Source organism: Notolepis coatsorum (genome assembly GCF_963971535.1).
Source record: "Notolepis coatsorum genome assembly, chromosome: 13".
Lineage (NCBI taxonomy): Eukaryota > Metazoa > Chordata > Actinopteri > Aulopiformes > Paralepididae > Notolepis > Notolepis coatsorum.
The window spans coordinates 29,050,855-29,122,943 of NC_140177.1; the positions used below are offsets into that span (position 1 = coordinate 29,050,855).

A 72,089-nucleotide genomic window follows, 5' to 3' on the forward strand; every position below is an offset into this window, starting at 1 on the left:
CCCTCGCTTCCATTGGCTGATTTTGGTGACGTAATTTGGGTCCCACCCAATGGCTGAGGTCTCCTGCGCGTAGATACCCCTCGCTTCCATTGGCTGATTTGGGTGGGTCACGTGATTTGTGCAACCAAAACATTAACTAAGTGAAGAAGAACACTAACAGATATAATAAAGTTTATAAACAAAATGGGCGCATCTTTCAACACCCCTGCGGCGGCGTGTCCTTTGTGTAAGTCTTCATATCGCGACCCGATCACATTGAAGTGCGACCATCGGTTCTGCAAGCACTGTATTGGAGACTTGTCGAGTGACTCCACGACCGGACCGTATTATCGCGGGCAAGACCAGCCGCATTTCATTGTATACCTGTATGCCGTGACAATTAAAACTCTTGTCTTGTCTTGTCTTGTCTTGTCTTTGAGACAATAGTAACACGGCCGTCCGCATCTGGATCCCTCGCCCTCGCCCCTTGCTGCACCGCAGGTATGTCAGAGCTTCAATTGGTCATTCAAAACTAAATTAAAAGATAAACATGTTTACCACATGCCCCCCCACTCTGTCAGGATCTAGGGGTAACAGTACTGTATATTTGAATACCGTTATGTCACAAATGTATCAGTACTAAATACCTATATGTCCCTATGCCATAAATGTCATGTATGTTGTGTATGTCATAAATGTCTATATGAATTGAAAATGGGGGACCCTGATGGAAACAAGACAAACGTCTTTCTCAGGTCTGCATCTGAAAATGGGGGACCCTGATGGAAACAAGACAAACGTCTTTCTCAGGTCTGCATCCCCTTAACAATTGTATGTATTGAGCCGTACTGTATTGTACCCATTCTGCAATCTGTTAAATAAAGTTTTCATTCATTCATCCTCAAATGTACAGTTTCCCCATCCCACCTACCCAACCTCCTCCAATGTACAGTGTCTTCCCCCTCAAATGTATACTCTCTTTTTTAGACCCTTTTTGTATCACAAACAGTACTGTATTTGTAGATCTGGTATGTCATAAATGTATAGATGTAGCAGTTCTGTCTATCTGTATGTCATGTATGTCATATGATGAATTGAAAATGGGGGACCCTGATGTGAATGAATGAATGAATGAAAACTTTATTTAACAGATTTCAGAATGGGTACAATACAGTACGGCTCAATACATACAATTGTTAAGGGGATGCAGACCTGAGAAAGACGTTTGTCCTGTTTCCATCAGGGTCCCCCCCATTTTCAATTCATATAGACATTTATGACATACACAACATACATGACATTTATGGCATAGGGACATATAGGTATTTAGTACTGATACATTTGTGACATAAGCGGTATTCAAATATACAGTACTGTTACCCCTAGATCCTGACAGAGTATATACATATGATGGGGAGGGGACTGTACATTAGGAGGGGGTGGGAGGGAAATATACATACGGCGGGGAGGGAATATATACATGCGGTGGGGAGGAGACTGTCTATTAGGAGGTGGTGGGGGTTTTGGGCATTTACGGTGGCCAGTTTTGAATTGCAGCCTCCCGTAGGTGCTCTTTAAGAGCGGTTTTGAATGTGGGCAGGGATTCACTTTCCTTTACAGCTTTGGGTAGGGCGTTCCACATTGTTGTGGCATAATTGCGAAACGTGTTTAGTCCCTTGTTTGAGCCGAATCTGGGTTTAACATGATTTGTTGAGCTTCCTCTGGTGTAGTGGTTGTGGTATTCACTGACCTTTGGGAAGTATTTTGACATGTACATGGGCACCCCGGTCGTATAGTGTATCTTGTAGACCAGGCCCATTGCAAGTTGCTGTACTCTGTCGTCTACTCTAAGCCATCCTAGGTTGTCAAAGTGGGCAGGGGTGAGGTGGGTTCTGGGGTTCAGGTCAAGAAGTAGTCTGACCAGTTTGTTTTGTGATGTTTGTAATTTTGCCGTACTGTATTGTACCCATTCTGCAATCTGTTAAATAAAGTTGTCATTAATTCATTCAGGCTTTCCCACGCCAGAAGAATGGTGGAGTGCTCCTTTGGCATCATGGCGGCTCAGTGGAGGCTGTATAGGAGGGTGCTGGGTGTGTCTCCAGAGGTTGCGGAGAAAGTTGTGAAAGCAACATGTATGCTCCACAACTTCATGAGGTAGGCTATATATAAATATCTGTATGTCATAAATGTCCTGATAAATTGAAAATGGGGGACCCTGATGTAAACAAGATGAAAGTATTTCATCCCCTTAACAGTTGTTTGTATTGAGCTATCCCCTTAACAGTTGTTTGTATTGAGCTGTACTGTATTGTACCCATTCTGCAATTAATAATGTTTTCAATCAATCAATCAATCAATCAGGTGGGACGATGGATCTGTGCCAGTGCCTGTGGTGCCAGCAGAGCCACTCCTTGGTGCCCAGGCCCTCAGAAGGATGGGAAGCAACAACGCCACCAGAGAGGCCATTACTGTCAGGGAAACCTTCACTGGGTACTTCTCAGCTGCTCAGCTGCAGGATAGGTGCCATGGCAGAATGGGATCATCTGAGGACCTCCTACTCCTACCTCCCGTATTCACCCAAAGGCTCTTTTCAGAGCCACCCAAAGGCTCTTTTCAGAGCCACCTACTTTGTGTTGAGAGAGTTGTTCCCATGCTCAACCAAGATTGTCCTTGTACAATAACTATTTATTACCAACAATTTTGTATAAATGTTATTCATAACTAGCATAATGTTTTGGCTATTACGATGCAAATCAAGATTAAACTTTGACCAATGCATATATACATATTACAATTATGGGCACAGATACATTTAGACATTGAATTGATTATTAGAACAGTGCATATTTATTTTATTTACAGATCATCAAAGGCACAGGTAAATTAAACTGATTACAATTAAATTAAATCATTAAAAACAAGTAAACCTAAAAACAATTGAACTGATTACAATAAAACAAAGAACCTACAACTCAACTGGAAACTGAGCCTCATGCAAAACCTGCTGGATTTTCATTCTGACAAGTGAATTCTTTTCAAAAAAGGAGGTAGGGACCGCACTCAGAATATCGTTGTTTTTATTTTCAAGTTGTTATAGCACACTGATGAAGGCCGGATGGCTGAAAACGTTTTGTGCGCTATAACAACTTGAAAATAAAAACAACGATATTCTGAGTGCGGTCCCTACCTCCTTTTTTGCAACTTAATTAATGTTGGACTACGCACCTGTCTGAGCGCAGTGGTTACCCCCTTTTTCTACTAAAAGTGAATTATTTTCACCATCAAGTGTGTCCAAAGCTGGCAGCAGGCTCAATAAAAAATGTTCATTGCTGTTTCCTGCTGGTAGGTAGTCAGGCGGGTGGTGGTGGTGGAGGAGGAGCCCTGCCCTGCGGTTATGTCCCCGTGTGCAGCAGGTGGTGGAGCAGCTATCTCCGCTGGTGGTGCAGAGCTGTTATGTCCCCGACGGACGATGGAGGTGCCAGGGACCTCCCTCTGTGGAGCAGGTGGTGGAGCAGCTATCTCCGCTGGTGGTGCAGAGCTGTTATGTCCCCGACGGACGATGGAGGTGCCAGGGACCTCCCTCTGTGCAGCAGGTGGTGGAGCAGCTATCTCCGCTGGTGGTGCAGAGCGGGGCAGTGTTGTGGATGGACCAGGGCCCTCCTCCTCACTGCTCAAACCTTGGGTCGTCTGGGTGACAGACGACAGAATATTTCAGTTTTGGAGATAAAACTAGAATAATTAAATTAAGTTTCCACTTTTTCCAGTTTTCCACAAAATGCCAAAGCTATATATATATAGTTTGCCATTTATGTAAACAAACCTGATTACATCAGTGGTATCTCACACACATTCTGTGAATGTTTAACAATAAAAACCTTGTGACTGGAAATGTTATCTATGTCCATCTGTGTTAAATCTCTGTACAGCTTTTGACTAGTTAATATATGATCAACTAGTATACTAGGCAAAGACACTAGGTTACAGTCTGACGGCCTTCTTATAAACAACAGCCAAGGTTGAGGAAGGAGATATGACATTCTGGTCTCTGATGATGAACTGAGCACTTTTCTGTGTGCATGGAAACAGAAATAAACTGTTCTATATTTTTATACAAATTGACTCGATCTGAATTCCTACAGCTTCACTGTTTGGCTCATTGGAATATTCCACAACAACCATCATCTCCTACTCCCTGCTTGCACTGAAGTGATCAGGCCCTAAAGTAAATTATTACCTCTGACATATATGATGGAGGCAAGCAAGGAGTCCACAGTCTGCTGGCTCTCCATCTCCCTGAAATAGCTGCTGGTCTCCCTGTCTTGCAAGTGTGGCTCTAAAAAACTGAGAATGCTCAAATATTTCCATCTTTTTCTTTCTCCAGCTTCTGCTGCACTCTTCTTCTCTTTGTCAGCCTTTCTATCTTTTCTATATTAGGTCTGGAGTTGCCCTCATTAAAAACTGATTTGGAGTCTTTGGGTAAAGGAGTAACCTTAGCCTCCTTCCATCTCTTTGGACATAGTCCCACTTGTATACATCTATTAATAATATGACACTGGACTTGCTATGATCGTAGCAGTAATTCTCAATAATTTACTATCCAAGTTGTCTGTGCCAGCTAACTTGCTGTCAGGTAGAGCCTGGAGTAACCTTTCAATATCACTAACCTCAACCTGTTGAAAATCAAATGTACACCCTTTATCTTTCATTATGATATTCTTAATTATGTCATTTGATTTTGTATTGTTTGAGATGTGCATTCCCTGCCTGAGCTGAGATATCTTACTTGCATAAAAATCATTAAAATGGTTGGCAATATCACATGGTTTGGTTAGGACAATTCCATATGACTCAACAAAAGGTGTACAGACATTGGATTTTCTACCCATAATTTGATTTAAAACATTCCATAGATTTTTACCATCATTTCTCACATCATATAACCATGGTTTAAAATATTCCCTTTTTCTCACCTTATTTAACTTTGTGACTTGATTACGTAAGGAACGGTACTTTTGTCTGTCATCTGCAGAACTGGAACACACTGATGCTTTTTTGGCTACAGTATGTCTCTCTCATTCATTAAAATTCATTAAAAGCTACTATCTATCCATGGGGCTGATTTGTTTCTGACATAAATAAGTCCAGTGCAACCTCTGGGTCATCCTCACAACATACCTCCTCCCAGTTTATACCCAACATTTCATTAATAAAACCTTCTACATTAAAACTCTTATATGACCGTGAGTGAAATTTCAGGGGAGCTCCCACAGACCGTAGTACAATATATACATACATGAAACACATATAACACTGTACATAACAGAATATTTTAAATAAAGTGCATGATGAGTGGTAACAGTGATTATCAAGTCCAGGTAAGTGCATGGTGCACGTGAGGGGACAGTCAATGAGCGTTTAACAGTCTGACTGCTTGGGGGAAAAAGCTGTTCTTAAATCTTTAACTCTTGGCATGTATGGACCGGTATCTCCTCCCTGAGGGAAGGAGCTGAAAGAGGTGATGTGCTGGGTGAGACTGGTCCTTGATGATACACTTGGAGCGGTGGAGGCAGCGGGAGGTGAAGACGGAGGTGATGTTTGATAGAGGAGTCCCGACAATCCTGCCTGCCGCCTTCACCACCCTCTGTAGAGCCTCTTGCTCTGCCTTTGTGCAGCTGGATAACCACACAGACTTCACACAGACTGTCTGTACAATACTGCTGTAGGCCTATAATACTTATGTAAATAAGTAAGGCAATTGAAATATATCTGCAGTACAGCTCAATACACACAATTGTTAAGGGGATGCAGACCAGAGAAAGACTTCCGTCTTGTTTACATCAGGGTCCCCCATTTTCAATTCATCATAAATGTACAGTTCCCTCCCCCTTGTATATATTTACTGTATGTCACAAATGTAACAGTACTGCATGGTCTGCATCCCCTTAACAATTGTGTGTATTGAGCTGTACTGCATTCTGCAATCTGTTAATAAAGTTTTCAATCAATCAATCAATAAATCAATAAATCAATAAATCAATCAATCAATCAATCAATCGGTCACTGTACCCATTCTGCAATCTGTTAATAAAGTTTTCAATCAATCAATCAATCAATCAATCAATCAATCGGTCAGGTCACGTGTACCCATTCTACAATCTGTTAATAAAGTTTTCAATCAATCAATCAGGGCCTGTGGTCACGTGTACCCATTCGGCAATCTGTTAATAAAGTTTTCAATCAATCAATCAATCTGTTAATAAAGTTTTCAATCAATCAATCAATCAATCAATGAATCAATGAATCAATGAATCAATCAATCAATCAATCCCGCAGTGCAACGTGACCCAAATCATACGGCAATCTGTTAATAAAGTTTTCAATCAATCAATCAATCAATCCCGCAGTGCAACGTGCAACGTGACCCAAAATCACGTCACCAAAATCAGCCAATGGAAGCGAGGGGTTGCTATGTGCGGGGCTTGTATGTGCGGGGCTTGTAAGCGCTGGGCTGTCGTGCTGCAGCTGGATACTATTGCCTCGCTAGGGCACAGACTAAAGCAGTGTTGCGTTGTTATTATGGACTGAGCCGCCACGCAGGATAATGACGCCGCGCGCACACGCACGCGCGGCCCCGCGCGCATGCGCATATGTTCCCTCGCGCACAATAATACACTTTGTTTGTATAGCCTTTCATACAGAAACTGCAGCTCAAAGTGCTTCACAACAGAATTAAGACAGGCATAAAATGAGCACATAAAGTGCAGACATATAAAATCAGTTTTTCACATTAGGATCTAACATCCCAACAGGCAACCTTGTTTATGGTTTGATTCAGTTTTAATATAAATAATAAAAATAAAGAGAAGATTAATTAATTATCTACTCAGTCCCAAAGTTTGTGATGTAGATATGGAATGTCCCGGGTTGCTGCTGTTTGCAGAGTGTGTTGTTGTCCGGGGGTGAGTGGTGGTGGGTGGGGGGTTGAATCAAAACAGTTGTCAATTCGGAATTGACGGCTGTTTTGATTTGGCCCTTCGTTCGCCGTCGTTCACCTTTGGACGGCGGTGCACTCTGTGGGCAGCGGCAACTTGGGACGTTCCATATTTACATCACAAAGAGTCCAGACGTGTTGAAGACACCAGCCTATAGCGGCTATTGTTATGATAATGTGAGGTAGCGCCGGGGCCCGGGAGGCAGGTAAACACAACCAGCCGAGTCGAGCAGCGCGTTCTCGCGAGCGCGTGCATGTGCGTGCACGCGCTTCTGCTCAAATCTTTAATACTCAGTGAGGTACCACACCGTGCTACCCCGTACCATGAACAACGCATGCCTGCTAAAGACGGTGCCTAATTGCCTCTACGAATGGAATGTAACACGTCTTCACAACAAGTTAGGTGTGAATGTGTCTTGAGAACGTATTTAACACACCTGACGACCGGCGCTATTGATATGCAAATAGCGAGTACTTATCATGGGGTGGCACACCGTGCTACCCCGTCCCATGAACAACGCACTTGCACCTCTCAGGTCCAAACGCAGCAAAACACTCCAAACACCATGGCTAAATGACTCCACGCGTGCTCTCAGACGCACATGTAGGCGTGCGGATAGAAAGTGGAATAAGGATAAGCTCCACGTCTCCCTCAAAATCCTACGTGACTGCCTATCTGCATATCAAAATGCTGTCAAAACTGCTAAATGCGAATACATCTCCAAATTGCCACAAGCCCCAGATTCTTTTCAAAATTCTTAACTCCCTCATTAACCCCCGTGATGTCTCCCCAGTTGTGCCATCATCTGCTCTCTGTGAACGTTTTTTAAACTTTTTTATTGATAAAATCTCTGCTCTCAGACCAGTTCTCATTACAGCCTTCCCAGCCCCCCCCCCCTTCTCCCCTACACTCCCTGCCTGCTGTTTTTGAGCAGTTCGAGCCCGTCTCTCCCTCCTCTCTCTCTGACATAATTAAACACTTACGGCCCACAAACTGCCCCTCAGATAGCCTTCCCTCTCGCCTTCTAAAAGAAGTGCTCGATTCAGTCTTGCCCACTATTCTGTTGCTGGTAAATTCCTCTCTCAGCTCTGGCTGTGTCCCAACCGCCTTTAAACACGCTGTGGTTCAACCCCTGATAAAAAAGAAAAACCTTGATCCCTCTATTTTATCTAACTTCAGGCCTATTTCCCAATTACCCTTCCTGTCAAGTCTTGGAGCGAGCAGTTTACCTCCAGTTAAAACTGTTTTTAGATGTTTATCAAATCCACGAAAAGTTTCAGTCTGGCTTTAAACCGCGCCATAGCACTGAAACAGCCCTCCTGAGAGTTCAAAATGATCTAATTTTAGCTGCAGATTCTGGAAATCCCGCCATTCTCGTGCTTTTAGAGCTTACAGCCGCCTTCGACACTATAGACCACACTGTCCTACTGTCGCGCCTGGAAAAACATGTTGGCATCACAGGCGTCGCCCTAAGCTGGTTCAAGTCCTACCTGACTGACCGGAGCTTCTCAGTCCAGCTTGGAGAATTCTTCTCTTCAGCGGCCCCACTTACCTGTGGGGTGCCCCAGGGGTCGATACTGGGCCCCATCCTCTTTTTATTATATATGTTGCCCTTAGGCTCAATCATTGCAAAGCACAACATGTCCTTCCATTGCTTTGCCGACGATGTGCAGATTATCTACCCCTACAAGCAAAAGGCAAGGTCACATTACAACCACTGCTAGATTGCCTGGCTGATATTAAATTATGGATGAGTGCAAACTTTCTCAACTTAAATGAGCGCAAAACAGAGATGATTTTATTTAGTAATGATTCACCTGACCCTACAGCCATTGCCCTAGGCCCCCTGGGCTCAAATATCCGCTCCTCTGTCAGAAACCTCGGAGTAATCTTCGACAGAAATTTTAAATTTGATAAGCAGGTTAGTTCGGTGGTCAAAACTAGCTTTTTCACCTCAGACTCCTAGCCAAGACCAAACCATACCTCTCCCAGAAGGATCTGGAGAGGGTGATCCATGCCTTTATCTCGACCCGGCTGGATTACTGCAATGCGTTGTATGTCGGCATTGACCAGTTGCTGCTTCGTCGCCTGCAACTGGTACAAAATGCGGCTGCCCGCCTGCTTTCCGGTACCAGGAAACGTGACCACATTACACCAGTTCTGGCGTCTCTCCACTGGCTCCCCGTCCGTTTCCGTATTGATTTTAAACTTTTACTGACTGTTTTTAAAGCACTACACGGGCTGGCTCCACTGTACCTAGCTGAGCTCCTACATCACCCCACCCCATCCAGAGCCTTAAGATCTGCTGACCAGCTGCTGCTGGAGGTGCCTAGGACCAGGCTAAAAAACAGGGGAGATAGAGCTTTTGCTGCTGCTGCCCCCAGACTCTGGAACAGCCTCCCCCACATAAGATCTGCCCAGAGCCTGGAGGTTTTTAAATCCTTGCTCAAAACACACCTCTTCTCCCTGGCCTTTGACCAGAGCTAGCCCAGCATCTATACATGACGTCAGCTGTCACTCTGCACTTTTTATCAAATTTTCTTGTCTCTTTTATTGCACTTTGCCCTTGCTTTCCTATATGTACTGTACTCTACCTCTTTTTCTAGTGTATTTGTATTGCATTGTATGTGTTTTTATCATGTTGTGAAGCACTTTGGTTTGGCTGTTAGTCATTTGTAAACGTGCTATATAAATAAAACTGACTTGACTTGACTTGACTACATACAATTGTTAAGGGGATGCAGACCAGAGAGACGTTGGTCTTGTTTACATCAGGGTCCCCCATTTTTTCAATTCATCATAGTCACAGTGATCCACTTGGATAAACAAAACATTGCTGTTTCACTCTGCATTGCTGGTGGAATACGTTAGCCCTAGCCCCTAATCGAGACGTATCGTTAATCGGATTTGATTCAAATTCATCGTACAGCAGATCAACCAGATTGAAAGGTAACAGTAAAGTGCACAACACTAGCCACTATGAATTGAAAATGGGGGCCCCTGATGTAAACAAGACAAATGTCTTTCTCTGGTCTGCATCCCCTTAACAATTGTGTGTATTGAGCTGTACTGTATTGTATTGTACCCATTCTGCAATCTGTTAAATAAAGTTTTCGGCAGGTGGCGCACGGAGATTACGTTCGTCACCAACACCGGGAGACACTAGGATTCGCCTGTTCGAATCCAGCTCCCGGCGTTGCTATCAGCTTGGCTGTCCTCTCACGCTGATACAATTGGCTGTATCAGGGGGTGGGAAGCTGAAGGGTGGGTCCTGGGCGTTGTGGACAGCGACCCCTACAGTTCGGTCGGGGCGCCTGCTCAGCGAGGGTTGGATCTGAGGAGAGATAGTGTGGCCTCCCACACGCTACACTCTCCCCGGTGAGAACCTGCGCGGCCAGGTTGGCCTGCCCCAGGCTGCACATGCGTTGGAGGAAAGCATGTGACAGTCTCCGGTCTCCCGGACCAACAGTAGGGGAAAGTACGCAACAACCAGGAAGGGTGGGATGGGAGAAAAATCGGGAAAAAGGAGGGGAAGAAAGATAAAAAAGTTTTCATTCATTCAACAATATCCAATGTAAGACGTGATTATATGGAATATATAACGAGCTACTGAGTAAATATGCTAATCATGTGTGTGTGTGTACAGTGATACAAGTATAAATACACTCGTATAGATTATACTAGCCAGTGGTATAAACTATGTATGGGATACATATAGATATAAAGTGTATGTATATGCAGGTGTGTGTACAGTATATCTATATATATTATAAGATAAGATATTCCTTTATTGATCCCCTTGGGGAAATTCAGGCATCATAGCAGCAAGGGGGGGGGGGGGGGGGTGGGGGTGGTACAGGTAGTAAAAACAACACAAGCAGTGTAAACAAATAGGTCAATATAATTTACTATCTAACTAACTGAAAAAAAAGAGAGAAAAATATTCATACAGATATAGATGCATGTATATACAGTGTTATTGTACATGGCGATCTTGTGTTATATGGATAGACTATAGGTTGAGGTAGGTAGTTAGGAGTACAGTGTAAGGCAGTATATAAGTATTAAGTATTGATTGAGTATAGGTAACAAAGTTCAGAGTTCATACAGTATGGGCAACAGAGCCTAGAGTATAAGACACAAAGTACCTTTGAAATTTCTTTGCAACACCTGTACCGTACGACAAGCGTTTTGATAAGAGAAAAGCGAGACAGACTTAATTGTAGGATTTTTCAATGGTCGTATATAAGGGACGGACTCGTCCAACCATGTTGGCGTGCATCACAGTCCCGAAAGGGGCTAGGAAAATATGAAATAAAAACAAGATTTCTACATGACAGCTGATGTGTATACTGTATACTCTTATCAATAATAATAAAACAACACTCATTATGTACTACAACAACCTGCTTTGACCCTCCTGTAGAGGGCTTACTGTCCAGTTTATTGTCAAGTGTCTCCCAGGAACTTGTCCGTGTCCTCTGCCTCCTCCCCTCGGATAGTGATGGGAGTTGGGGCCTCTTCTGGCTCTGTTTTTAGGGTGTGCTCCACAAGACAAAAGATAGCTGCATATAGAGATGTGTGAGGGTCCATCCAAATGGTCAATAGTAGCACAGTTGTCTCGATTAGGTCTATTACACACACACACAAAAAAAAAGAATCGATTAACTAATAGGCTACTTTCAGAAAAATATTTTTTAAATCCTTGATCGCCAAGAGGATGTCATTGTTTACCCACTATAATTTCACCACTACATCACTTCACAAGTTAACGTTTTTCTGCACTTCATTCTCCCGGACCGTTTCTCTAGACCCTTTAATGCACAAGAACTCAAGGCAAACTCCCATGGGGTCATAGACTGTGATCCGAACCGAAAGGAGGTTGTTGTGAAAACCGGAGAAGCTGCACGAAAGACTTACACATTTGACATGGTAAGTGGCCAAGTACAGAAGCGTTGATTCATTGAAGCATCGTGGGTGAGTGGGGGGCCCTGGGAGTACTGTAGTGGGAAAATAGGGACTTAAAACGAAGATGATGATGATGATGGGAGTGTCTCCTGGTCACTGGCAAACCCAGGTTTGTATTTGGTCTTGTCAGGAACACATTTCCATCAAGTCCAATTTTAAGGCCACTATCGATCGTTGGATAGAACACCGAGCGGACATTTTCATGTGCAAACCATTGTATGCTTCCTTGCGTCGTAACGTTTCCTTTTGTTCTGCCTGTTCAGGTGTTTGGCCCGAACGCCAAGCAGATTGACGTCTACAGGAGCGTAGTCTGCCCTATTCTGGATGAAGTCATCATGGGATACAACTGTACTGTGTTTGCGTAAGTAGTTGCTTGTGAAATTGACTAATCTCAAACCCCACAATCTTTTCTCGATCCTCCAATCTCAACTGTCTTACCTCTGGCAAACCTTGTTTGGGTTCTATGGAGGATCAAGAAAAGGGTGCAAGGTTTGAGATGGTCAACTGGTGGTGATGTTGCACGTTCAGCATGAGGATCATTGACCATAACAAGTTTAGGCTCTTACCTGCTACATTTCTAAATTCCTTATGTGAGATTTTATTTACTTAACCTTAACACATTCGGGGCCAAACCCGCGATATCCCGGTTTAACTCGCCGAACGCTGGGCGCCAAACCCGAGAAGTCGGGTTTCGTTGTTATTTCTTTTATTCGATATTTCCATTCATAATTCATCCATCCAGCCTGATGTTATCATTGGGAATGGGTCTGAGCTCGCAAAAGGCCAATACCGCCGCCTAACGCCTTGCGGCCGCTATTGCACTCCATTTGAAACGATGTGGCTTAGTGTCTGGGCCGAGCTGTGGCGTGCCGGCGGGGTCTAAACACTCCGGCAAGACCAGCGCTTATAACTAGGGGTGTAACGATGCATCGATTAATCGAAATGCATCGATTCTAATGTGACGAATCAACTGCATCGATTTGAAAATGTTAGAAGTGATTATAATCTAAATGTATCTAAATAAAAAATAGAATTTTTTTTGAGAAATCAATTTAATGTTTTTTTGTGTGTATTGTTTTTATTGACCTATAGTCCATTCATGCTGAGTGAATCAGTTCCCCCAGCCACATTTGTGTATTCAAATTTTTTTGGGGAATTAACTGATGGGAAATGACCGTAATCGAATTGAATCGTGGTCAAATGAAGAGATTTCATGATGCATTGAATCGTTGCCTGAATAATCGTAATCGAAATTAATCATTGTGAGGTCGCATTGTTACACCCCTACTTATAACGGATGCATCGACGAGGGTCCCCGACCCCCCATTCATGTTCAATGCTGGATTACGTTGGAAACACGCTCGCGATCAGTACTTGGAATGGAGATCAGATAATTGGATTATTCTTTTTGCAGTACATCATAGACAAGGTAAGGGCTATATGTTATCAATCTTGCGTTGATCCGATAATTCTTTCCCCGCGATCGGAGCGTGTGTGTGTGTGTAGCATATTCCGTTGGTTGCGATCAAAGCACGGAGGGGCGGCTCCCCCCCCCTTTCATGCATCCATGATGAAACATAATACCGATAATCTAGCATTGATTTCAGATTGATTATTGATCCAGGCGAAAAATGGCACGATTTATAGTTGAATGCAGTAAAACGCTGTTTGGCGGAGTTTCCTGGGATTACACAGAATTACTCTGAAACTATACTCACCACGGTATAAAACGGGAATGTATTGATGAGAAAATTATCAGTTTTTTGCATCTTGACCAGAAGTAACTCAATGACAATCGACTATCATTAGATCCATAGCTATAATATTTAATATAGTTTTAGCACTGCAAACACCGGCATTTACCCCATTGCATTACAGCGCTGGCACACAGGGCCATACGCCCACAGCGACCTCTGGCGTCCAATGTGTTAAAGGCCCAATCCATAATCCATATATATATATTAAGGCTGTCAATCTATTAAAATATTTAATCTGATTAATCGCATGATTGTGCTTAGTTAATCGTGATTAATCGCATATTTTTTATCTGTTCTAAATCTACCTTAAATGGATCTTTTTCCAGTTTTAATACTCTTATCAACATGAGATAGTATACTCGTTACTTGATCGTTATTTCTTTTATTCGCTATTTCCATTCATAATCCATCTAGGAAGACTGTGTAACCATAGGGAATGAGTGTGAGATCGCAAAAGTCCAATACCGCCGCCTGGTGGTATGCAGCCGATGTTGCACTCCCTTTGAGACTCTGGGCTAGATCCACAAAGAATGGATTGCACAGTGCTAGTTGCACCCTACTTACAATTTATTATGAATTGAAAATGGGGGACCCTGGTGTAAACGAGACGAAAGTCTTTCTCTGGTCTGCATCCCCTTAACAATTGTGTGTATTGAGCCTTACTGTATTGTACCCATTCTGCAATCTGTTAATACAATTTTCAATCAAATTTGATTGATTGAAACTTTTAAGAGATTGTAGAATGGGTAGAATATATATATATATATATACATACAGCAAATGACTAGCCCCACCACCAAAAAAACGAATAACTGGAATGAGGACAACATTTACATTTTCTAGTTGTTTGAGCTTTCAATGCAAAGTTTTTAATTGTATTTGTTATGGTTTGGGACTGTAAAAAGTTTGTTGTTGTTTGTAAACATTGGACCAAAAACACATATATTCTGAAAATATTCTGCAAATCAAAGTCTTTGTTAATTGTAAACGGACTGCATTTTTATAGCGCTTTTATCCAAAGTGCTTTACAACTTATGCCTCACATTCACCCACCAACGGCGGGGGCAACCATGTAAGATGCCAACCTGCTCAAGTGTCTTGCTCAAGGACACTTCGACACGCTGCAGGGAGAAGCCGGGAACAAACCGTGAACCTTCTGATTACCAGACTCTACCTCCTGGGCCACTGTTGCCCCATGTATGATAATGTAACATACCCTAATTGTATGTGGTGTCTATATATATATATATATATATAAATAAAAATCCTAATTCATGTTCTGTATTCTTTAGGTATGGGCAGACTGGAACCGGGAAGACCTTTACCATGGAAGGAGAAAGATCTCCAGATGGGGAATTCACATGGGAGGAGGTATGTTTGTTTCGACACACTCCTGAAAGGATGGGCACCAATCTGCCTTTAATTTCTATTAAGACACATTTTCTTGCCTTTTCACCATCGGCGACACCGGCTTTGGGCATTGTCCTGGTCACACTGGCTCTGATATTTGCTGCTCGTTCCCCAGGACCCGCTCGCCGGCGTCATCCCCAGGACACTGCACCAGATCTTTGAGAAGCTGAAGTCCAACAGAACAGAGTTCTCTGTTAAAGTGTCTATGCTCGAGATCTATAACGAGGAGCTGTTTGATCTGCTCACAACCGGCTCGGAGGTGGCGAAGTTGCAGATCTTTGATGACAAGGTAGATGCCAGACGAGATGCACTGTATTAATCTGCTGAACAATTGAAGTGGAGACATTGGGTGTTATTTTTTTCCTTAGGTGTTTGAAATTAGGACTTTTGTGATAAATCAAACATCACTTATAAAAGTATTTAACAAATACTACTTGTATAAACTTGATACTATGTCGTATTGTGTAATAAATGAGAGTCCATGTTATCCAAATATTTGCATAGGTAGTAGTACTTGCGAGGGCAGTAGATATTTGCCGAGATGTATATAAATGTCTGAAACAAAATGACTAACTAAAATTCAGAATGTCATGTTATCCACTTCAACCTAATGACTGCTTGTTCCTGTCAGGAAGGGTGTGGTGGCGATGTCATGGTATCCATAGCAAGCAACTAGGGATGCTCGATATTGGCTTTTTTACCTATACCGATATTGTCAAACTCTTAATTTCCGATACCGATATCAACCGATACCGATATATGCAGGGTTCCCCCCCCCCCAAAAAATGGAATAATTTCAGGTAATTAACATTACATATCTCTTGTTGTGGAATTAACACAACATTATGCATACTTTTGACAATAAATAAAATCAGAATTTGTTCTTACTTGCTTGCCTGGGTAAATAAAGGTTATAGAAATGTAAAAAAAAACAAAGAAAATCTTTTTGAAAACCGATACCGATATTTTCCGATATCACATTTTAATGCCGATATCGGCCGATAATATCGGTAGGCCGATAATATCGGACATCCCTAATAGCAACCTAATGGCTATCTGTTCTCATCAGAAGGGTGTGGTGATAAAGGGTCTGGAGGTGTTCACGGTCCACAACAAGGACGAGGTGTATCGGATCCTGGAGAGAGGCACCGCCCAGAGGAAGACCGCCGCCACGCTGAGCAACGCCTACTCCAGGTACTTCGGCCTAATTTGATTGGAAATGTAAATACACAAAGCCCCAGTAGTTTCCAATGTTATCTAAATAAAATGTTGCATACAATTCCACAGTAAACAGCATTTTAGTTATTGCTTCAATGGCAACAAAGTTAAAGGAGAAATCGGTGGCCGTTGATTTTGGGCAGAACTTAACCCCCTTTACCCCCCCTTCCCGACGAGTCCTTAGGTCTAGTTTTATATGATGCTAGTACCTTCACTTTAGCTTTATATCTGACTCTGCGGTCTCTTGGAGAGTTAAAATAGTTTGTATGATGGACCAGGGGCGTATCTAGACCCAGCACTTCAGTAGGGCACAGAAGGGCACCAAAAACTATGAAGCGTAGCGCGACCGCGAGAAAAATTTGGCCGGTTTGTGGGTGAAAATGGGTGGATTTTGTAACTATTTTTTTTAAACTTTATTTCGGTTTTAGGGTTAGGTTAGGGTTATGTTATTTAATTATTTGGGGGAGCCAGCCCCCCAAACTCCTGAAATGCATAGAAATCTATGAAATAAATAAAACAATCTGACATTTATATTAAAAAGAGCTAGCCCCCCAAACCCCTAAAATACATAGAAATCTATGCATTTGGGAACAGTTACTATATATATAGTCAAGAAAGCATTTAGTCATACTTAAAGTTTAAAGTGCTTTACTTGCATTGAACATTGCATTGAACATTGAGGAGACATCATTAGAAAGCACAATGTATGTTTCCATAGTTACGCAGATTACACACAATTGTACATCTCCGCTGAACCAAATTATCACACAGCTATAAACTCCATTTCCGCCTGTCTCTTAGCAATAAACAAATGGATGACGAACAACTTCCTAAAATTAAATGAGGGCAAAACTGAAATCCTACTAGTCGGTCCTATAACAAAAAGAGAAATGTTACAGAGCAATATGGGGCAACTTACTCCTTGGATCAAACCCAAAGTTACAAGTAAATAACCTACACTGGCTTCCGGTAACATTTAGAATTGATTTCAAGGTCCTCCTCCTTATATACAAAGTATAAACATTGCGATCATCTACTATTGAAGGTTCCAAGCCACAGTCTAAAGAAAATCGGGGATGCAGCCTTTGCTAACTATGCACCAAAGTTATGGAACACACTACCTATGGACATTAGGGAAGCTAGATCTCTTAATATTTTCAGAAATAAGCGAAAAACGTACCTCTTCACCATAGCCTTCTAATACACCCGCTGTTGATTGTACTGTAGCACTATTTTACTCTGGCCATTCTATTGCATAATCTTACTATCTATTCTACTATTCTATTATTGCACTGTATTATTGGTATGCAAACCAGTCAATTTACAAAAAATAGCCTGTTGGAGGATTTCAACAAGATAAATGCGACAACATTGCAAAATATTTCACTATAATATTTCAAAGTGAAGTAAAAAATATTATAATAATTATTTGATCATGTTAAATTATCATTTGATCATGTTAAAAAAGGGGAAATAAAAAACATTTGTTAAAAAAAAAAAAAAAAAAATGTAATCACTGGGGATTAGTAGGGCACGTGCCCTACTGATGGTGGTCTAAATACGCTGATGTGATGGACGTATTCATATAAAAACCTTTTTCATGTGAAGCTTTAGGCCTTGTCCAGACTAAAACGATTTTGATCTTTTTCGTTTTCATTGTTTATTAAAAAAAAAAACGTTTCCGTAAAAACTAAACCGTCTCGAGAAATAAGTGCGTGCCACAAATTTACAAAATAAATGTCTTTCCTGTTTTAGACGTCGCTCTTTTATTTTGAAACCCCCCGACCGGAAGTGTTATCGTTGTTCGTTGTTGTGTCGTCCGGTTCTGTGTTTTTGAGCTAATGTAACGTTAGTTTCCAAAGGAGTGGAGAGAGAGACCGTGGCTCGAACTACCTGTGTTGTATTTAAGTCATTGATTGATGTTTAACTTGTCCCTGTGTCCAGTCATTTCGACTAGCAAACGTCTGTATTTAACGTTACCTCAGGATACCAGGACACTTTTTGTATCACAACAGTACTGTATTTGCAAATCTGATATGTCATAAATGTATAGATGTAGCAGTACTGTCTATCTGTATGTCATGTATGTCATATATGTTATGATGAATTGAAAATGGGGGACCCTGATGTAAACAAGACGAAAGTCTTTCTCTGGTCTGCATCCCCTTAACAATTGTATGTATTGAGCTGTACTGTACTGTACCCATTCTGCAATCTGTTAATACACTTTTCAATCAATTCAATCAATCAACCACTGTCTATTGTATTTAGTTGGTTAGCTATTTAGCTAATGTTGATAGCATTGAATAGCATCAACGCTAGCAGGCTGGCTACAGCTCAACACCAGCCATGGGAATACTATTTACAAAATTATGGAGGCTTTTTAATCGTCAAGGTAAGAGAGGATTTGTCATGATTAACTGAAGGCGTATGCTATGGAACAATATGTGCTTGGCTACTACTTGGGTTTTCAGAGAGGCCAGCTATGTGACGCTAATCTCTAGCTAGTATCGTGTATTGCATCACACTAGCCTCCCGGTGTTCAATAAACACTTCTAGCCAGGACATATAAGACATATATGTATCATGTTTATTTTTTGTTCGCTGGGCTTGCACATCATGCGGATTAAGGGAGATGTCAATCTGTTGTCGACGGTGGTAGTACAGGCACAATACATTTAGCTGTAAAAGCCTGATCAAGCTCAATAGCTTCTGTAACACGAACGCAACTACTCTGTATGATGCCATTGTTGTTGTGATGTGGGAGTTTGCACACATGGGTTAAGGGAGAGGTGGGCTATCGCGTCAACGGTTCAGGAAAAGACTTGTATCGCTTGTAAAGACGGCGACGCAAGGGGAGCGTCTTCAGAATTGCGCACTCTGGAAGCCGGTTTCAGAAAATAGCGTCTTCAGGCTATCGGAACGCAGTTCCGTGTGGATGAAAGGTGCACTGCATACGATAAAATACTTTGATTGATACGACCGAAATCGGTTTAGTCTGGACATGGCCTTAGTCTTATTCTATTCTTCTCACCTTTTCTTTCTTTCCCTAGTCGTTCCCACTCTGTGTTCTCGGTGACCATTCACATGAAGGAGATCACCCTGGAAGGAAAGGAGCTTGTGAAGATCGGCAAACTCAACTTGGTATTATACCAATTCATATGTTGAATGAATAATGAATGGGTCCTTTCATGACATTTTTCTTGTCATCAAGCTGGTATAGTGAGAAATTGTACTATAAAGACAAAGACATTGTAAGTGCAACAGAAGTCAACAGACCTTGACTACCAAACGCAACCTTTAGATTATTCCATCCGCCTGTCTTAGCTCAACTGTCCAGAAGGTAATTTGTGCATTTCATGTCATGATTTGTAATTTAAAGGCAGTTTCTTTGACCCTTTCAGTGCTGTAAGTGCATCAGTAGATTTCTTATGTGGGGCATCCAATGGGAATCCTAACCCCAGCCAATAATGCCATGTTCTACCCATAGTTACAGTGGAGAGGGAACTAGCCTAGATGGTGTTGTTCATGTATTGCTCTATGGTTCCCAAACTTTTTCAGCTCGAGACCCAAAAGAGAAATTTGGTGTTTCCCCGGGACCCAAACTTACAAAAATACATCATGAATTGCCATAACATACATTTATAAACTACTGATAAAGAACGCAACAAACCATGAATTTAGAATGTATATGAAATGTATTTACTTCATTATAAAAGTACATCACAGCAATAATCTGAGTGTAATGTTAAGTTGCTCACCACCTCATAACATACAATTTTGTAACACATTTAGATGAACAAACGTGTTCTAATCTCCTATTTCTCACTCCTTTTTCAACTCTCCATTTCTTACCCCCCTCCCTCAGTCCCTCAACCTTAAACATTCTGATTAATTTGTACTGACTTATTTTAAAATTCTACTGACCTGAACTCATGTTAGATGGAGGTATAATATTTCATCTATGGCACAATGAAATCTAATGAGAGGTATGTGGCTGGTTGAAGTTTTCAACCAGCAGATCTATTCTGGGCATGGTTTTTGAAAGTGCTATTCTGAGGTCATGCTGAGCATTTAGTCTGTTTCTGTATTTGTTTTTCAGGTATGCTAGAGTAGAAAACCCAGATTCACATAAGTATGTGGTGCCAAACTGAATCAACACATCTACAGCTTTTTTATTTATAAAAAAAATAGAATATATATATATATATTTCTTTTTTACTTGTTTTTGGCGACCCAATAAAAACGGGTCCGCGACCCATTTTGGGTCGCGACCCAGAGCTTGGGAAACGCTGCTCTATGGGACTATAACCCTGCCTCATCATCGTCTGCCTCTCTCTCTCTCTAGGTGGATCTTGCAGGCAGTGAGAACGTCGGTCGCTCGGGTGGTGTAGATAAGCGAGCTTGTGAGGCCGTGAACATCAACCAGTCTCTGCTGACATTGAGCAGAGTGATCAATGCCCTAGTGTTGAAGGAACGCCATGTCCCCTACAGGTACATTAGGCCCGGCTCCATGTGAAAGGAAGTTAGTCTCCAAGGAGTTATTTTTTTATTGATTGGTCTTTATTTATTTGGAACACAACAAATCACGGTAAAGACAAAATGTAGACATAAACAAATTAATTTGTCTTCATCCATAGAAAAACAAACGGATGAGTTTGAGAAGGGGCAGAAGGACACACAGCTTATCTAGGCCTGCCCCTTTCTTACAATGTCATAACATTTAAAGAAATTATAAATGAGGTTTAACCTCTTCCGCACGTGCAGTCCGATGCCGGACCGCAAATGACATCACGTCATAAATCAAGCTCTCCAGACTGAAAAAGAAATACGATAATTATGTCAGACAAACGTCTTCAAGAATAAACATCATAACCATGTCACAACAGCAGTTATAATGTATATTTTCATCAATACGTTTGTTTACCAATAGGTTAAAGTGTTATTAGTGAGATTTTAGTTTAAAAAAACGTGTTGTCGTGGAAATCGGCCATTTTTAATTACCGGCCGTCTGTGAATGTAGTAATTTTGATATCCAGAGCTTTCAATGAACGTTGGAATTTTTTAAAACGACACTTCGCAAAGGCTTCTAGCTTTCTGCGAGCAAATTACTTCCTGATTATTATTTTTCTTATTACTTGGGATTATATACCACAAAACTGAACGTTATTGGCATATATTGGAGCGCAGTTATTTTTGCCGCTTTTCCACTGCATAGTACCGACTCGACTCGACTCTACTCTGCCTTTTCTGTTTTCCATTGATGAAATTTGCGTTTGGTACCTGGTACCGGGTTCTTTTTTAGTACCTGCTTCCTCGAGGTTCCAAGCACCCAAGAAGTGGTACCAAAAAAGTTACGTGAAACACTGCAGACCACTGATTGGTCAGAAGAGAGAAGCGTTGCACGTTGGAGCGTCCTGCACAAAAACAGAAACCCGCCATCTTTAAAAAAAAATATATATATATATATATATATATATTTTTTTTTTACCTGCAAAATCAACTCTGCCTCTCTTTGTTAACTACAACAAACAATGCCGTTTGTTATTTAAGATGAGGTCCGACTCGGCACTGACAGATTTTTGTTCATTGTTCATTATAAAGCCTCAAATGACGGCTTACAATATTTCATGAAAGCAAAGTGTTTAGTTTGTCTAAGATTTAAAAAGGTTTAAACTTACTTGGCTGTGTAACAGCAGCCACCCAGGCAGCGCAGCTCCAGACTCATTATTAATTTAATTAATCCAATCCACTTTATTTATAGAGCACATTTAAAAACAACAAAGTTGACTAGTGCTGTACAAGTCCCACAACATAAAAAAAATGTAATATTTTTTTTTAATTTTTTTTTATCTCGAAGCTTCGAATTAAAATAGAATCTCAGCCCAGACGCTTCGAATGCCAATTCTTTTTTGAAGGTCGGCCCTATACAGTAAATGTCATTATCTGTTCTTCATGCATGCCTGGTGATAATAATCCAAATGTACATTTACATTTAGTCATTTAGCTGACGCTTTTATCCAAAGCGACTTACAAGTTCTGTACGACAAGACAGCAAGAAGGGTACAACTCAGTGGAGTAAACATTTTCATCAAAGTGTTGCGTGTTACAGTGTAGTCCATTCCATAGCGCGCTACCCCACAAACTGAAATGCACATGCAATTAAGACTGGTCCGGACAATACGGAGGGTAAAGGGAAAGCACAGCACCGTTTAAATGTGTGCATTTCCATTGATTCGGTCCCAACACTCCACCAGAGCAGTCTGAGCACGTGCCGTACCCCCATCTCCCACTGGGTGACTTACTGTTGAATATATTGGGCCTCCAAGATATTGGCGATGGCCAAATTAAAGGACCTTGCAGTACTTTGCCTTCTGAAATGAGAATAGCAGGAGGACTTGATAAAACGCAACTCTATATTTGCAGGGAGTCCAAACTCACCCGCATCCTGCAGGACTCGCTTGGAGGGCAAACCAAGACCTGCATCATCGCCACAGTGTCCCCGTCTTCGGCCAACCTGGAGGTGCGTGTTTCATTCTTTTTGTTCATTTTCACATTTGGACATGTGGAAATGGTTTAAAGTAAGTTTTGTCTTTGTGGTGTGTCTGTGTCTCAGGCTGTACAGTAGGTGTGTCTGTGTCTCAGGCTGTACAGTAGGTGTGTCTGTGTCTCAGGCTGTACAGTAGGTGTGTCTCAGGCTGTACAGTAGGTGTGTCTGTGTTCAGGCTGTACAGTAGGCGTGTCTGTGTCTCAGGCTGTACAGTAGGTGTGTCTGTGTCTCAGGCTGTACAGTAGGTGTGTCTGTGTTCAGGCTGTACAGTAGGTGTGTCTCAGGCTGTACAGTAGGTGTGTCTCAGGCTGTACAGTAGGTGTGTCTCAGGCTGTACAGTAGGTGTGTCTGTGTCTCAGGCTGTACAGTAGGTGTGTCTGTGTCTCAGGCTGTACAGTAGGTGTGTCTGTGTTCAGGCTGTACAGTAGGTGTGTCTGTGTTCAGGCTGTACAGTAGGTGTGTCTGTGCTCAGGCTGTATAGTAGGTGTGTCTGTGTTCAGGCTGTACAGTAGGTGTGTCTGTGTCTCAGGCTGTACAGTAGGTGTGTCTGTGTTCAGGCTGTACAGTAGGTGTGTCTGTGTTCAGGCTGTACAGTAGGTGTGTCTGTGTTCAGGCTGTACAGTAGGTGTGTCTGTGTTCAGGCTGTACAGTAGGTGTGTCTGTGTTCAGGCTGTACAGTAGGTGTGTCTGTGTCTCAGGCTGTACAGTAGGTGTGTCTGTGTCTCAGGCTGTACAGTAGGTGTGTCTGTGTTCAGGCTGTACAGTAGGTGTGTCTGTGTCTCAGGCTGTACAGTAGGTGTGTCTGTGTTCAGGCTGTACAGTAGGTGTGTCTGTGCTCATGCTGTACAGTAGGCGTGTCTGTGCTCAGGCTGTACAGTAGGTGTGTCTGTGTTCAGGCTGTACAGTAGGTGTGTCTGTGTCTCAGGCTGTACAGTAGGTGTGTCTGTGCTCAGGCTGTACAGTAGGTGTGTCTGTGTTCAGGCTGTACAGTAGGTGTGTGTGCTCAGGCTGTACAGTAGGTGTGTCTGTGTTCAGGCTGTACAGTAGGTGTGTCTGTGTTCAGGCTGTACAGTAGGTGTGTGTGCTCAGGCTGTACAGTAGGTGTGTCTGTGTTCAGGCTGTACAGTAGGTGTGTCTGTGTTCAGGCTGTACAGTAGGTGTGTGTGCTCAGGCTGTACAGGTTTCATCTTGACATAAACATTATAAACTGACCCATGTTTCAATGTGTGCTAATGCAATAACTTGACAGGAAATACACTTGGGTCCAAACTGTTCCTTGGCAACAGAATTCCAGTGAAAGAACATTGAACAGTCTCTGCTATTAAAAAAAAACTGCCTTGCGCAGTTATTTTATTTATTATTTATTGTAGTATATATATATTTTTTTTAAGAAGAAAATGGGGGAAAAGTTGTCTCTTCCGTCCATCTGCAGGAAACTCTGAGCACGTTGAACTTTGCATACAGAGCCAAGAACATCACGAACAAGCCAGAGGTCAACCCGAAACTCACCAAGACTCACCTCATCAAGGTGTGTACAACAACGCACACAGGTTTTTCTCCACACGGTTCTGATGCCACACACTGAAATGGGGATAGGCATAACGGTTAATTGCATAGCTCTTACTTGACCCTTTCTCTACCACACTACAGAAGGTTAACTGTAGTGTGATAGTGATAACCCTTTGTCGTGTGGCGGCAGTGAAAGGGTTAACCCTTTGTCGTGTGGCGGCAGTGGAAGGGTTAACCGTCTGTATTGTCGCAGTGAAAGTTTATCCATTTGGTAGTGAAAGGGTTAAAGTATTCTGCCGATCTGCCCATTTCACGTTCTAATTATGTCTCAATGCGACGATACAAATCCATCTATGCATAATGTTAGTAGCAACACTAGTAGCATCATTAGTCGCAACATTTGACTGAAACTCATGTCTACAGTACAGACCCCGTCTTCAAAACCTGTGGTTGCATAGTAGTGTGAAGAGGTGGAGAGATTGTGAAGATGATTCTCTTTCTCTCGCTTCCAAAACAATGACCGACATGATGCTGGAGCCAAGCGATCACTATATATCACATCTGTGTTAGTTTCACTTTCACTTTTGGCAAAGTTGTAAAGAGTCCGGCCTCCTGTTTGATTGGTTGACGGGAAGGTTGTTTGTTTTACACACCTCCACTGCACGCTTTTTGTTTTCTAAATCACCCTGTGCTCGTGGCGTGCGCGTCTTCGTGTGTGTGATGGAAGAGCATGATCTTCTAGGAGGACATCTTTCTAGTATGCGCTATAGCGCCAATTGGACGTCAAACTATTAGATACCTTTTTAATAGGGATGCTCGATATTGGCTTTTTTACCTATACCGATATTGTCCAACTCTTAATTACCGATATCAACCGATACCGACCGATACCGATATATGCAGGGTTTCCCCCTGCAAAAAACTGAATAATTTCAGGTAATTAACATTACATATCTCTTGTCGTGTAATTAACACAACATTATGCATACTTTAACAATTATGGAAATGTTGAAATTCCTGTCTAAATTATTTGGGGTTTTTTCATCCCATTGTTCAGATGTTATCAGTTTTAATCTCCCTTTTTGGAATATCAGTGACATGGTGTACTGCTCTGTACAGTCTGTAAGAGTGGTAACTTCCACATCTAACCACAAGCCCACTTGTCCCCTGCTTCTGTTACATGTTGAACTTTGGTCCCTAGGAATACACGGAGGAGATTGAGCGTCTGAAGAGGGACCTGGCTGCCACAAAGAGCGGCGTTTACCTGTCCGTCGAGAACTACGAGTATGGTCACCCGAATCGCTCATCGCTACTATATTGAGTACCGCAGATGAAGAACCATATTCCCTTTTTGGGTTTTCAGATGAACAATGTTTTCAAACATTTAGTTGTTAAGAACACGAGTGTTTTGTTTGTTCATTGTTGAAGACTAGAGAGGTTGAGTACTATCTTGTGATAAACCGTGATTTGGATTGATCTTTACAACTGCACAAAAATGTGCTGTACTAAAGAATTTAAAAACGGAGTTATATGGTTCTTAATTGTATTAAGATGGCAAAGTGAAGAGAAGAAAGTAATTTGTTAGCTGTTTCGAAGAAGAGAACGAGGTACAACCTATGCAGTGTGATCACAGCAGCTAAAAAGGAATACCCACTGCTAATTATTGCACATCGCATAACATACACTTTTCTTGTTGGAACTGTACATAGCCATTGTTATTTATATTTCATATAGTATAATATCTACATCCTGTTATCTGCACTGCGCACTTTTTTATAACTGTATATAGTCATCTTGCTGTTATTTTATTCTATGCTATTTAGATTTTAGTTTATTTATATTATATTTGATGCTGCTATGGTCGAGGAACCACAACGAAGTGAATTTCACTTTTTTTGCTGTATGGTACTGAATGACACGACGATAAAGGAATCTGAATTAGGTCTGTATACTTAGTATTTACTTATTTCTGTTCTGAATGGTACTCTAGGATAACCGATCTCTGCTGCCTGTTTTTCCGTGTCTCCCTGTAGTAATATGAGCGGTCAGCTCACCTCTCGGGAGGAGCAGATAAAGGAGTACACGGAGAGACTCGCTGTCCTGGAAGAGAAACTGAAGACAGTATGTTAAAGGTGTCATGCAGTGCTATTCCTAGCACTATTTGGGCAACTTTACACACTTCCTGTGAGTCTATGTAACACATGTGTAATTTTTATTCCAAAAATAATCATTGTTTTATATTTCTAATCTTGTACTCAAAACCAGCATTTTTCAGCCTCATGAAATCAGGCTATTATTTGGCTTGGCTCCACCCACACTTTGAGTGACAGCCACCCACCAAATAGCTCCGCCCATCTCCCCGTCATTCCATCCAGGTAGAGGTCTGAGGTCTTAGGTTTCAGGTTTTTATTTCGACACGCAAAAACATATACCGATTTTACTAACTAATACAACATGGCTGTACATTATGTTTGGGATCCAGAGAGCGACCCACAGTTTGATCCCGAAGAAGAAGAAGAAGGCGATTTGCTACAGCGAGGCTTACATTACATCGTTTCCGATTGGTAAGTTGATTAATTGCACTATTAGTTACTTACTGTTATATAATAGTTGTGTACTTCTGTCGCGCGCGGCCCGTCGAAAACACACACTCACTAACGTTAGATTGTACTGACACTAACCCCCAAACAACAGCGATCGAGGCTTACGTTACATCGTTTCCGATTGGTAAGTTGATTAATTGCACTATTAGTTACTTACTGTTATATAATAGTTGTGTACTTCTGTCGCGCGCGGCCCGTCGAAAACACACACTCACTAACGTTAGATTGTACTGACACTAACCCCCAAACAACAGCGATCGAGGCTTACGTTACATCGTTTCCGATTGGTAAGTTGATTAATTGCACTATTAGTTACTTACTGTTATATAATAGTTGTGTACTTCTGTCGCGCGCGGCCCGTCGAAAACACACACTCTGTCCCGATGAGAGTCTCTGCTCGGAGACTGTTGCTTCTGTGAACAGTGTGACTGAAAGATAAAGATGATTGACTGTTGCTTCTGTGAACAGTGTGACTGAAAGATAAAGATGACTGACTGTTGCTTCTGTGAACAGTGTGACTGAAAGATAAAGATGATTGACTGTTGCTTCTGTGAACAGTGTGACTGAAAGATAAAGATGACTGACTGTTGCTTCTGTGAACAGTGTGACTGAAAGATAAAGATGACTGACTGTTGCTTCTGTGAACAGTGTGACTGAAAGATAAAGATGATTGACTGTTGCTTCTGTGAACAGTGTGACTGAAAGATAAAGATGATTGACTGTTGCTTCTGTGAACAGTGTGACTGAAAGATAAAGATGACTGACTGTTGCTTCTGTGAACAGTGTGACTGAAAGATAAAGATGATTGACTGTTGCTTCTGTGAACAGTGTGACTGATTGTACTGACTGACACTAACTGTACTTGACGATTGAAATTGGGGGACCCTGATGTAAACAAGACGAAAGTCTTTCTCTGGCCTCCATTGATTGATAATTTCATTCACCCTCAAATCTACTAGGTGCACGTGCGGAAATTGTGAACGGATGCCAACAGAGACTGAGAATGTATGCTGCATGGAAGTTCCACAGGTAAAGTAGTAACACAAACTTGCATCTTGGTAGCACTGAAAACCATGCATATGGCTAACGATTTAATTTTCTATATATATAGGTCAGACGTCGAATTAACCAGGAACCAACTGGACTACTGTGCATGGTTGATCATCCGGGATTGGATCCAGTGTGCTTCAACCCCTATACCATCCAAATGGCAACTAATATCTACAAGGCAGATTTTGGCCGGATACCAGAAAGCGGAATCAATAAGTAAATAATATTTATTACAGATTTATATATTTTTTTACAGGTGTTTCTCCATCTTGCATCTCTCAGACTATACTAATCTTTCTTGCAAACACAATCTAATCCTTATTGCACATCACATATAATCAATGCTTGCTACTGTCCAATGACATGACATGACAAATGGTTATTTCCCAGCTTTTTTTTTTATTTTATTTGTGCATAAATATAATACTTGATTTTCTTCAGCCGTTTCAGATATATCGCGTACAGATGCTTTGTCGCGTGGTGCTTCGGCTACTTAGGCCGCAGAGTGAGGGTAGTAATCCCATCCTGTGTCGTGGTTCGAATCCGCACAGAATTTCCGGATGTTGATGGTGTCTATACTGGCTTCAGACCGGTACAGGATTGAATCGTGACACATAGCCGGCTACCGCTTCTTCCATGGAAGGCCTGTCGAACTGTGCGCACAAAGGTTCTGGGATGGCAATCGCCTCTACCACCTGGATATATTGTTGGGGGTCACGAACGACGGAGTCAAACAGGAGCGCCATCAGCTGGTTGACATAGTCTGTAAATGAGAAATTGTTATTTGTTTTGTCATGTTAAAAAGGTTATTATTTATTCAATTTATTGTATTCCACTGTAAGTGGAAATATTTTTCTATTTATATAGGTCATGTGTGTGCAATAATAAATGTTGATATTTTTACTTACTGAATGTCGCTGGGATTTTCCTTGGTTTTATTGTGTGTCCACCTTTTTTGGCCTTTGGAAAACTCATCTTGTACGCCGGCTCTCCAGAAGCGTTTATGGCTTGCTGGCGATTTGAGTTTTCATTGAAATGCATGGCAGCTAGGTATAGTCTGAAAGGAAAATTTCAATAAGCACAAGCAATATATTTGTAGTTGATCTGAGGTTATCTAATGCAACATAATGAGTTATTTGACAAATCAGGAGTCCATAATTAGTCATTTGTACACAATATAAAATACCTGCAAAGCATTCCTATGTACGAAAAAACCACGTTTTTTGGGGCCAAACGTAAAATCACCAGTGTTGGGACTAACGCGTTACAAAGTAACGCGTTACAGAAACGAAGTTTCTTTTTGCCGCAACTAGTACTCTAACGCATTACTTTTGAAATTCAGTAACGCTACTTACGTTACTGAATGGTTTGTTAGTTCGTTACTGCGTTCTTTTTATGTAGATTCATAGCGAGCGTCCTTATTTCGCCTGCGTTTGTTTTGTTTACTGTAGACTGAAAGGCGCTATATAAAACGAAGTATTATTATTATTATTATTTCTTTCCGTAGCCTCATTCTGGTTTCGCACTTCTGATTGGCCACTGACGTTCTGAAAGAAATAGGCGCTCTCTACAGTAAACAACAAGAGGACGCTCGCTATGAATCTACATAATAAGAACGCAGTAATAATAACGAACTAACAAACCATTTAGCAACTACTTGGAGAGATAATTAATATACAACATGGAAACGAGATAAAGAACATGTTTGAAGGGCTGCTGGAGTCAACTGGACTAACGTTACATCTCGACCACCGCAGACTGGTGACGGTGAGTGCAATGTGTTCACTGAAACTCAAGATCAACGGATTTTGACTGGGAATCTCATAATACTAATCAAACAATATAAATATAGTCCTTTCATGCACAATTGATATCCTAACTATTCTAACGTTGCAATGCTTTGATAACAACGCTGCAAGATGGTTATGAATGAATTAATGAATGGATGAATGAATGAATGAATGAAAACTTTATTTAACAGATTGCAGAATGGGTACAATACAGTACGGCTCAATACATACAATTGTTAAGGGGATGCAGACCTGAGAAAGACGTTTGTCTTGTTTCCATCAGGGTCCCCCATTTTCAATTCATATAGACATTTATGACATACACAACATGCATGACATTTATGGCATAGGGACATATAGGTATTTAGTACTGATACATTTGTGACATAAGCGGTATTCAAATATACAGTACTGTTACCCCTAGATCCTGACAGAGTATATACATATGATGGGGAGGGGACTGTACATTAGGAGGGGGTGGGTGGGTGGGAGAGAAATATACATACAGCGGGGAGGGAATATATAATGAAACGCTCTAGACCACATTGCTTAGCAGAGTTCGGTGATGTGAATGGAAACTGTCAAGTTGATCAACCGATTTTGAGTATATGGGGCATGGGACTTGAGCAATTTTTTTTTTATTTTTTTTTAAATAACTAAATAGTTACTTTTCACAGTAACTCATTACTTTTGGGTGTAAGTAACTAGTACAGTAACGAAGTTACTTTGAAATGAAGTAACTAGTAAAGTAACTGAGTTACTATTTTTCAGTAACTAGCACAACACTGAAAATCACACTGTGATAGGACTCCAATGAAGACGTTTGATGGTGTGGACTCAATTTGGCGACATCTTTGATGATCCTTGTGTTTAGCAAAACCTTCTCGAGCTGGTGGGCCGGTTTTGAGTCTAAAGTAAAAAAGAAATTGCATTCAGATATTTCATTAGAGTATATTACAGTAGATTAGAATTATTCAAGCAAGTATACATTTGAAAATCACACCAATCTAGAATGAGGACATAAATAAATATTTTGAGTATATATTCATGATGAAAGACAGACAGACATACCAGGTTTAACCCACTTGCTACTATCTCTTGATACACGGTCAGCATGAAGACAACGCGGATAGAGTGGTTCTTCGTCGTGTTCATGTACATTCATCATGTGATTGAGACATGACTTCCACCTAGCAACCCTCTCATCGGCAGACTTCGACGTGGCAGCTGTCCAGTAGAGGTGGTTTGAAATGTGCAGGCGCCACTTTTTTATGACCTTGCAGTCTTTCGCCTGTGCAATTTTGTCAAGCTTCTTAGACAGACCTTGAATTACATAACATAACATAACATTACATAACAGTCGTATGACATACATGACATACAGATAGACAGTACTGCTACATCTACATTTTTTGACATACCAGATTTGCAATTACAGTACTGGTTGGGTGGGTGGGGGGGGGGGGGGGGGGGGGGGTTGGTAGGAGGGGTGGAATTGAATGTGGGATGCCTTTCGACATACCTTTGGCCACGTGCCACACATCGTAGAAGTGTTTGATGTCGTGATCTCTCAGGTACTTTTGGATCTGCGGGTGACGGTCTGTGACAATACAGTCCAAGGTCACGGATTTGGCGTCCAGAAGAGCGAGGCTTCTCCTCAAGCCCTCCAGTTCCATATGGTAGCTGCCTCCCACCTCATTGCTCTGGAACAAGGAAGGGAATAGCCTTTTCAAAATTCCACAATTAACATTTCCTAACCCCCGCTCACACACACAGCCAGCCAGACCACTTCACACCCCGCTCACACACACAGCCAGCCAGACCACTTCACACCTACAGCGATTCAAGATTCAAGACCGAGAGCTTTGTGTTCGTTTGAGCACAATGAAGGGTGCAGTGTCTCTTCAGACTTGTTAATTACCTGAATTAGTTGGACGTCTATGACATGATTGGTGGCGAGTTCCATCACAGAGTAACTTCCGTACTTAGCACTGTGGCCTGTTGAAAATAATAATAACAATTTCAATCAATGTAGTGCAATATTAAAAATGTATTCATAAAGTAGGAATTTGTCATTGGGGAGCTTTTTCTAACCTGGACTATCGGCTCGCATGTCACCGCCGATTATCACGCTTTCTTTCTCGCTTAATCTGGCGAGGGTAACGTCTTGGTCCTTGGTCCACAAACTTAGAACAGCAGGTTCCAAGAACTTCTTGGCGTGTTCCCGAAACGCTCTGTACTTTATTGTGGAGACGTGTAACGCATTTAGGACCTAAAAGAATAAATGAATAACGCTTTGTTAATATGCACGTGTGAATCACAAACAAAAACATAATGTATATCTGACTTGTCAATCAAATCAATCAAATCAAATACCTTCTCCATTTGGGTGAAAGATGAGCCAGTGAAAAATACTGCTGCAGAAAGCTGAATATTTCCAGCTGGTGTGATGCCGATGAGAGGCTGACTCGCCCATTTACGGCTGTATTTACAACCGGGGCAAACTTGGGAGACAGCCAAGAAGGTCCCTCGCGTAGTTTTGGTGATATGACATTGAGCATTGCACACCGGACACTGTTGAAATAATTCCAGTAGACTGTCTTCGTAAACGATGTATTTCTGGACCTCATAGATTGGTTTTGACGGTTCCCTGCTCGAGAAAAACACAAATAAATAACACGGCACAACTATATAGCTTTTGTATTTTTACGGGCCATGGAGATGTTTGTAACAACTAACTTACGCTAGAATCGAGGGCTCGCTAATCAAAGAGTCAATGTTGAAAGTGGAATCCTGCGGCGGCTCTGGAACATCGATCGAGCTGTCGGTCACTCCATCGTCATCGTCATCAGACTCCAGTCGTGGTCTTTTACTGGGTCTAAACCCCTTCACAGGTGTTGACGTGGATGGTCCCTGTTGATTAGACCAGTATCCAGTATTTTGTGTCCCCACCGAGAGCGACACGACTTTCGCCTGAACACCTATTTACAAAACATAGTTTAGTCAAACAAGGGATTTATTGATAACTTTGCTCACTCACTCACTCACTCACTCACTCACACACTCACACATTGTGACCTGCTCTGGCGTAACAGCAACATGGTCACCACACTAGAGCTAGCATTGTGACCTGTGTAACACCAACATGGTCACCACACTAGAGCTAGCATTGTGACCTGGTGTAACACCAACATGGTCACCACACTAGAGCTAGCATTGTGACCTGGTGTAACAGCAACATGGTCACCACAATAGAGCTAGCATTGTGACCTGTGTAACACCAACATGGTCACCACACTAGAGCTAGCATTGTGACCTGGTGTAACACCAACATGGTCACCACACTAGAGCTAGCATTGTGACCTGGTGTAACAGCAACATGGTCACCACACTAGAGCTAGCATTGTGACCTGTGTAACACCAACATGGTCACCACACTAGAGCTAGCATTGTGACCTGGTGTAACAGCAACATGGTCACCACACTAGAGCTAGCATTGTGACCTGGTGTAACAGCAACATGGTCACCACACTAGAGCTAGCATTGTGACCTGTGTAACACCAACATGGTCACCACACTAGAGCTAGCATTGTGACCTGGTGTAACAGCAACATGGTCACCACACTAGAGCTAGCATTGTGACCTGTGTAACACCAACATGGTCACCACACTAGAGCTAGCATTGTGACCTGGTGTAACACCAACATGGTCACCACACTAGAGCTAGCATTGTGACCTGGTGTAACAGCAACATGGTCACCACACTAGAGCTAGCATTGTGACCTGTGTAACACCAACATGGTCACCACACTAGAGCTAGCATTGTGACCTGGTGTAACACCAACATGGTCACCACACTAGAGCTAGCATTGTGACCTGGTGTAACACCAACATGGTCACCACACTAGAGCTAGCATTGTGACCTGGTGTAACAGCAACATGGTCACCACAATAGAGCTAGCATTGTGACCTGTGTAACACCAACATGGTCACCACACTAGAGCTAGCATTGTGACCTGGTGTAACAGCAACATGGTCACCACACTAGAGCTAGCATTGTGACCTGTGTAACACCAACATGGTCACCACACTAGAGCTAGCATTGTGACCTGGTGTAACACCAACATGGTCACCACACTAGAGCTAGCATTGTGACCTGGTGTAACACCAACATGGTCACCACACTAGAGCTAGCATTGTGACCTGGTGTAACAGCAACATGGTCACCACAATAGAGCTAGCATTGTGACCTGTGTAACACCAACATGGTCACCACACTAGAGCTAGCATTGTGACCTGGTGTAACACCAACATGGTCACCACACTAGAGCTAGCATTGTGACCTGGTGTAACAGCAACATGGTCACCACACTAGAGCTAGCATTGTGACCTGTGTAACACCAACATGGTCACCACACTAGAGCTAGCATTGTGACCTGGTGTAACACCAACATGGTCACCACACTAGAGCTAGCATTGTGACCTGGTGTAACAGCAACATGGTCACCACACTAGAGCTAGCATTGTGACCTGTGTAACACCAACATGGTCACCACACTAGAGCTAGCATTGTGACCTGGTGTAACAGCAACATGGTCACCACACTAGAGCTAGCATTGTGACCTGTGTAACACCAACATGGTCACCACACTAGAGCTAGCATTGTGACCTGGTGTAACACCAACATGGTCACCACACTAGAGCTAGCATTGTGACCTGGTGTAACAGCAACATGGTCACCACACTAGAGCTAGCATTGTGACCTGGTGTAACAGCAACATGGTCACCACACTAGAGCTAGCATTGTGACCTGTGTAACACCAACATGGTCACCACACTAGAGCTAGCATTGTGACCTGTGTAACAACAACATGGTCACCACTAGAGCTAGCATTGTGACCTGTGTAACGCCAACATGGGTCACCACACTAGAGCTAAATTTGATTTGCAAATACAGTACTGTTTGTGATACTGAAGGAGTCAAGAAAAGGGAGTATATACATTTGACTGTATATACTGTATATATACTGTATATTGACAACCATACTGGGTAATTTACATTGGAGGTGGGGGGGGGGGGGGACACTATACAAACAATCCACATTCCTTTACAGCTTTGGGTGAAAGCGGTGGGTGAAGGGGGCCAATCTAAACAATTCTGGGTCACATTATTACACATTATTACATTACATCACACTGAGTTACAAACCTACCTTGACTCTTGACATGCGAACGAAGTGTTTTCATAGAAAGCTGTGTACCAACAGAACGAATCTTTGGGTTGTCTGTCTGGCAACTGAAGTCCCTTGAAGCAGGAGAAAGGCGTACATTGCCGCTGGAACTTGTGGTGGCCTAAGAGTTACCAAATCGTAAATCAATTACAATATAATACAAGCCACTAAATATAACGTTACCTTGTTTACCTCTCACTAGTTGTGTTCTTTTATTTAGAAGTTATGACTAGCTTGCTTCAATAGTTTTCTATAACGTTACTTTATAAAGAGCAGCAGTTACTATAACGTTAGATGGTATTTATGATAACATATCTCACACGACATATCTACTTACTATTTCTTGTGTCGGGTCGCGTATTGAAGGCACAGCTCTTTTGGTTAGCACCAACATGGAGACCACTCCAGCATCAAAAATACCTTGATTGGTGACGTCGTCGGCGGAGAAATGTGCAGTACAAACCCGAGTATTAGACGTTGCAACGGAACTTGGAGGGTCACCAAAAAGGAACTTGTTCCATTGTTGGCGAAGTTCGGCATCAACGGGGAAACTGTGCAAAGACTTCTCGGTAGCTCTACAACCAGGAACATTACATCTGCGGGGTTTGCTGCTCATCGTGAAATTGAGGCGAGTGACGGCAATTTCTGTTTCCAGGTTGTATCGGCTCCAGGTACCAAGAATGGAGGCGGGCATTAGGTAAAACCACACAGCCAATCACATCACCTTGCGCTATAAACAGCGCCCTGTGACGTTGCCCAGCTCGTCAAATCAACATGACCTGATTTACTAGAGGCAAATAGGGGATGGGCTGTAGCTGAGGAATTCGTCAATATAGTATTTAGGCCCAAAAACACATTGATACGAACTCCTATTACTATAATACAATGCTAGAGACTGAAAAATGACATTTATAACGCATAGCCCCTTTAACAGTGTTGTAGCCTCAGCAGATTTGAAACACTATCGCACTGTCTTACTTCCCTCCATCAAACACTACTAGCCTAGTATCTGAGTTGTTTGAATGGTTTATAAAAGATGACTTAAGCCCAAAAGTAATCACCAAAACGAGGCACTTTTTGAGAAATGTTTAGAATACTACTAATGGCTAATTCTACTCGCCAGTTATTTGTCGTTTTAGAATTATAGCCAAAACTGCAGATATTTTTTTTTGTCTGCAGATGCCATTGACTATATTCACACGGCAGCCGTTTTGTCAGGTTGGGTTCCTTTCCTCCCTGTTCCCACCTGAACCCAACCTGAACATAACATTGGAGCAAAATGGCCGCCTTGTTGTGAATGTGGTCAATGCAGGCCTACTGATGACCTGCCTCTTTTTCAGTCTCTTTCTCACTATGTGACAGAACTGTTTGTGGACATTAACATTAAACCAGACCAGTTTTCCATAGATCTGATGGTTATGCATGTCTGTCTCTCTTGTCCTCATCTCCCTATTGCTGTATTTCTCCTCTAGGTGATGGGGCTGTTTGGAGACAGTAAAGCCAAACTGGATATGCAGCAACTGAGGTTAATGTATAATTATAAAACTGATAGTTCCCGGTCCTTGATTGTGATTGGCTGAGCCATGTTCGAAGCAGTTGTATAAACACACACGCCTATGACAACTGGCTGATCACTGTTCTAAATGAATGCGCTGACATAATATCCTGCCATGGTGTCTGAATGCTAATGTTATGCTAGCAGGCATTACAGTTGCTAGCATTGCATAAGGTTTGCAAACTGAACATGATCTAACAGTATGTTTAACAAATAGCTTAGGTAGCTATCCAGCCGTACAGTTTGTCTGCAGCAGATTCTAGTAGCAAGAACACTGAGCTAGTCCATTCGTGTTTATTGTCATGTTAATGATTTTGGTTGAATGCTAGCATAATATTAGCTTTCTAGCTGATGAACTGCATTGCTTGGTGGAAGAATGATTATTTGTTATTAATACATTGTTGCATTTTTTGTTGTTGCTGTGTTTATTTTATGTAGTAGTCGTTTAATAAAAACAATAAGGCCATGCCTAACAACGCCCCTTAGTTCTAAAATCACTGTAAACCATGGTCTCTTGTTGCTTAGTGCTTGTGTGTGTGTAGTCATTCCCAACAACGATGCACTTTCCAATTAAGGCTGTAAGGCGAAGTTTAAAGTGGGTGAATAAATTGGCTGTTGTTCTTTCATTTAGGCTAGAAGAGACCGGCCAAGATCTCCAGGAGACTAAGGTGAAGCTCACCCAGGAGGAGTTCATCAACAAAATGGTACATGTCTTGAAAAGAAAATGCTGGTATTAATGGTATTTTGTCTCGTCTAGTCTTGTCTACTGTAATTGTTTTCTGAGACAAAGTTGAAACTGGATTTTTTTAATCTTCTGTTCTCCGTCTTCTCTGTTTTCACTTTACAAGTTGCTCGGTACGGTCAACGCCAGCACCAGTGACGTATCTGATCTCCATGAAAAGCTGGACAGGAAGACTGAGGTGATGACTTGTCTCCTTCATTTCTTTTTTCTTTGAGTTTTGTATTTACATTTTTTTAAATTATACTCTTGTTCAGTATGATTTTTTTTTAATTGTCTTTTTCCCCCTCCTTTTTTCCGATTTGTCTCCCATCCCACTGTTAGTCGTTATGCCAATTCCCAACCCCCTTCCTGGTTGTTGCGCACCCCCCCCCTACTGTTGGTCCGAGAGGCCGGAGACTGTCGCATGCTTTCCTCCGACGCATGTGCAGCCAGCCGGCAGCCAGCCTGGCAGCGCAGATTCTCACTGGGAGAGTGTAACGTGTGGAAGGTCGCACTACCTCTCTCCAGATCCTACCCTCGCTGTGCAGGCGCCCCGACCGAACTGTAGGGGTCGCTGTCCACAACGCCCAGGACCCACCCACGGCTTCCCTCCCCCTAACTCAGCCAAACGAGTTAGTATAGCGATCAGCCCAAGCCAAGGCAATGCTGACTCTCCGGGAGTCGAGACCGCAGCCTCTTGCATTGGTGACGAGCACAATCTCCGCTACGCCACCTGACCGCCCTCTTGTTCAGTATGATGGTCTTGTTATATGTTAAGGTTATAATATAATAAACCATGATCAAGTCAAGAGTTTTTTATTTGTCACGGCATACAAGTATACAATGAAATGCGGGTGGTCTTGCCCGCAACGATGTGCATAATACAATAGTAATATATAATAGAATCCAATAGAACGACATTGTGCAATAAAACAAGTAAACAGAGTAGGGCATATCGGTATATATACATGAGTTATTTACAGAGCATGGTAGGACATGCTAGGTCCTGTGGTAGTGCAATACACTGTTAGCTACGGATCATGGACTCTTATAAGAATGGAACAATGAGAAAGTGATTTAAACTTCAGATTTTGAATCTTGCAGGTGGAGCAACAACAGTCGGGCCCAGATTCACTTAACCCAGCGCGTGGAAGCGGAATTCAGCGCCATCCATCGCTACGTACAGCAGCACGGCACCAAGCACCACAGCATGCTCTGCAGCTTCTCGCAGGCCATGGGTAAGAGGACGGGGGGAGAAGAATCAGTAGCTTCTCACAGGCCATGGGTAAGAGGACGGGGGGAGAAGAATCGGTAGCTTCTCACAGGCCATGGGTAAGAGGATGGGGGAGAAGAATCGGTAGCTTCTCACAGGCCATGGGTAAGAGGACGGGGGGAGAAGAATCAGTAGCTTCTCACAGGCCATGGGTAAGAGGACGGGGGGAGAAGAATCAGTAGCTTCTCACAGGCCATGGGTAAGACGACGGGGGGAGAAGAATCAGTAGCTTCTCACAGGCCATGGGTAAGAGGACGGGGGGAGAAGAATCAGTAGCTTCTCACAGGCCATGGGTAAGAGGACGGGGGGAGAAGAATCAGTAGCTTCTCACAGGCCATGGGTAAGAGGACGGGGGGAGAAGAATCAGTAGCTTCTCACAGGCCATGGGTAAGAGGACGGGGGGAGAAGAATCGGTAGCTTCTCACAGGCCATGGGTAAGAGGACGGGGGGGAGAAGAATCAGTAGCTTCTCACAGGCCATGGGTAAGAGGACGGGGGGAGAAGAATCAGTAGCTTCTCACAGGCCATGGGTAAGAGGATGGGGGAGAAGAATCGGTAGCTTCTCACAGGCCATGGGTAAGAGGCCGGGGGGAGAAGAATCGGTAGCTTCTCACAGGCCATGGGTAAGAGGACGGGGGGAGAAGAATCGGTAGCTTCTCACAGGCCATGGGTAAGAGGACGGGGGGAGAAGAATCGGTAGCTTCTCACAGGCCATGGGTAAGAGGATGGGGGAGAAGAATCTGTAGCTTCTCACAGGCCATGGGTAAGAGGACGGGGGGGAGAAGAATCGGTAGCTTCTCACAGGCCATGGGTAAGAGGACGGGGGGAGAAGAATCAGTAGCTTCTCACAGGCCATGGGTAAGAGGACGGGGGGGAGAAGAATCGGTAGCTTCTCACAGGCCATGGGTAAGAGGACGGGGGGGAGAAGAATCGGTAGCTTCTCACAGGCCATGGGTAAGAGGATGGGGGAGAAGAATCGGTAGCTTCTCACAGGCCATGGGTAAGATTTTATTTTATTGATGGATTAAAAACACACAACAAGGATCCAAAGGATAACATGAGAGAGTAAAACCCTTATTTCCGTCATGGTCCCAGGGCTGTTAGGCCACAACAAAAACACGACAATAACACAAAACGCATACATTTAAAACATAAGACTAACCTATCACTAAAATTGTATACCCCACAATAACTAAAAACTGATTGGAAACCCATTCAAACTATAGGGGGCTATTCCTCTATTCTGTCCATGAGCCACTTCCTGACGCTTCCCTTGAAGCTGTGGAGGCTCAAGCTCTGCTTGATGGGGATAGGCAGATTGTTCCAATCCTGGGCTCCAGAGAAAGTAAGGGAGCACTGGCCCAGATTGGATCGGAAAGAAGCAGGCTTCAGGTTTGCTATGCTTGCTCTAGTTCTGTGGTTGTGGGATTCGTTGACCGGGGTGAAGTAGTTCTGAAGGTATCTAGGGGACCTTTGGTTTATAATAATATTGTGCACTATGTTCAGTCTGAGCTGGGTAACTCTGGCCTCCACAGGAAGCCAGTTTAGCTCCTGAAAGTGTCTCCTCCCTATGTGGGTGCGAGGGCCAAGACCCATTACCACCCTTACCAGCTTATTTTGGGAAACCTGAAGCTTCTTTTTTATGGTCACTGTCAGGCCCTCGAACCACGACACGCTACCATAGTCGAAGAGTACTAGGCTATTTGCTAGTAGCCTGAGGCTATCTCTGCCAAGGAGGTTGGCTTTCCTAGCTAGGTACCTGGTGCGAGCGTTGACTTTCCCCAGTACTTGGGAGGCCATAGCCTCCCCATCTAGGCTCCCGTCTATCATACAGCCTAGATACTTCGCTTTTTTTTGCTGTTTTAGGGTTACAGCTCCTAACTGGATGTTAAACTCCCGTGCTTTCCTGAGCTTGGGCTTGGAGCCTAATAGTACTGCCTCTGTCTTACCTAGGTGAAGAGAAAGCCTGTTGTCCGAAAGCCACCTGCTCACCCCTGCAAGTTCTTCACCTAGCATCTGTTCTAGTGTGTTCTGATCCTTGTGAGACTAGCAGGGCTGAGTCGTCTGCAAATAAAAACAAGTTACATGAGCATGCTGCTGACATGTCATTTATGTACAGTAAAAAAAGGAGAGGTCCTAGCACGGCTCCTTGTGGGACCCCACATACAATGGGCTTGGCCTCTGACATAGTGCCACTGACCTCAACCCGCTGCACCCTATCAGAAAGGTAGGAAGAGAACCATCTGACCACTGTCTCAGACATACCCAAGGCCTTAAGCATGGAGAGCAGTAGGTCATGGTTCACTGTGTCGAAAGCCTTCTGTAGGTCTAGAAGAACTAGCCCACACAGCTTACCTGAATCTATCTCCCTCCTGATACTGTCTGTAAGATAAAGAAGACATGTTTCAGTAGAGTAGGACTTCCTAAAGCCGGATTGGAGGTCGTACAGGAGGTCATGGCTGCTTGCATATTCCTGGACTTGTTCATGGACTATCTTCTCTAGGACTTTGGATAACACACTTAAAATTGAGACTGGTCTATAATTGCTGGGGTCAGATTTACTCCCTTTTTTATATATACGGATGACTTTGGCATTCTTGAAGTCGGTGGGTACCTTGCCTAGGTCCAGGTAGAGGTTAATAATATGGGTTACTGATGGAGCTATACTGTAACTCCGGCTGCATCCCTCAGAAACCTGGCACTGATGCCATCTACACCTGTGGCCTTCTTGATTTTGAGCTCACCCAGCATCGCAGCCACTTTGACTACTGACACCTTGCTTAAGGAGAACGAGTTTGCCTTAACCCCTCGTTGGCTATAGTAGTTGGAAACAAAGTCATCACCAAACTGCTCTGTCTTGGGAGGTAGGTTAGAGACAAGCTTACTTGCTACCGTTGTAAAGAAGTTATTAAAGATTGTGGCTACATTCTTTTTATCAAACTCTATTCCCTTGTCGGTGGACAGGCCTATGTTGGACTCAGTAGTCCTTTGGTTGGCATCGCCCCCACAGCCTAGCTGCTTGAGGGTTTTCCACAGTTTAGTTGGGTCATTGCTGTTCTCCTTGATGGTTTCTGCAAAGTATTCTCTCTTAGCTATCCTGATCTTTTCCTGAGTCTGGTTCCTGAACTCAGGAACCAAAGTCAGCCTGATCGTGAGAACGGTTAAACTTGGCTAGGGCAGAGTCCCTCCGTTTGATACTATCACCTATGATGTGGTCAAACCATGGGTCTGATCGCTGCTTCACTCTGGTTTGTCTAAGGGGGGCTACAGAGTTTATAACCTTCAAGAACAGATTTAAACGTGCCCCATGCTTGGTCTACCTCATTGGCCCTGAGAACTTGAGACCAGTTCACCTGCTCTAGCTGGGCCCTAAGAATGTCCCCTGAGTAATTCTTGAGGGATCTGGCAAAGATAGTTTTATGACCAGTTCTCTGCACCTTCCTCGAACAATAGATGAGATAGTGGTCACTGACCCCATACTCTATGACCCCACTCCTGGGGATGTTCACTTTGTCTGTAACTAGGATTAAATCAATAGTAGTCTTGGATACATCAGTTACCCGAGTGTGCTCTGAGATCAATTGCTTCAGACTGAACTGTTTACAGAAATTGGTATAAGCTTTGTGGGTTGGAACAGAGGGATTTGTGACATCGGTATTAAAATCGCCCATTAATATACATTCTTTCTCCTCTCCTCCCAAAGTTGACAATACAGCCTCAAGGCTCTCATAAAGAGTTCGAGACTGGGGGTCTGTAGCAAATTCCAAATAGAATGTGGCTGGTAAATGTCAAAGAACAGGGATTCGATTTCATCAGTAGAGACCGATCTAAGCTCATAGTTAATGTCTGAGTGGATGTAAGCGCAGACTCCGCCGCCGTTTCTGTTTCGATCTCTTCTCACAAGTGAATAATTGTTTATACCAATTTTGGAGCTGTCAATGGAATTATCAAGCCATGTCTCCGAGCAGCAAAACAAACTAGGATTTGTCACGGTAACGACAGAGCGGATTTCCTCCATTTTGCTGAGTAATGGGGGGGAGAAGAATTGGTAGCTTCTCACAGGCCATGGGTAAGAGGATGGGGGAGAATAATCAGTAGCTTCTCACAGGCCATGGGTAAGAGGATGGGGGAGAAGAATCGGTAGCTTAGCAGGAGGCTAGTTGTGTGAATTGTAGTTTTGAAAAGGTGGACCTAAATTCCATCCTCTATGCATCCGTATCCACCTCCTGTAGACCTGTGTGTATTTGGAAGTGATCAAATCCTCTGGAATAGCATTCTGTGTTTATCAAGTAAAGTGTAGCTGGATTCTCGAGTGGGAATGTTTGTTTATTTCACTATTTGATTTTGATTCTTGGGGTCACTATTTTATTTCATCACAATTCGATAGATTAACTTTAGGCTTGTGTATTGGGCTTGTGTATTTCTGCTTGGCTAATCTTGGCAATATTTCTTTGATTTTGGTGAGGTATACATTTATACTTTTTCTGTTTCATATTCTTAAACTTGACTGATCTTTATCTATCCTATGTAGATGGTTTGCTGGCTGGGAACAGATCGGCCTTTAACGAGACTCTGACGACAGTGGAGGCGTCGCTGAGTGGAGTCGAACAGCTGGTGGTGGAGGGCGTGGCTCAGCGCCAGGCGGAGCTCCAGCAGCAGGGGGCGCTCTGCCTCAACAACAAGGCCGGCCAGCTGCAGCTACTGGTGAGGAGGACCGGATGACCAATTGACGCTGATTGACGCTTTGAAGGCCATGGTGGACACCACGCGGGCACTGGCGAACCAGGTGAAGTAGAGTTGGCCGCGTCACTTTTTATTGACTTGCACTGGTTGTGGAAATATCAGTTCTTATCAAACTAGTAGACACAAACCGCATCTTCAATGCCATTTCTTTGGTGGAAGGCTACCTGTTTGATAGTTGCTGGCTACAAATCACCTTTTCGAAAGGAGCAACGGTATTGGATTCGGTTGCCTCAACTTTGTCGCGTTCACTTGTGGGAATCCAGTGCAGATAACTTATTATTCCGGTTTTGCTGCATCTCTTCTCTTCTCAGATGGAGGAAATGAAGGGGATGAGTGGGTTATTTTACAGTTTGGCTCAGGACCTGGTTGTCCTGAGGGAGACCACCTCTGCGGGCTTCAGCTCACTGCAGGCGGATCAAGACCATCTGCAGGAGCAGATCAGATTAGCGCAGTTGAAAAGCCAGATGGTAAGAACCAGCAGATCAGACTAGCACAGGAGAAACACCAGGTGGGAAGAGGAACAGTTCAGACTAGCACAGGAGAAACACCAGGTGGGAAGAGGAACAGATCAGACTAGCACAGGAGAAACAACCAGGTGGGAAGAGGAACAGGTCAGACTAGCACAGGAGAAACACCAGGTGGGAAGAGGAACAGATCAGACTAGCACAGGAGAAACAACCAGGTGGGAAGAGGATCAGACTAGCACAGGAGAAACACCCAGGTGGGAAGAGGAACAGATCAGACTAGCACAGGAGAAACACCAGGTGGGAAGAGGAACAGATCAGACTAGCACAGGAGAAACAACCAGGTGGGAAGAGGAACAGATCAGACTAGCACAGGAGAAACAACCAGGTGGGAAGAGGAACAGATCAGACTAGCACAGGATAAACACCAGGTGGGAAGAGGAACAGATCAGACTAGCACAGGAGAAACACCAGGTGGGAAGAGGAACAGATCAGACTAGCACAGGAGAAACAACCAGGTGGGAAGAGGAACAGATCAGACTAGCACAGGAGAAACACCAGGTGGGAAGAGGAACAGGTCAGACTAGCACAGGAGAAACACCAGGTGGGAAGAGGAACAGGTCAGACTAGCACAGGAGAAACACCAGGTGGGAAGAGGAACAGGTCAGACTAGCACAGGAGAAACACCAGGTGGGAAGAGGAACAGATCAGACTAGCACAGGAGAAACAACCAGGTGGGAAGAGGAACAGGTCAGACTAGCACAGGAGAAACACCAGGTGGGAAGAGGAACAGGTCAGACTAGCACAGGAGAAACACCAGGTGGGAAGAGGAACAGGTCAGACTAGCACAGGAGAAACACCAGGTGGGAAGAGGAACAGGTCAGACTAGCACAGGAGAAACACCAGGTGGGAAGAGGAACAGATCAGACTAGCACAGGAGAAACAACCAGGTGGGAAGAGGAACAGGTCAGACTAGCACAGGAGAAACACCAGGTGGGAAGAGGAACAGGTCAGACTAGCACAGGAGAAACACCAGGTGGGAAGAGGAACAGGTCAGACTAGCACAGGAGAAACACCAGGTGGGAAGAGGAACAGGTCAGACTAGCACAGGAGAAACACCAGGTGGGAAGAGGAACAGATCAGACGAGCACAGGAGAAACAACCAGGTGGGAAGGGGAACAGGTCAGACTAGCACAGGAGAAACAACCAGGTGGGAAGGGGAACAGGTCAGACTAGCACAGGAGAAACACCAGGTGGGAAGAGGAACAGATCAGACTAGCACAGGAGAAACAACCAGGTGGGAAGAGGAACAGATCAGACTAGCACTAGATCCTGATCAATCTGGCCAGTATCACGTCTTCGTTTGTTTGGCTCTCCATCCAATTCCCCTGCGTTGTGTCATTTTAATGGTCCTGACGTCTCTCCGACACTGGCTGATAAGATCCTTATCTCTCCCAGTTAGTACAATCCGCAAACCATAATAATTCTCCACCTCCGTAAGAATTCGACACTCCGACAAACGTGAAATACCTTACAAGGAAAAGCGTGGTTTTATTGCTATAAACCGAAACCTCAGCTCAGATGTTAACAGATTGTATTGTCCTTGAAGAGTCTATTATTATTTTTTTTTATTGGTCTTTTTCCCCCTCCATTTTCCTCCGATTTTCTCCCATCCCAATGTTAGTCGTATGCCAATTCCCAGTCCCTTCCTGATCGCTGCGCACTTACCCCCCACAGTCAGATCATCTGGCAGAGTGGAGGCTACCACGTGCTTCCTCCGACACACGTCCAGCCAATCACCGCTTCTTTTCACCTGGCAGCGCGGATTCTCATTGAGAGGGCGTAGCGTGTGGGAGGACCACACTATCCCCCTCACGTCCAATCCGCGCTTAGCAGGCGCCCCGACCGAACTGTAGGAGTCGCTGTTTACAACGACCCGGACCCACCCCGCCAGCTTCTCCCACCCTCTGATACAGCCAATTGTATCAGTGCAGACGGCCAGCCAAGCTGGTGACAACCCCGGAGCTGTGAGCTGGATTCGAACAGGCGAATCGAGCTCACAGCTCCGGGGCTGGTGACGAACGCAATCTCCGCTCGGCCACCTAACCGCCCTCTTGAAGAGTCTATTCTAATCTTTCGGTGTGTTCGTCTATCGTCCTTTTGTTATTCAGTCCAATAGTGTTCAGGCCTGGTCTTTAGCCTAACCCTCCTCACGTTAGCCGAAGCTAATGATGATGTGGCATTCCCCCCCCCCCCCCCCCCCCCCTCTCTGTGATGAGAGGAGAGTGTCTTCTGTGTGATCTCAGTCCTACTCGCTCTTGGTCAGATTCTAGTCTGCCCTACACCCGGAAACACCGTTCGACTTATAGATGTTCGTCGTCGCAACGGCGGCCCCGCCTTCTGGTTGTCATGCGACGTGTTGTCATGACCACTGCGTTAATAACCTTTACACACATTTCACGTTTCATTAAGATGAACCTCTCTCCCTCCTGCTCTGGGCCTACACTCCACTCGCTATCAGTGTTCTTACAAGGAATGCAAAACATTCGGCTGGCTGCTAAACATTCTGCTGGCTACTGCCTCTGAACCGCTTCTTCTATCACCGTCTTCCATGCACATTTCGATCACCGTTTTAGCTGTGATCATCTCCCCCCAATCTATACATCACATACATTGAAAAAGCACCCCAAATCCTTCACACAGGAGAAACAACCAGGTGGGAAGAGGAACAGATCAGACTAGCGCAGTTGAAACACCAGGTGGGAAGAGGAACAGGTCAGACTAGCACAGGAGAAACACCAGGTGGGAAGAGGAACAGATCAGACTAGCATTAAGTGCTCCTTTTGTTTGAGACTCAACAGGAAAACATTTGTTTGAGTAGTCCCTTACCTGAATCTTGCAGTTGCAATTGAATGTGTGGCTGCACTGTCGATATGCTGTACCTTTTTTAGTTTGGGGTCTTTTTGGCTGCAGCAGTTTGCGCACTTTGCGCAGTGTGTCTCATCCATATGAATGTATAATAAACCCTCGTTATTTGTGGTGTGGTTTTCCTGTCCCTCCAGGGCGTGAATGATGTCCTCAATGTGCTCCAGAGTCGGCTCGGCCTGCTATCTGTGGACAACGACACTGGCTACGCTGGTCTGCAGTCAGTTTATGAAGCCATGAGAGAACCTGTAGAGAGCATGAAGCAGAATATCTCTACGTGAGTAGAGAACATTCTCTCTTTCTCTTATTCTCTTCTCTGATGTCTTGGTATAGTGGGCAGGTTGTTAGGAAGTGTAACTCGGTTTCCACCTCGTCTTGTGTGCAGTGGGTGCACACAGTCCGTCTTCTCTTGGCAGCCAGGTCTGCCTATGGCGGCCTTTCTCGATGGCAAGGCTGTGCTCGCTGAGTCTGTACCTAGTAGGGGTGTAACGGTACACGTATTCGTACCAAACTGTTTTGGTACAGGATCTTCCGTTCAGTACCCGCTGTGTACCAAACTTTTTTTTGCGTGGGAACTGAATTCAAAACTCCCAAGTTCACCCCCAAAATATAACTAGTGCAAAGGGTCGGATGTTGTTAATTCAGCCCATGCACACCACTGAGTGATTACCTGTCATTTAGCAGTCTCATAGTATGGTGAACGCAAACGGCAAGCCAGAGCTAGAAGACTTACCCTGAGGGATGATCCAAGTGCTAAAAACTGAAAAGTAGGCTACTTACATTCTTGACACTAAAACTCCCAAAATAGCGTTAGCCAAAAAAAAATAAAAAAAAAAGTAGGCCAGCTGTAGTTTACATAGCTTGCATACAACTTTGTCTCAAAGTTACACAAAGTATTTCCAACCGGGGCTTTAGATTGCGGAGTGCAAATCACTGTCTTCGTGACAGATGGTCGCGGTTCACAATCTAATATAATTATTTTTCCTTTTTAATTATTTTTTTTTTATAAACTCAAGTCTTATTTATTTGAATATAGAATATTTGTTAACAGCCCTACTTAACAGTAACTGCACACTACATCACCCCTGAGTAGAACATGGAAAGCCAAACTTTAACCCACTGTACCGAAAACCCGTACCGAACTGTGGTTTTTGTGTACCGTCACACCCTTAGTACCTAGTCAAGGATCTCCTTGGTTTTGGATCAGTCACAGTGCTCAGGTATGCTGCCACTCTGTTTAGGGCCAAATAGCATTCCAATTTGCTCTGGACTTGGGTTGATTCTTTCCATGTGTCGGATAGTTTCCTTTTTGTTTTCTTATAATTTGGTGTGGTTTCCGTCTGGTGGCTCTGCTTGTGTTTGTGAGCAGAGTCCCAGAACCTGCTGGTTGAGTGGGCATCTCTCTAGGGTATCTCTGTAGGTGATCTTCCTAATACTGCTCTGCATGCATTATTTGGTGTTTTCCCTTCGGTGTGCGGAGAATGGATTTGCTCTGTGTGTAGGTGTAGGACATCTCTGCCAGCCTGCTAAACATCTCTGCCAAAAAGAGACCAAATCTGGACCAGTTCTGAACATCCACAACCTAATTAGTTTGAAAGAACCTTTTTAAATACTTTTGAATTGGGTGTATACAGTGTTGTGGAATATTTTAAATTGGTTGAGACGGTGAACTGTAGAAATTCAGATGAGTCAAATTGTATATAAAAATAGAACGTAGTTTATTTCCGTTTTCTGTGGCCACAGTTTACAATCGGAGACAAGTGTACACACAAGCGTCTGACCAGAAAGTGAGAGAGCTCTGGTCAGACTTACAATTGAGTACCAGCTGGGAATGACAAATGAACAAACATGAGAAAATGAAAACAAAGATGGGTTTAGGGGGTTTGTCGTGTCTCACACAAGACTGGCAACAAGAAAAAATATGTGATTTACTTGGTCAGGTCATATCTAAGTCAAACTGTCCTGGGCCTTGGCCGTTTTAAGAACACGTCAGACTGTCGCCTAGTGTCTTGACTAGTTAAAGCTTTGTACTGAGAAATATGTATTTTATAACAGAGCTATGAAACATGTCTAATAAGCTGTACTAATTATGTAACGTATAATAAATGACCATTACAACAAGAGTTTCACAAATAACCAAAAATGAAGCTTGTCTGAACATTCACGAGTTAAGCAGAGTTCTTCCTCTTTGGGCAGAGATGTTAACACCATTACAACAAGAGTTTCACAAATAACCAAAAATGAAGCTCGTCTGAACATTCACGAGTTAAGCAGAGTTCTTCCTCTTTGGGCAGAGATGTTAACAGTGGAACGTCGTCCAACTCTCTGCGTAGGAGACCGGGCTGCCCTACCCCTCTGACACTTCACAGTAGAATACAGAACTTATTTGGAATGGTATGTTTTTAGAATGGTATGCGTTTTTTAATCCTCCTCCAAGTGGTTGCAGTAGTGTGGAGTCCCAGCTCTCGGCACAGTCGGACCTCCTCTCCTCCACCTCTTCTCTGGCCTCCTCGCTCCAGCAGAGCGCTGAGGAGACACAGCAGATGCTGGGGGAGAGCATTGGCAACCTCCACAGCTCCCTTACAGGTGGGGAATCTCACATCATTCACTTAGAAAAACGACTAATAGGGCAGTCGCGGTATGACATTTTCTCACCGTGGTTGTGTGTGTGGCTAATCACCGCGGGATGCGGTGGTACCGCACTTTTATTCAATTATTTTTTGGGATATATACCTCTGTATATATATTTTTTTATTAATAAGACATGAGTTTTAGAGATTTTAAAGGTCGTAGGAGTCCCGAAACTATTTTAAACATGTTTGATAATCTATCCATCTGTCCCTCAACATTCTGAAATGTGATAAAAGTAGAGTAGGGTGTTGCCTGCTCCTTTAAGAGTGATGCGTTGTGGGATATACTGTAGGTCTACGCAAGCAGCGAATTGAGGCACACATCCCTTCAACTTAAAACTAACGTTATTTGAGCCAACATTTAATGTTATTATAACACTATTTTAACGTTAGTGAATTTGAATGCACATACGTAGCTAGTTAAATATCACAACTTGTGTCATTGTTCATCATTGGGGGAAACTAGCCAATTAGCTAACGTTATAGATGGCGAACGTTAACTAACGTTTGCAAACAAAGCTAACGTTATCCAGTTGACCTTACATATCATAATAGCTATGATAATGTTAACGAAGTGAGAGTAGGGATTAGGGAAACGTTGGATGTAGTCGGAGTGTAGCGGGAACGGTAGAGAGAGGCAGCACTTAATTTGCGTGTAACGTTAGTCAATAACAATATCACAATTTGTGTCATTGTTCATGGGGGGGGGGGGGGGGAAGAGGAGAACTAGCTAACGTTATAGATAGCCAACATTAACTAATGTTTGCAAACAAAGCTAACGTTATCCAGTTGCCATTACAGATGATAGCTATGATAACGTTTTAACTAACGTTAACGAAGTGAGAGTAGGGAAACGTTAATGTAGTCCTGAGTGTAGCGGGGATGGTAGAGAGAGGCAGCACTTAATTGGCGCATAACGTTTAACATTAAGAATAGAGAGCTGCAAACGGAAATTAATGCCCAGTCCTTGAGAGAACGTCTACTGTCACCACCTTACAGAGGGAATTACACCGAAGTCCGGCTAGTTATAACAAGCACGTTACATGACCGGCACTTCGGCCCGGGAGGCGTGTGGCTTTTTCCAAATCCAACAGTGCAAAAATGCGGAAGCATTCGTCACCGCACGCCACTACGGTAAAGCGCCTTTCTTTTCAGGCCCGCTTTGGGAGCTGTCGCGCGGAAATAGGCTGTCTATTGCCATTCTCTTTGACAAACTAACCTTAACCAGCTCCTTAACAGCGCCTAAACTTAACCGTTCTAACCTTAACCAACTCCGAAACAATGCCTAACCTTAACCTTAACCTTAACCATGCCTAACCTTAACCATAGAAAGAATATTGCCATTCTCTTTGACAAACTCTAACCTTAACCAGCTCCTTAACAGCGCCTAAACTTAACCGTTCTAACCTTAACCAACTCCGAAACAATGCCTAACCTTAACCTTAACCATAACCATGCCTAACCTTAACCGGCGAAAGAATACACGTTAAAAAAAAATCACGTTAAAAAAAATATATTTGACGGGATTCGAACTCACCAGCAACTAGCTGTAGGATCCACAGCCATGGCGTCTTGCCAATTGAGCTATTTCTGGATACTGAATTTGGGGCGGTGACTTATATATATTGTTAAGGCGGGATGTCATGCGCATGCGCGAGCACCTCGCGAGCACGCCGGCGCACGCACGCACCTGAGCGAGCACGCCGCCGCTGGCCGCTGCGTGAAGGAAAATGAAAGGCGCATTACCGCACGCCACTACGGTACCTCCGGTGACGAATGCGGAAGCATTTTTGCACAGTTGGATTTGGAAAAAGCAAAAGGCGCCCGGGAGTGTTAGGAGAACGCTCCCCTGTACTCTACTACGGTTCAGATTAATACAGGAAAAGGTATACATTGGGGGCTCGAGTCCGGGATATGAAAATAAATCCTGATTTCATCTGAGTTGTAAACTGTATGGAAACGTGAAGTTAGCTCATGCTACTGGAAAACGGATGCACGAGGCAATACATTAACTGAGTTAAAAATGATGACGCCCCATTTTGTATTTTTTCTTTTACCACGGTTGTCTGTTCACCGCGGGATTGCGGTGATGCGGTTACCGCGATAGCCTAATATATATATATACTTGGGGGGGGGGGGGCTTGTAATCTGGAGGTTCCCGGTTAGATTCCCGGGCAGCGTGTCAGAAGTGTCCTTGAGCAAGACTGTGTTAACCCCCAATTGCTCCCGATGAGCAGATTGGCACCTTGCATGGTTGCCTCTGCTGTCGGTGTGTGAATGGGTAAAAATGTGAGGAACAAATTGTAGAGCGCTTTGGATAAAACCGCTATATAAATGCAGCCATTTACAAATACGTAATTTATTTGTTTTTTTGCACCATGGAATTGAATGTTAACAATACATTCAAATAAACGACTATTTGGGAATTTCAGCACAAAATACAACTCAATTTGAAATGACCGCCTGCTAGATGAGTACAACCACCCTGGGATTCCAATTGTTTAATTTTCAAGCTAACATTTTTCAAGCAGATTGAGTTTATTTATGTATATGGTTCAACTGAGTCCACTTCCTGATAATCACTAACTATCTCTAGGGAGGTTGATCCTGCTTTTTGGCTAACTTCCTGTAAAAACTAGGCATTGCAGATAAAATATGAATTAAGATCCAGCAATTGCATATCTTGTCATGTCATATCATTGTCAGAAACATACTTTAGTGAAACGTTAAGGTGGAAGACGAGAGCGTTTACGAGCTACCGCCCTGTTAACTGCTATTTCCTGCTACACGGCCCACTTTGTGGAGTTCTCTCCTGATTGGGAGACTCATGTTAATGACATGACACAACACTATACAAGTGATGGCTGTTGGAATGTAGAGCTACTTAAAGGAACACGCCAACCTTTTGGGAAATTTGCTTATTTTGCAATCTACCCTGGAGTTGGACAAGCAGATGCATACCCTTTTCTTCTCTGTGCATGCATTAGGCTTAGGGAACAGCCGCACCGTTAGCCTAGCTTAGCGTCATTCACTGGAACTAGGTGTGCCAGTGTAGCCTAGTTCCCAACAGTCACGAAATACACTCCAAATACAACTCTAAAACATGTTGTGACCTGTGTATTTACCACGTGGAGAAAAAAAATGTAGTAATTATTAAATTAGACATTTTCGTTTTTATACTCTGCTTATATACTCTGGGCTATTTTTCATCCTCAAAAGCCCAGTTTTTCAAAAAACAACATGACTTATTTTTGAGGCGATGAAGTCACGACGCTAGGCTAATGGGTGTGGCTGTTCCCTAAGCCTAATGCATGCACAGATAAGAAAGGGGTATCTGCTTGTCTAACTCCAGGGTAGATTGCAAATAAGTGAATTTTCCAAAAAGTTGGCGTGTTCCTTAACACTTATTTTTAACAAAAAAAGAAAATGTCACTTACAGCACATGAACTTTTCTTAACTCCCCCTCCATCATAGGCCTGGCGGAGCGCGACGGCCAGTGGTTCTCCAGAGCCATGGACCAGGCAGAGACTCAAGCCCAGGAACAGGTCTCCCTGCTGGAGAACAGCACTGCTGCTGCTCAGGCTCTGCAGCAGGTAAACAACCTCTGTGTATATCATCACAATTTCCCAAGCCCTGCCCTCTTTTCTTGATCCTCCAATCACAACTGTTGCTTTTCCTCTGACAAACAAAATGAGGGAAGCGACAGTTGTGCTTGGAGGATCAGGAAAAGAGAGCAGGGCTTGAGGTTGGTCAATATATTTTGTCCATAGTGTGCAGCCCTGATGGATCATTCATTGTGGTAGGGGTGGGCGGTATAACGATTGAACTGGTATACCGGTAAAGATTTTACTCTACCGGCTGTACCACAAGAAGGCTACTTTTCGGCTCTTTGAATGTAATTTTTTTTTTTCACATTTACAAATGTAACGCAGAAAGCTAGGGGAACTGCGTGCTGCCATTAAAAGATAATAAACGAGTCAAGAAGTTGGCCTATTATTGGCTACTAAATAAGTATGCATGGTTAAATGGAGGGTCCCATTACTGATGCAAACAATAACAATGAGTTTGCAAGAAATGTGCTTCGTTCATCATCTGGCCGTGGTTTGGGTTTAAAATGTCGGACATTGAGCATAAAACGTATCCGCAAGCGATGTCGAGCACCCTATTCCCTGTACCTGGTTCAACTAAGTCGATCAACTTACACTTTGCGTGACATCCAGGCTTTTTTTACCGTCGGCGTTTGGGAATTTCATGTCGACAGGTAGGTGAAGTGAAATTAAAGTTTTCAAGGCGCGACCCCTGAAATAACGTGTCAGAGAGCCTTGGAAGCTATACAGTTTCACTATTAATCAGGTTTTAATCTGTTTCGGACATCATCCATACATGCATTGAATTGATTAACCTTTGGTTTATACCAGTGACACCAGTCATGTTAATCATCAGATAACAGTGCTTGAACAGATAAATGCATTTTCTCATTCATTCATCAAAACGTCAAAGGCTTGCAATTGCTCATTCATTTTCTCAAGTCACGTCCACGTCAAATCCGCCAAACGGCGCATCTCATCAGACATTTTAATCCCAGTTACAATATCACAATAACGTGTGAGTGACAGTGATACAATTCAACAATCCACAGATTCCAGGGCTGTACAGTGCAATGATATCGTCGCGAATTGCCCCTTTAATTGGCCGTTGCGATTGGTAAATATTATCTGGGGGCGGGCTTGCGAGTAGTGCTTTCAAGCCTTGGATTCGCATTTCACTCCTAAATTATCCAAGGCGTGTGATGACGCGATGACGTCACTCACGCGAGCTGAGCAGTGAGCACTCGGCAGGTATGATCAGCGGCGTCTGCTCCTCCTCCAGCCCGTGGCTGTTGTAAACACTGGGACCTCGGTGAGCCTGCCAGCCGGCTAGCTACTGATAGCTATCAACAAATGCTCCAGTAAGTCTAGTAGTGCATGATAGCTTGCGTTAGCTTACTGTTCAAAACGAAACGTCCCATTAAACTAAATAGCTCCGTCCTGATATCAATGTCTTATAACACTGAGTTGATGCGTATTCGAGCTGAGGGCACGCTGAATATAGTCAATAGGGACCAGCTGCAGCGCCGGAGAATCCTGGTCGTAGCTGGAGGCTACAGTATAGGGCCCAGCTGCAGCTCCGGAGAATCCTGGCCGTAGCTGGAGGCTACTCAGTACACACAGTGGAGCTGGTTGCATATAGCGAGCATTTAGACTTGTTGCGTGGTGGCGATGTCTCGCAGATAATACAACTACAAGTATGATTATATAATATATATATTTTATTAAAAAAATATAATTTTTTTTTTCTTTTTTTTTTTAAATCAAAAACAATCGATATAAATAATGGTAAAATTGTTATTTAAAGATTTGCCCCTAAAAAATATTTTTTGCCCCTAAATTTCTCATTTTGCCCCTAGTGAAAAAGCTTAGCGTACAGCCCTGGATTCAGATTTGGCGTAATTCATATCCACAATCCAGCATGAAGACGCTTCAATTTATGCTTGAATGAAACACAATCCGGGCGCAAATACATCCACAGCCGAGAATATGAAACTAATCGGAGCCAAACGCCCGCAGGGTTCACATTTGCAATGATCCGTTATTAAAACAACCACATAGTGTGTGTCGCGACTGCGAGAGCCGTATATGACGTGCATTATTTAGGACAAAGTATAAATCCATAGGCTGAATATGATTTATTATCAGCATTTTAGGTATATTATTTTACATTTCAAAAGCCCCCTCTAGAAAAACGAAGCACAAAACATAATTCAGAATGGTATAATGGGATCTAGACTGTGAGGATTATTTCAGGAAGGAGAGCTGGCATTTCTTTGCGAGGGCGTGGCCATGGTTTATCCAGCTAACTGAACTTAACCCTGCCCTCGACCAGGTTCAAACTTTTTGATCTGTTGCCATAGTGATTTAGAAAATCGCATGTCGGGGAACCGAAAGGTCTAGCTTAAGTCAAGTTATCCTGAAAATTATCCGGCTAACTCAGTTAGCCAGGTACGAGGAACAGGGCCCAGGTCAGACACTGTTTTTATGTGTCCTGTTTTTATGTATTTGTACATTTCTTACTGTTTCTATGAGTCCTGTTTTTATGTTTGGGGACAACGGATGGAAATTAGCCTCGTGCTAAATCCGGCAATTTTTACACTCCACAGTGTTCATTAATTTTGCATTGTCCCGTCCAAATAAACAAATTGAAAAAAGAAAAGCAAGCGGTGGAAGGACATTACAGATTTCATGTTCAATGACCTAAACGAAAGTTAGCTGTTAATGCTGAGCCAGATACCCTTTCTTTCTCTCACTCTCTGTACGTTCAATGATTTTAAGTAGCCAAATGTTTTTTTAAAGTCCAAGTTGTGGTCACTCAACTGGTTGTTTTGCAAGGGACGTTTTGTCAGTTCATGTAGCTACAACACAAAAGCCTACACCTGGTTGCACCGTGGGTCTGGACAGTTTCGAGCTCCCCCCCCCCCCCCCCCCCTCTTTTCTTTCAAACAATACTGGTGGGTAGGATGGGTCAAATGCAGAGGAACAATTTCCTCACAGGCATTAATAAAGTAGAAGCACTCGCCTACCACCACAGAAACTCTGGGATCGAATCCAGCTGTCAGCAGTACCTCCGGCTTGGTCAGTCGTCCCTACTAACACAATTGGCAGTGTTAGCGGGTGGGAAGCCGGCGGGGTATGTGTCCTGGTCGTTGTAAACTGCAGTTCCTACTGGTAGGTCGGGGTGCCTGTTCAGTAGGGAGGGGATCGGGGGGAAATAGCGTGAACCTCCGCACACGTTACATTCCCCCAGTGAGAGTCCTCTCTGTCGGGTGAAAAGAAGCGGCTGGCTGACTCCACATGTACCGGAGGAGGCATTTGATTTGATTTGATTGACCTAAACATATACAGATCACATGTGTATTTGCCTCATCAGGGATAGAACGAAAAGTCCAGGTATTTCCATCGTTGTCGTTGTGGTAGTTCTACACCCTCCCTAGGCCGACAGTGGGGCAATGCACGCAACGACCAGGAAGGGAATTGGCATAACGACTAAATTGGGATGGGAGCAAAAATACAGAAAGTGAGGGGGAAAAAAATATTTAAAGAAAATAAAAAGTAGAAGTTAATTTGTTTATTTTTTCCCCAGAGTTTAGGGGACAAATTATCTCTTTAACGCTTCCTCTCTCGCTCTCTCCCCAAGACTGAGGCTTGGTCTGCAGAGCAGCTACAGGGGTCCAGGACAGACCTGGCTCAAAGGCAGAGTGAATTTACTCAGGCTGCTGAGACCGTCCAGAACCAAACCTCCATGCACCACAACCTCCTGGACGAGCAGCAGGCTGCGGTCCAGGACCACATCGACTCCGGCATGGGGATAGTCCATCGCTTCCTGGAGGAGGAGCTAAGACGAGATGTCTCGACGGGTAAAGACGAGTTGAAGCCTCCACACGAATAGCTGTTTTTTCTCTTACCGTCTTTCGTCTCTGTAGAATGAGTATAGGGGTGTGTACCTGCTGGGAAGGCCTCTATGTATGCATATTCAAGGTTTATCATACTATATTTGTAGTAGAGTATGTGTCCACACAGACTTGGGTTCGATGTTTTCCTGTTTGGGCGGGGGGTACAGAAGGTCTCAGTATTATACTAGTCTCTTAACGAGCTGTTTCACCCTCCTCTAGGTAAGACCCCTCAGCGGAGAGAGTTTGCGTGTCCCAGGGTGCTGGCCGTGCGTAGCCGCAAGGAGCTGCTCGAGGATCTGCGTGGGCAACAGGAGGGGGCTGCCCTGCCTCAGTGGGACTCAGTGGAAGAGGAGGCGGAGGACCCATAATCGTTTTCAAATAAACGCTAGATGGTCCATAGTATATGTGTGTGCCAGGGTTGGAAATTAACATTTTTTTTCAAGGGCTTTTTTTGCCCCCCTTAATTGATTTTCTTTTGTATTTCGGGGGCACTGAATTTTTATGATAAACGGTAGGGGTGGGACGGTTCACAAAATGACGGTTCGGTTCGTATCACGGTTTTGGGGTCACGGTTTTCAGTTCGGTTCGATATACGTACATTTTTATAAAAAAATATTTAACACTCAAATCTAAACATGCTTCTCATTTATTAACACTTTGAGTGCCGGGACACGTCTTTTCACGTCTTTGCTGGCCATGCTAAAGTTGCCGGGGGACGCTGTACAGCGTCCTTATATCAATATTTCAAAAATCTGCGATCGGATTCATAATGTCCCTCCGCTGGCCAGAGATCCACCAGCAGGACCCACTGAGCTCTTTGGCGGTTCAGGAGCGCCATCTGGTGGCCGATCGGCGCAATCGCCAAACAGGATGTTGAATAGAGGTTGTCATGACGACCGTAGTACTTCCGGGCGCTCGCTATGGTTCATGGGACTCTGGCTTGTCACGCTACACGGTGATCGATTGGCAATAACTCGATAAACAACATGATTTGGACGTATATACCATTATACAAGCTGGAGATGGACCGGGTAAAAATATATCCCATAATGATAAAATTTCTACTCGACGATGATCGCCCAACGGCGCGCGGAGACTGGGGTGAGTTTCAGCGTGTAACGTTACCGTCTTAGATACTAACTGCTATTATCAACATTTGACCCACATTAGATGATTGGTATAACGCTGCCCACGGAATTATAAACGCCCCCTCGCCCATCCGGTCAACATCAGATGACGTGTAGTAACTTCTAGAAGTACGTCTAGTTGGAATTTTTTATATCGCGCTGATTGCCATCAAACTGTATTTCATCATCAATATAATGCATTTGGGGCTATAGATCACGTTCTGGAGAAAGCTGCAGAAAGAGATGAAAACATACTTATACGTTTAACGTTGCTACACAATGAACAATACATATAGGACTTTGAATGGGCCCTAATAATGGCAATGTAGCAATAGAATTTAAAAAGTTATAGCCCTGCAAAGAAGGGGACTTTCTCCATAGACAAATAGCGCTGGCAATCTATGGTATATCATGAATTTAACCTTAGGCAACCAAAGTGTTAAAAAAAAATAAAAAAGTTTACAGTGTTAGTGTTTACAGCCTTAAATAATGTTTGGCACACAAAGACCGAACTGACTGAAAAATATAGGCTACATTTGTAGTATTAACTTAGTGCAAACAAACAATATGCTCAGCCAGCACTAGACTTTCCTTTCTTTAATATAAACACAAAAAAACAATGTCAACCATGTTTAAATTCCCTGATTGTCAGTTCTTAATGGAAAGATTCGTGTTCTGCTTGAAATTATTATGTATCTGTCTACATTTATTTAGACTAACATTATTTAAATATTGAGTGCAACTGTGGTGGATTACGTAATTCGGTGAGTTGGAACCATCTATGGGTTGGCGCCGGGTCCCCACGGACATTTTATTGTCACGCACCTTCAGCTCAGGCAATGTTATTATCAGCTCCGGTAGCTCCGGTAACGTTAGGAGGTGATGGCATGCAGTGGGAAAGCGGCAATAGTCCCGGTTGGAGTTAGTAAAACACAGTTGTATGTTGGCCTTCTTGGCTGTTGAATAAACGCCTATCATTGTCTTTAAACACCCCGCCTCTCAGACTCCCATTTCCTTCTCTGCTAGCTAGTAGCTACGGTAACATTTCGTTGACTGTATTACCTCGCGGGCTGATTCTATAGTTAAAACGTGCGTTGTTTTGTACAAACTGCTAACGCTATGGCAAGATGTGTGTATGCCTATGTAATGTTAATGGCTATGTTTTTAAAGTCGTAATGAAGATTGATTTAGATTGTGCTTGCCATTTATACACAAACTGACTAGCACCTGGCTCAGCTGCAGTGCTGCAGCAGCCAGTGCTCACCTCCGCCAAATGAATTCTTTTTATTTGCGCGTCATCTGAACGGTACGATACACAGACGCGCCATTACCGGATAAATATATATATATAATTAGTAAACTGTCAGGGGCATTTTGTGCCCCCCTTAACTGATTTTCGAGGGCATTTTGTCCATTTTCAAGGGCATTATGCCCCAAGCCCCCGTTAATTTCGAACCCTGCCATAAGCAGTTTATGAAACTGCCATGGTTGTACTTACTACCTCTTGGACTACTTGTACAAATTATATGAAATATTTTTACTGTGTACTTTTTGAGTAATTTCAGTTTCAAAGTCCTCAGAATCAGCATTTTCGACTAACTTTGATGTGGGATAAAAAAATATTTTCCCATAAGCAGTTTATGAAAATGCTGATTCTGAGGACTTTGAAACTGAAATTACTCAAAAAGTACACAGTAAAAATATTTCATATAATTTGTACAAGTAGTCTAAGAGGTACTAAAGTACAACCATGGAAGTTTCATAAACTGCTTATGGGAAATATTTTTTTATCCCACATCAAAGTTAGTCGAAAATGCTGATTCTGAGGACTTTGAAACTGAAATTACTCAAGAAGTACACAGTAAAAATATTTCATTTTTTTTTTGATCAAATTTTTTTATTATTAATTACATGAAACGGGACAACACAATAACCACAGTAACAAAAAACATAACTTCACAGGAGAATAACAAACCATAATAATACAGAATAATAAATTATAAAGACAAAAAGAAACAGCGTCCAACCTATCAAATATAGATGGCTACTTCAATAACAAAAAGGGTCTTCAAAACATGGCAACCTTTCCCCACCTTTACAAAGTGGAGTGACTTAAAAGATTGTTTATGAGAGTGTTGCCGCAGATTTACTGTAGATAGCCTAGGTCCCTTACACCTGCTCAAGACTGCCAAACTCGCAGAAGGTAAAATGTAAGAAGAAAGAAATTCTTCCTCCAAGTTGGTTGACAGGTCAATCAGTCTGCCAATATTAGTCCCTTGGGGAGATGGCATGTGAATTGACATATAGCGCAGAATAGCTAAATACCAACCCCCCCTAAAATCCCCCCAGTCAAAGTTAAGAAGGACCAGACAAAAACCAAGACAGACAAGACATTTCCTCCTCCCCCTCCCCAGAGACCGCCGGACCCCCCCGATCAAGCGCCCCAACCCCGCTCAGCCGCACACGGCGGTCTTTACCTTCTCAGCTGCTGCGAACCACAGGTCAATTCCAGCCTGCCCTACCCCGATCACCCGGGCCGTGGATATCTCAAGATAAATCACATCCAATAGAGTTAGGGACCAGTTCATCATTGTAAGCTTCTCAGGCTCCTTCCATCTCATTGCTATTAGCTTCTTCGCTGCTGTGACGCCCGCTAGGACAACCCTTTTCAGTTGTACGGACGCGGGTAGTGTCGTTATATCGTTCAGGAGTAGCGTAACAGCTGTGAATGGGATAGTTAAGCCACACAGATCTGAAAGTTTGTCCGTTATTGACCTCCAGAAGCGGGCCACTGGTGGGCAATCCCAATACATATGCATATAAGTGCCAGTGGCCTTTTGAGAACACAAAGTGCACCGAGAGTCGGTTATCAGTCCCATAGCATATAGCTTCCTAGGTGTAAGATAGGTCCTATGAATATAATTAAAATTAATTTGCTGGTGATTGGGGTTGCGGGAAGATAATGCCACATTTGCCCAAACATCATCCCAGTCAAACTCGGGGTCCAACTCCGGGATATCCACACGCCAGATTGTATCCAATGATAAATTTTTATACGTGGATTGAATTAAGAGCGTATAAAAGTCGGAGACAAACTCTCTGGATGTCGTCCTGTCCACTATGAGCCTGAGGAAGGGGTGTGGGTGCAAGGCTTGAGCCCACGGTACGCCATGCGCCCTCAGTGCTGACCTTAGTTGAAGGTAAAGAAAGAAGGACTCGCCGGGAAGATCATAAAATTCTCTTAAGTCCTGAAACGCACGGAGGCCGTTCTTATCATAAATATCCTCCAGAGTATGCACTCCCCTCCTTTGCCATTGAGGAATATTAACCGGCTTGTGTCCAACAAGTAATTGCTGGTTATTAAAAATTGGAGAGTCCAGGTGCCATGGGCATTTAACCCCACACGACCTCTGTACATTACGCCACGTTTGGATCACGTGAGTTATGATCGGTCCATACCTCAGCCGGCATTTCGAAATAGAGACAGTGGAGTACACTACATCCTGCAATCTTAGCGGAGATACCGCCGCCGCTTCTAAGGAGCGCCACGATACAGCCTCTACAGGGTCTAGCCAGCACATCAGAGGTCTCAGTGAAAAGGACCAGAAATAAAGTTTAAAATCAGGGATTGCGAGGCCCCCATCTTGTTTTCTACGTTGAGTAGTAGCCCTTTTGATTCTCGGGCATTTGTTATTCCAGATAAACTTAGATACCATCGATTGTACCTTGCGCCAGTGGTCTATTGGAGGGGGCAGGGGGAGCATTGAGCTAATAAAATGTATCCTAGGCAGGATGTTCATTTTGATTATGGAAGCCCGGGCTTGTAAGGAGTTAGGAAGGGACGACCACCTGTCTAGATCCTGGCGTATTTTATCATAAGTACCCGTGAAGTTGTACTTAGTAGTTTGGTTCAGCGTGGGGAATATCTCTATGCCCAAGTATTTAAAATGTTCTACTATGGGGATATCAGCTGGTAGTCGTACCGCCTTGGCCAGTTCATTAAGAGGTAGGCAGGCTGATTTGTTCCAGTTAATCTTAAAGCCTGATAATTTACCAAAGTCGTCGATTATCCTCAATAATTTTGTGGCCGACCGGGAGGGGTCGTCCATGAAAATCAGCAGGTCATCCGCATAGAGAGCAATTTTGTGTGGAGTATTATTGACCATTATGGGGACGATGTCCTCCGATTGCCTAATAAATTGGGCCAAAGGTTCGAGGGAAAGCGCGAACAGTCCTGGGCTCAGAGGACAACCCTGTCTAGAAGATCTGGAGACTGGAAAGAGTGTGGAACAGTTTTTGCCTGTCAGTATCATCGCAGACGGCGAGGCATACAGGACTTTAATCATATGAATAAAACTCTTCCCAAGACCCATGACCTCAAGTACCTTCCACAGGTATGACCACTCAAGTCTGTCAAACGCCTTCATGGCATCCAAAGACAGAACTGTGGATGGAGTTGTATTGTCTTTACTGTTATCGATTACATGCAACAGCCTCCTAAGATTATCTGCAGCCAGACGCCCCGGGATAAAACCAGTTTGATCGCAGTGTACCAATACAGACATAAATCTCTGCAGGCGACAGGCCAGCACCTTGGCAAACACTTTTAAATCGGCCCCGAGAAGACTCAAGGGTCTATAGCTACCACAATCATTGGGATCTTTGTCCTTCTTGAGAAGTAAAGAAATCAACGCCATATTGACATCTCTTGAGAACTCCCCTTGTTCGATAGCGTAATTGATCATATCGAGCATCAATGGACCCAGTTGGTCCCAGAAAGCTAAATACACTTCGGGTGGAATACCATCCCAGCCTGGTGCCTTACCCCTCTGCATTTCAACAATCGTCTCCCTCAATTCCACGAGAGTAATCGGTCTCCCCAGTTCCTTGGCCTCTTCCTCAGAAATGTGGGGTATCTCAAGCCCGCCAATGAACGATTCAAATTTAGAGTCATCAAGATTACCCTCTGAGCTATATAACTGTGAGTAAAACTCTTTAAAAGTGTCATTGATCTTTTTAGAATCAGTAGTGACTGCACCCTGGCTCGTCCTAATCGAGGGGATATCCGAGAAATGATCATTTGAGCGTATTTTCATTGCCAATAGATGGCTAGGTCTGGAGCCGTGAAAATAGTAATTTTGTCTTGTCCTATGTATCAAGAACTCAGATTGTTGTTTAAGTATGGAGTTTATTTCTTTTTTGACTATCTTACGTTGTGTGTTTAGTCGTTCATTATAGTTAGTTTGCAAGGATGCGTATAGGTCCGCATATAATGATTCCAGTCCTTCTAGCTTTTTTGACCGGGATTTTCGCAAATTGGAGGCAAATAGTGTGACATGCCCCCTGATAAATCCTTTCAATGCGTTCCACAGGACCCTAGGGTCATCTACTGTGCCAACGTTGATCTGCAAAAATTCAGCTAGTTTACTCCTAAACTCAGAACAGAAGTCATCGTTCTTTAGCAAGGTCGAATTAAAACGCCATCTGGGAGCTCTTGCGGAGAGCCTGCCAAAGGTTGCCGTAAGGAAAATCCCCTTGTGGTCTGAGAGAGCCAAGGGAACCAATGAGACATCGAAACTATCAAACATATTAGGGGACGCGAATGCATAGTCAATTCGAGAGAAGCTTTTGTGTCTGGCTGACAGGTGAGAGTAATCTTTGAGGGTGGGGTTGGATAAGCGCCAAAGGTCTGTGAGCCCTGTGTCCTTGGCCCACATCCTAAGGGCCTTAGAGGCCCGTTTTTGGTCGCTCATTTCAGAGGGCCCGGACCTATCCATCTCCGCATCCCAGCACGCATTAAAATCGCCACCCACAATGAGAGCGTATCCATTAAGTTCCAACATATTCTTCGTGATTGTATTATAGAACGCTGAATCAAATGTGTTAGGAGCATACAATGCTATTATAGCCATCTTCCTATGCAAGAATTCAACTTTTGCTATAGTAATCCTTCCCTCCGTGTCCGACCATACATCCAAGACTTTGATATCAAGGTTACGTCTTGTAACTATGACTACTCCTTTTGTCTTATCATCGGCTGAGGATGAGGAGATAACGTGATATTGCCGATTTGCCAGTCTTGACACGTCGCCTACCAATAAATGCGTCTCACTAAGGAGAGCAAGGTCAATATTTCTCCTCTTCAATAGCCAAAGGACACTGGCACGCTTGTGTGGGGCGTTAAGCCCTCCTGCGTTCCAAATTAAAATATTCAATTTAGCCATGGTCGAGCTCGTCTAAATGCGTAGAGAACATACCAGTGCAGCCAGGCCGAGTACAGAGGCGCTGATCCAGGCGGGCCCAGACGGTCAATCCCAGGAGTTCAGAGGAGGAACAATTACACACATATAAGACAACAGTACATAAAACACATAAAAATACCACCCCAGCTACAACCCCCCCTCCTTCTACTCTAAACCCTAACCCACCCGTCCTATTATTAGCCCCCCTATACCCACTCTCCAATCCCCACCCTATGCCCCATCCACTGAGGATGGTCATCTTCCTATCACTTCCCACTAGAGACATGGATCCAAAAAGACGCTCCCCACTCCAACCCCCCTCTAGATAAACCCCTGAGTAAACCCCCACTAGTCCAATAAACACTAATAATAATAAAAATAAAATTCAATAAAGATATCGGTCGAAAACCACCTGAGCCCTGGCCCCAACATAAGACAACCATAATGGTAAAAATAGCCATTATTAAATAATAACTCCACATCAACCTGCAACCATCTATTTCCGAATCTGCGCTTCAACGTCGCAATGTTATAGCCCAAATGGGTACAGGAAAATTCAAAACAAAATTAAATTAAAGCATCCCAGCCGATAGTCTAAGGCAGGATCGGGTCACAGGTTAATTGTGCAAAATTGTGTGAACAATGTCAATTAAACAATGACAATAAGAAGGGGAAAAAAGGGGTTATGGTTAAAGTGCACCCCTGAAGCAGTCCCTCTGATCAGGCACAACGGCTGAAATGACATAACCTATGTAAGAATCGACAATAATAGGAAAAGGAAAAAGAGGGTTATGGCTAAAGTGCAAGCAAAGTTAAACCTGACCCAGCCTGTTATCACATATTTATGTATATTCGTTCGAGAGCCAACGTGAACCTTGGCCCTAACATGACAGCTATAATGGAAAAATTTGCCATTATTATATAATTACTCAACATCAACCCTGTGACCATCTACCTCGTAGTCTGCATATTAATGTTGCAACATTATAGTATAAATGGATAAAGGAAAATTCAAAACAAAATCAAAGCATATCAGCAGTTAGTCTAAGGTAGGATCGAATCACAGTTAAATTGCTCATTCAAATGCCATTAAAACAGCGACAATAATAGGAAAAGGAAAAAGAGGGTTATGGCTAAAGTGCAAGCCAAGCTAAACCTAAGCCAGCCTGTTATCACATATTTTATGTATATTCGGTCGAGAGCCAACGTGAGCCTTGGCCCTAACATGACAGCTATAATGGAAAAATTAGCCCTTATTATATAATTACTCAACATCAACCCTGTAACCATCTACCTTGGAGTCTGCATATTAATGTCGCAACGTTATAGCACAAATGGATCACGGAAAATTCAAAACAAAATTAAGGCATATCAGCAGTTAGTCCAAGGTAGAATCGGATCACATTTAAATCGCGCATACAGATGACATAAAAACAGCGACAATAAGAAAAAAAAAAAGGAAAAGAGGGTTATGGCTAAAGTGCAAGCCATATAACCATATAGCCATAAAGTGCAAGCCATACCCGACCAAACCTGTTATCATATATTGTATATGCATATTCAACCGACCTTGGCTTCTACTATTGGATCCCAAAGCTCAAAACAACCTGGATATAAAAATAAAAGCATACCAGAAGTTAGTTAAGGACCCGATCACTCTTGAATTGTGCAAACCAATGTCACTTTGAACAGCAACAGCAACCAAAATACGTAACCATTAACGGGTCTCGAATGTCTCAGCGCAGACGATAGACGAAGCCCGCTCAGCTAGCCCGAGGCTAGCGCGTAAGCTAGTGATGAATCCGGATAGCACGTTAGCCTATTATGTACATTGTTCAGCTAGCTCGTTAGCTTCCAAAGAGGCGATACACAAGTACGACCATGAGGTCAGCTTTAGCAAGTAACAGAAGTCATTGGGAAGCCCCGCTAGTTGGATGGGCAGTGGGCAGTTAGCATGTCTGGGCATGACAGCAAGTATTTGTGAATAGTCGGCCTAATCATTGTATATAGGCCCACACCGCCAAGTCACTCACCCGACATAGATATTAAGCAACAGTCCCGGGTATCCCCACGAGATATTCCTTCGCTTTAGCCAACGACCAAAATGAACGCTGACCATCGACCTTCTCCAATACAGATAATTTCGCGGGAGCGAATAACGTGGGCCTCAGGCCTAGTTTCCATAGCTTAGTCAGGACCACCTTGTATTCGCCTCTCTGTGCTTGAACCTCCGGCGTAAAGTCTTCGAAAATGGCCACTTTGTGATCGCCAAGCCTCAGATTACCCCTTCTGGTACGAGCCGACCGCATGATGAGTTCTCTCTGCTGAAGCCTGTTCAGCTTGACTATGATGGGCCTCGGCTCTTTGTTCACGCCGGGAGAAAACCTGCCCGCTCTGTAGGCCGACTCACAGACAGGAGGCGAAGGGAGGACGTCCGTCCCTAGTATTTTCTGCAGCAGTTCGGGCATGGTCTCAGAGAGACGGCCTTCACCGCTGGCCTCCGGTACTCCAACAATCCTGACGTTGTGGCGTCTATCCCGGGACTGCATCTCCTCCATTGCCGACTGTAGTTTGTTGACTTCAGCCTGCCTAGCCAGCAGGGCGGATTCGAGACCCGCCATCTTCTCGCACTGTAATGATACCTCCGTCGTTAGCATGGCTAGTTCGTTAGCATTAGCCGATGAGGCAGCGTGAATCGACTCCATCTTGTCTGTCAGCGGGACCACCGCCAGCCGTATCTCTTCCGATATCTCACGACGGAGGTTGACACAAAAATCCGCCAACACTTTCTTCTGTGCTTCAGCGACGCGTGCCTCAGAGTCTGCGTGTAGCTTGGTCATGACCAAGAGCACAGCTTCGCTTATTTCCCCGACACCGGACGACGATGCGGCCAGGCCCGGTGGTGGTGGTTTGCTGGTTGGGGCGCTCATGGCTCTAGTTTCCACCCCTGTCATCGCAGAAAGTCAAAAAAAGGCGATGACAGTATACTAAACACGACGACCTAGCAAACGGATAAAAAACAAATAAAAATAAAATAAAGACTAATGGGAAGAAACGTATATTCAGCACGGTAGAAGGGAGCTCATGTGAAACACGTCTACTCCATGATCGCTCAGCTCCGCCTCCCAGTAAAAATATTTCATATAATTTGTACAAGTAGTCTAAGAGGTAGTAAGTACAACCATGGCAGTTTCATAAACTGCTTATGGCAGGGTTCGAAATTAACGGGGGCTTGGGGCATAATGCCCTTGAAAATGGACAAAATGCCCTCGAAAATCAGTTAAGGGGGGCACAAAATGCCCCCGACAGTTTACTAATTATATATATATATTTATCCGGTAATGGCGCGTCTGTGTATCGTACCGTTCAGATGACGCGCAAATAAAAAGAATTCATTTGGCGGAGGTGAGCACTGGCTGCTGCAGCACTGCAGCTGAGCCAGGTGCTAGTCAGTTTGTGTACAAATGGCAAGCACAATCTAAATCAATCTTCATTACGACTTTAAAAACATAGCCATTAACATTACATAGGCATACACACATCTTGCCATAGCGTTAGCAGTTTGTACAAAACAACGCACGTTTTAACTATAGAATCAGCCCGCGAGGTAATACAGTCAACGAAATGTTACCGTAGCTACTAGCTAGCAGAGAAGGAAATGGGAGTCTGAGAGGCGGGGTGTTTAAAGACAATGATAGGCGTTTATTCAACATCCAAGAAGGCTAACATACAACTGTGTTTTACTAACTCCAACCGGGACTATTGCCGCTTTCCCACTGCATGCCATCACCTCCTAACGTTACCGGAGCTGATAATAACATTGCCTGAGCTGAAGGTGCGTGACAATAAAATGTCCGTGGGGACCCGGCGCCAACCCATAGATAGTTCCAACTCACCGAATTACGTAATCCACCACAGTTGCACTCAATATTTAAATAATGTTAGTCTAAATAAATGTAGACAGATACATAATAATTTCAAGCAGAACACGAATATTTCCATTAAGAACTGACAATCAGGGAATTTAAACATGGTTGACATTGTTTTTTTGTGTTTATATTAAAGAAAGGAAAGTCTAGTGCTGGCTGAGCATATTGTTTGTTTGCACTAAGTTAATACTACAAATGTAGCCTATTTTTCAGTCAGTTCGGTCTTTGTGTGCCAAACATTATTTAAGGCTGTAAACACTAACACTGTCAACTTTTTTATTTTTTTTAATAAATGAGAAGCATGTTTAGATTTGAGTGTTACATTTTTTTTTATAAAAATTTACTTATATCGAACCGAACTGAAAACAGTGACCCCAAAACCGTGATACGAACCGAACCGTCCATTTTGTGAACCGTCCCACCCCTACCGTTTATCATAAAAATGCAGTGCCCCCGAAATACAAAAAAAGCCCCCGAAAATCAATTAAGGGGGGCAAAAAAAGCCCTTGAAAAAAAATGTTAATTTCTAACCCTGGTCTGGTCCTCACTGCCTCTCAGCTCTGATATAGTCTGGTCCTCCTCACTACCTCTCAGCTCTGATATAGTCTGGTCCTCACTGCCTCTCAGCTCTGATATAGTCTGGTCCTCACTGCCTCTCAGCTCTGATATAGTCTGGTCCTCCTCACTACCTCTCAGCTCTGATACAGCCTGGTCCTCCTCACTGCCTCTCAGCTCTGATATAGTCTGGTCCTCACTGCCTCTCAGCTCTGATATAGTCTGGTCCTCACTGCCTCTCAGCTCTGATATAGTCTGGTCCTCACTACCTCTCAGCTCTGATACAGCCTGGTCCTCCTCACTACCTCTCAGCTCTGATATAGTCTGGTCCTCACTGCCTCTCAGCTCTGATACAGTCTGGTCCTCCTCACTGCCTCTCAGCTCTGATATAGTCTGGTCCTCACTACCTCTCAGCTCTGATACAGCCTGGTCCTCCTCACTGCCTCTCAGCTCTGATATAGTCTGGTCCTCACTACCTCTCAGCTCTGATACAGCCTGGTCCTCCTCACTGCCTCTCAGCTCTGATATAGTCTGGTCCTCCTCACTACCTCTCAGCTCTGATATAGTCTGGTCCTCACTACCTCTCAGCTCTGATACAGCCTGGTCCCCCTCACTAGTGCACTGCCTCTCAGCAATAATCTAAAGCAATAATTGACACTGTTTATAGACGCAAGTCTTTATCAAAATGGACGAGAGCCAGGCCTGACACCATTCATTACAGACAATGTGTTTTTATCAAGACTTTTACCTGAATGACGACCCTAATCCCTAATTCTTGAACACTTCCCAAAACACAGATTAGGCCTATATATTAATCCCAGCATGGTTTTTAATAATGTGTGGCAGAATTAGTCAAAAGTAAACCATTAAACCGATCTGAGCTTCTCCGAGGGGAACATAAGGGGAGGATAGTTCATAAGGGGAGGATAGTTATGAGTGTAAAAGGTTGTGTGGTATAATATAATGTCCTCATGTAAATATATTCCCCTCCCCTGTGTCCCCCTTACCTGTGCCCCCCCCCCCCTCTCTGTGGAATAAGACATTCCCCTCCCCTTTCTCCCCAAACCTGTACCCCCCCCCCATTTGACCTATCAAATGGGACCACACCCCCCCCCCCTTGTTGAACTATATAGGTCTCCTCCCGACCACAATCGAGGGCTTCTTACCTGGGTCATTTCAGCTGATCACCTGGGGAAAGCCCTCAGCCATTCTCTCTATGTAATCTATCTGTTTGGTTAATAAACCTTTGTTATTATCCAAACCTCGGTTGACTGAGAACATTCTTCATCAGGATATCTACAAATATCCCACAATTGGCGTCTACGAACTTGTGACGGACTTTTTGCGTCCTCCCGGCGTGCTGTATCGTTTCAGCTATACAGAGAAAAGTGAGTATAATAGATGGTCGACCAAAAATGTATGGCAAGGAATTAAAACCTTCCCGCTTTTCTCTGTGCCAGGTGAATATTACAGAATGTTGTCAAATATTGATCATGGCTGAGTAAGAATAATGTGCATTAATATATCTGATCTGTATTGAGAATCGTTACCAGGGCGCGCGTGCACCTGGGTCCTTATCAGGCGGTTCTGAGAGGATGGGTTATATGTGCTATTCCCAAAAGTTTAGGCACAAAGGTTGAAGTGCTATTCCAGGTCGAGTTGGAGCCGACCAAAAGCTAAGGCACACAAAATAAGGTTGTTGGATTGCTAACCCAAGTCTAGCTGATATATAGGCAACAAGGCAAGAAACGTGGGCTTATTAGATGTGATATCCTTGAAAACGCTACTCTGTTAAAAACGTTCTGTGATTCCTTTGCAAAGAGGCGGGAAGTTAGGACCGAGAAGCTGATGGAATCATAATTAGAAATTACCAGAGTAGCGTCATAATATTCATTGTTTCAACCTCAAACTAAGCCCACAATCTCTTCCATTCCTGAAAACGATGTATTTGGATTAAATTAACCAATTGATCATACAGATAGCGGGAAGATGATCACGCGATGTCCTAGTAGTACATGATTACGCGATGCCCCGGGAGTACGTGAATGTACATTAAACGGGACATCAGTCGCGGAAAGTACATTAAACGGGACATTAGTCGCGAGTTGAAGAGACCGAGAGTATGATTAAACGGTATATTCACATCTAATATATCGCTGGTAAATTTCGAAGTCGGGTTCGGTCGTTATGACTTTAATAACGATGTATAGTTATATATCAAGGGATAAATGCCTTGTCGCAGCAGATGCTGGTCGACTAAACGAACATCGATCCAAAACAGTCAGATATACACACACGTTAACTTATATGTATTAATGTTTGTTTGTCTGTTTAAAGTCTCGTTTGTATACGCACAATATGCCGACTGATATCGCGCCGAGCATTGAGAGACGAGTACCGTTATACAGAGAATAACATTGAGGTGCAATTCACGCGACAAACTAGGATAGTAATTTCCGGAACCAACAAAACCGGCCCACGGGAACGACCATTTGGGGAAGTATAGTTTTATCGTTTCAGTTTGTTTACGTTTCACATATGCACAGGCGCGTTCATTCGGTAACAAAACGCTGGGTTTAGGTAAATTCCAGACTATTGAGAGCTCGCGGAACTAGTATGCAGGATTGCAAAGCGTTATTTCCGAGGCGAATGAGAACGCACGAACGTTGCTTGGAGCGATGACGTCACGCTATGCGCGCCGTGGAGTTATGATTTTATATGAAACTATCCATAGGCGAACGTAAAGTTTAATGTGCCCAAGGCCGAGGGTATATGAAATCCACGTGTAGTATGTTTTATTTGTATATGTATGTGCGCGCTGCTATTGGAAAGTGTTGAGTTGCGGTGGCGAGATGCAGAAGAGTGTTTCCAGGGTTGCATTATCCCAGACCACCGGAGAAACGAACCGAACATTGCATTGACGACACGTAACGTGCTACAGCCTCAGGAACCACTATTCGATTAAAGATACACATGGGCACAAAAGGGGGTAAGTTAATATGGTTATTCAATAACTGAACTGAACTGTGAGGATCCAACGTGAACACAACAGCTTTCCCCGGTGAGTATGAAAATCATAAATATAGATGCTTTGATTGATTGATTGAAAACTTTATTAACAGATTGCAGAATGGGTACAATACAGTACAGCTCAATACACACAATTGTTAAGGGGATGCAGACCAGAGAAGGACTTTCGTCTTGTTTACATCAGGGTCCCCCATTTTCAATTCATCAGGACATATATGACATACATGACATACAGATAGTCAGTACTGCTACATCTATACATTTATGACATACCAGATTTGCAAATTCAGTACTGTTTGTGATACAAAAGGAGTAAAGAAAAGGGAGTATATACATTTTACGTAGAAACTGTA

The 72,089-nt window shown here is 43.5% G+C and overlaps 1 protein-coding gene and 1 long non-coding RNA gene across 2 annotated transcripts; both read left to right on the forward strand.

Moving 5' to 3' along the window:
- Positions 1 to 2,008: 2,008 nt before the first annotated feature.
- On the forward strand, positions 2,009 to 57,221 carry LOC311239305 (kinesin-like protein KIF11-B; the record flags this gene model as incomplete). The annotated part of the gene is made up of 23 exons (XM_084327611.1): positions 2,009 to 2,133; positions 7,765 to 7,785; positions 11,783 to 11,903; positions 12,203 to 12,300; positions 14,989 to 15,067; positions 15,222 to 15,395; positions 16,176 to 16,300; positions 19,378 to 19,468; positions 20,673 to 20,818; positions 22,751 to 22,847; positions 24,307 to 24,402; positions 25,585 to 25,667; positions 26,417 to 26,504; positions 36,530 to 36,582; positions 37,244 to 37,342; positions 38,438 to 38,571; positions 43,137 to 43,309; positions 43,660 to 43,815; positions 46,875 to 47,014; positions 49,175 to 49,323; positions 52,842 to 52,960; positions 56,598 to 56,817; positions 57,073 to 57,221. 23 exons carry the CDS (start codon positions 2,009 to 2,011, stop codon positions 57,219 to 57,221), a joined length of 2,736 nt encoding a protein of 911 aa, XP_084183737.1.
- Positions 28,112 to 28,948, forward strand: LOC311238946. The gene is made up of 2 exons (XR_014620400.1): positions 28,112 to 28,252; positions 28,478 to 28,948. It is a non-coding gene; the product is annotated as an uncharacterized lncRNA (long non-coding RNA).
- Positions 57,222 to 72,089: the final 14,868 nt, after the last annotated feature.